Genomic DNA, 72089 nt, shown 5'->3' on the forward strand with positions numbered 1-72089 from the left:
CTATCTATTATCAATTATTTTACTCATCTTAAAATTCTATGAAATGAGATAGATAATTTTAGATCTATGCCACAATGTGTTTGTTTAAATCCTTGCAATTGCAGTGCTCTTAAGATTGTGAAAAAACATAAATAGAATGACTATGTCCTTCGCTTTTTGAAAGGTCTCAATGATTTCTTTAGTCATGTTAGATCTCAGATTACAATGATGGATCCCTTACCATCCATCAATAAGGCTTTCTCTCTTGTGGTCCAGCAAGAAAGACAGTTGAATCTAAGGCTAATTACTGAACCTAGAGCCTTGCTATTAAATCTTCTCAAAATCTATCACAGAAATCTTCTTATAGGCAAGGCATGGTTGTTCCTTCTCAAGATCTGTCACAGAAATCCTCTTATGGGCGAGGCATGGTTATTTCTCCTCCTTTTAATCGTGATCATAAAAAACCTGCTTCTCAGTCCAAAATTAAGGTTTGCACCTTTTATAGTAGAATGAGACATACTGAGAAAACTTCTTATTGTAAATATAATTTTTCCCCTAGTTTTAAGGCCAGGAATATTTCCCTTGCTAGTATTACTAACATTTGTGCAGAGAATGCTCGCCCGCTTGATCATATTTAGCATTCGGTACCAATTTTCACACCTGATCAATATCAACAAACACTCTCCTGTTTTGTTCCACGTCATACTAAGCATTCGGTATCGATCTTCACACCTGATCAATAACAATGATTGATCGCCCTAATTCAACTTGAGAATGTTCAATAGGAGATACATAGTGCAAATCAAGTTAGGACATTTGTCCTAGCAGATTCAGATGCTTTGCATTTTACAACTTCTTATTCTAACTTAGTAGGTAATTCATCCTTAAATTTTTTCTTGTGCATTGCAAACTAAATTCTAGATCTTGGATACTGGAGCAACTGTTCATGTATGTTTTTCTCTTACTCACTTTATGACATATAAGAAAATTAAGCTTGTTCATATTAAGCTATCAAATGGTAATACTGTTTCTGCTAATTTTTCAGGGACTCTTTATTTTTCAGAATTGTTCATTTTATCTAAAGTTTTATACATACCTAAATTTACTTTCAATCTTATTTCTGTGGCTAAACTGACTTTTTATCTTTCATGTATTCTTATTTTCATTACAATAAATGTGTTATACAAGAGTAGAATATATTGAAGAAGATTGGTTTAGCTAAGGTTAAGAATGGCATCGTGATGGAACCTATTTTATCCTCTACTAATAGTACTTTGTTATCTGTAAATGCTTGTGACATAGATTCTGCTGAAAAATATTCTAATATAACTTTTAATATATGACATTTTAGATTAGGACATCTTTCCGTAAATGTTATGTATTTTATTTGGAATACACACTCTTATATGACTTCTTTAAATAATGAGGTTTGTGATATTTATCATTTTGCTAAACAGAAAAGATTGCCTGTTCCCATAAGTACATCTAAGTCCTATACCTTGTTTGATTTGATTCACACTGATATTTAGGGATTTTAAAGTTCCTTCTATTCATGGACACATATATTTTTTAACCATTGTAAATGACTTTTCTATACATGGATTTTCTTAATGAAGCATAAATCTGAAACTTCTTTTCTAATCCAATATTTTGTTAATTTCATAGAGACACAGTTTAAAACAAAACTTAAAATTCTCAAAAGTGATAATGGTCATAAATTTTCCATGACTAATTTTTTGCTTCAAAAAGTATTATTCATCAAACTAGTGTGGAAACTCTACAACAAAATTCCATAGTTGAAAGAAAGCATCAACATATCTTGAATATGGCTAGAGCTTTACTTTTCCAAGCTCAATTACCAAAGATGTGTTGGTCTTATGCTGTTGCACTTTTTTTTTTTCTCAGTAATAGATTGCCTACACCTTTGTTTGCAAATAAGTCTCCTTATGACTTACTTCATGGTTCTGTTCCTGATTTGTCTTCTCTAAAAGTTTTTTACTCTTTTTGTTTTGCTGCTACTCTTATTGCAACTAGAATAAAATTTGATCCTAAAGCAAGAAAGTGTATTTTTTGGGATATAAAGCTGGTGTTAAAAGTTTTGTGTTGTTTGATTTGTCCACTAGAGAAATTTTTTTCTCCAAAAATATGGTATTTTATGAATATGTTTTTCCTTATAACAAACACAGTTATAGTCCTTCCTCTCGGACTGATCTTATTTTACCTCAAGATTGTGCTATTCCTGATTCTGATTATTTCCCTTCTCACTCTCCTCCTTTTTCTAAGCATACTTCTGTTCCTTACCAGTCAATTTCTATTATTCCTAGAAAGTCCACTCAAAATAAAATTGCTCCTACCTACTTGAAGGATTTTACTTAAATCTAGCTCTCCTGTCCTTCTAATGTTTTTTACCCTCTTTTTCAAGTTTTTTCCTATGATCATCTTTCCTCCTCCTGTAAAAATTTTATTTTATCTGCTTCTATTATTACTGAGCCAAGAACTTATCATCAAGTAGTTCAATTTGCTTGCTGGAGATAAGCTATGCAAGCTGAATTCTTGCTCTTGAGTAAAATAAAACTTGGATTCTCACTGATTTATCACCAGGTAAAGAACCCATTGGTTATAGATGAGTTTACAAAATCAAACTCAAGGCTGATGGAACTATTGAAAGATACAAGGGTCGACTTGTAGCCAAAGGTTATACCCAGACAAAAGGTATTGATTTATTGGACACTTGTTCACCTCTGGTTAAAATGACTACTATTAGACTTTTACTTGCTTTAGCTGTTGTACATATTTGGTATTTTCAACAATTGGATATTAATAATGCTTTCCTCTATGGAGATCTTAATAAGGAACTTTATATGATTTTTCCTTTTGGTTTTCATACCACTACACCTAATAAAGTCTGCAAGCTTCTCAAGTCTTTGTATGGCCTTAAGCAAGCTAGCAGACAATGATTCTCCAAACTTTCTACTGGTTTACTTAATTTTAGTTACATTCAGAGTAAATCTGATTATTTTCTCTTTATTAAACATAATTTTTCTTCTTTTACTGCTCTATTAGTCTATGTAGATGACATTATCCTTGCTGGCAATGATACGAAAGAAATACAGCTTGTTAAAAATTTTCTTGACACCTCCTTCAAAATCAAAGATTTGGGAAACCTTAAATTTTTTTTGGGATTAGAGATTGCCGATCTTCCAAGAGTATTATGCTTAATCAAAGAAAATATGCTTTAGATATTCTTTCTGATATAGGTTACCTTGCCTCCAAACCTATTCAGACACCGATAAGCAATATCCTTAAACTTCAAAAGGATAAAGGCACTATCTTGCCTATTCCTTCTATATATAGAAGACTTATTGGCAGATTATTATATCTTACTACTATAAGACCTGATCTGACTTATTTTGTTCAACAGTTAATTCAGTACCTATCACAACCTATTGATTTTCATTTACAGGTAGCACATAATGTTGTAAGATATATTAAGAGTTGTCCCGGTTCTGGTATTTTCTTTTCTGCAACATTTGATCTTCAGTTAAAAGGTTTTAGTGATTCTGATTGGGTTAGATGAGTTGACACTCGAAGATCTGTCACTGACTTTTGTGTCTTTTTTTTATTCTTCCTTGATATCATGAAAGTCTAAAAAATAACACACAATTTCTCATTCATCCTCTAAGGCTGAGTATAGAGCCCTTACTGCTCTCACTTGTGAATTACAATGGTTAATTTATTTGCTTCATGTTTTACATGTCACTTATCAATCCCCTGCGATGGTTTTTTATGATAATCAAAGTGCTCTCAATCAATCAGAGTTGTCCCAGTTCTGGTATTTTCTTTTCTACAACATTTGATCTTCAGTTAAAAGGTTTTAGTTATTCTGATTGGGCCAGATGTGTTGACACTCGAAGATCTGTCACTGACTTGTGTGTCTTTTTTTATTCTTCCTTGATATCATGAAAGTCTAAGAAATAATACACAATTTCTCATTCATCCTCTAAGGCTGAGTATAGAGCCATTGCTGCTCTCACTTGTGAATTACAATGGTTAATTTATTTGCTTCATGTTTTACATGTCACTTATCAATCCCCTACGATGGTTTTTTGTGATAATCAAAGTGCTCTCTATATTGCTGCTAATTCTATTTTTCATGAGCGTACAAAACACATTGAATTAAATTGTCATCTTTGTAACGAACCGGAAACTGGACCGCTACCGGCGCTAGGATCCATATCGACTTAAGGTCGTCGGGACCCGTAGCAAGCCTACTATACATCCTGTACATCTGATAAAATCCTATACATGATCATACATTTGCATAAAAACTTTAAACTTTCACATATATCAAGCTTGACCTGGGCATGCACTAAACTGTATACATAAAACCCCTTACTGGAGCCCTCATCAAATGCTCCAGTTGGGTCAACATCTCATATGTCAAGCCTGGTTCAACATATAACATCATTAAAACATTTTCATAAGGATCATGTACAACAAGGATTAACCATAAATATTAGGGCCAAGCACAATACTAATCCTCATTACATTACTTTACATTACATCATTTTACATTTCATTACATTATATGTCCACTAAAACTCTATTATATAACATAGACATAACTCTACTGGCTTTCCCATAGCTACCTGTACTCCTGCAAACCTGAGGGTTAGGAGAGAGGGGTGAGCTACAATAGCCCAGAGAGCAGAACTATAAAAATATTTAAATAAACATATGCCATCAAGAAATGCGTCACATCATAAGTAAATCACATCACGGATGGACTGGCCCAAAAATCCCTCTACTCTGTGCCCGGCCCTCGGTGGAGCTCCTCAGGACTTCTGTTACATACATAAGCTCTGTGCTCAACCCTCGGTGGGGCTCCTCAGGACTTCTGTTACATACATAAGCTCTATGCCTGGCCCTCGGTGGGGCTCCTCAGGACTACTGTTACATAGCATAAAATCTAGAGGGCTAATGGGTCGTCCTGTTGTCCATCCACACCCACAATGAATAATGCAATGCGGCATATTCGTGGATTCTAATGCAAACAACCTATTACATATCATGATGCATGAACATGCTTAAAATATTTGCTTTCTTAAAATAAAGCATTAGTTTAGTTCCACTCACCTCTAGCTGACTCTGGACTAACTCTGAAGCATCTGTCTCACTGTTGATCACCTCGGTTCCTCAAGTTCGATCCTACATAGGTGGACTCAAATGAGGGACCAACCATACTCTAACATGACTCTAAAAATCTTTCCAAAAACCCCCTAAAACATCATAAAACATGCCTTGAAAACATGCAAAGGAAGGCTGGACAGGGCACTTTCAGCGGCAGGTTCGGTGGCCGAAAGTCCCTCCAGAGCCGAAAGTCAGGCATTTTCAGGGGCAGGGTTCGGCGGCCGAAAGTCCTTCCAGATCCGAAAGTCACTAACCTTCGGCGGCAGGTTCGGCGGCCGAAACTCACCTCCAGAGCCGAAAGTCGAAACTTTTGGGGGCGAGTTTAGGTGGCCTAAAGCTGCCTCTAGGCAGGTTCGGTGGCCGAACATGGTTTCGGCGGCCGAACTTGGGCTCTCCCAAAGGGCAGAACCCGATTCTGCCTTGCATTTCCAGCCATCCACAACACCCCAACATGCATCCAACTATACTAAAACATGCATATACATATTTTCAAGCATTTAGGGGTTTAAAACTAGCCTAAACCCCAACAAACATCATCATTAAGCATGCATTTATCATTTAACTAATATAAACCCTAACATTTAACATTTACTCTAAACATGCATCAAGCACCCTTAAAACCCCTTAAAACTTACTTACAACATCAGAAAAGGCGTGGACCTACACTTACCTCTTGAAGATCGAGAGGAGATGTGATTCAAGCTCGGAGATATGGAGGAACGAGCTCCGGGGGTCTCCAAGCTTCAAAACTTTGATCTTTAGCTCAAAATCTTCAAAAACCAAGTAAAAACTCATTAAAACTTGAAAGATTTGAAGGAAAACACAAAAGCGACCAAAGGAAGGTGAAATCTCACCTATGCCCAAAAATAGAGAGAGAAAACTCGCCCGTTTTTGGACAAGGGGCCCTTTATAGGTGGCTGGCCAGACCACCTTCGGGGGCCAAAGGTACCTCCGCAAGAGGCCAATGTTCGGCGGCCGAACCTGGCATTTTCCCCCATGGTCTTTTCTTTCAAAACTCAATTTCTTTCTTATTAAAACCATAAAACATGTAAAAACATTTTAGAAAACCTTTATTTTACCCTTCTAGAAGGCTCCGACATCCGAGAAATCCCGGATTCCAACGGAGATTCCGCTGGAAAGTAGGGATTCCAATGCCGGGGTCTAGCCGGGTATTACATTCTTCCCCCCTTAAGAACATTCGTCCCCGAATGTTCAACAAACATGCATAGCAACAAGGAAGCACACAAACCAAAACACTAACCTTAAAAGAGATAGGGGTATTGCTGGAGCATAGACTCCCGTGTCTCCCAGGTACATTCTTCTACATTATTGTGATTCCAAAGGACTTTCACCATCGGGATTTTCTTGTTCCTCAGCTTTCTGATCTGCGTGTCTAGGATCCGCACTGGCTGCTCTACATAGGTGAGATCTCCTAGGATCTCTACATCATGCTCATTAAGAACCTTGCCCGGATCTGACACGAACTTTCGTAACATGGAAACATGGAAAACCGGATGGATTCTCTCCATTGACGCAGGTAGGTCTAGCTTGTACGATACATTCCCAATCTTCTGCAAGATTTTAAAGGGTTCGATGTACCGTGGAGCTAGCTTACCTTTCTTCCCAAAACGAATCACCCCTTTCATAGGAGACACCTTGAGCAACACCATATCTCCCTCTTGGAACTCTATATGCTTCCTGCGGACATCTGCATAGCTTTTCTGCCGGCTTACAGCAGTTCTGATCCTTTCTCTGATAATGGGCACTACTATGATGGTGATCTCTACTAGCTTAGGCCCTGCTAAGGCCCTTTCTCCCACTTCTTCCCAGCAAACAGGTGACCTGCACTTCCTCCCATAAAGAGCTTCATAAGGAGCCATCCCGATGCTAGCATGATAGCTGTTATTGTAGGCAAACTCCATCAAAGGTAGATGTTGCCTCCAAGAACCGCCAAAATCAAGCCCACACATTCTGAGCATATCTTCAATTGTCTGGATAGTCCTCTCTGACTGTCCGTCCGTCTGTGGATGAAAGGCAGTGCTAAAGTCCAGCCTGGTACCTATAGCACTCTGCAGACTCCGCCAAAACCTGGAGGTGAACTGGGGTCCCCTATCTGACACTATTGAAACGGGAGCCCCATATAACCTCACAACCCCTTCCACATACACCTGTGCCAATTTGTCCACAGAATAACCACTCTTGACAGGGATGAAGTGAGCAGATTTGGTCAGTCTGTCCACAATCACCCATATGGAGTCCAATCTGTTGGACGTTGCCGGTAACCCCACCATAAAATCCATAGCTATATTCTCCCATTTCCACTCTGAAATCGGTAGTGGGTTAAGCATTCTAGCCGGCTTCTGATGTTCTAGCTTAACCCTCTGACATACTTCGCAGGCGGACACGAACTGTGCCACTTCTCTCTTCATAGCTGGCCACCAATAAACTTTCTTTAGATCTTGATACATCTTGGTGGCTCCAGGGTGAACACTGTATCTAGCATTATGAGCTTCCCTCATAATGTCTCCCTTCAGACTTACATCATCTGGTACACATAACCTATTCCCGTAATGGAGGATCCCTTTGTTGTCAAATCTGAACTCATCATTCTTGCCTGACTGAACAGTCTTGGCAATTTTCACCAACTCTGGGTCCTCATGCTGTTTTTGTGCCACCTGCTCCAGAAACATGGGTGCTACTCTCATCTGAGCTATCAAAGCACATGTACCAGACAACTCTAACTGCAGCCCTTCATCAATGAGCTTATATAATTCCCTCACCACCGGTCTTCTCTCTGTTGTAATATGGGATAGACTGCCAAGTGATTTCCGGATTAAGGCATCTGCCACAACATTTGCCTTACCTGGATGGTACTGAATTTTACAATCATAGTCACTAAGCAGTTCTACCCATCTTCTCTGCCTTAAGTTCAACTCTCTCTGACTCAAGATGTACTGCAAGCTTTTATGATCTGTGAAGATCTCACATTTTAACCCATATAGGTAATGCCTCCATATCTTGAGTGCATAAATCACAGCTGCCATCTCTAGATCATGTGTAGGATAATTCAACTCATGCTTCTTCAGCTGCCTTGAAGCATAAGCAATTACCCTCTCATTCTGCATCAACACACAACCTAGTCCCACACGGGACGCATCACAAAACACTGTGAAGTCTTCACTACTGGTAGGCAGAGCTAACACCGGTGCTGACGTTAACCTTTTCTTCAGCTCTTCAAAGCTTTCCTCGCACTGATCAGACCACACAAACCTCTGATTCTTCTTGGTCAATCTGGTCATAAAAGTGGCAATTTTAGAGAAGTCCTGAATGAACCTCCTGTAGTAACCTGCCAAACCCAGAAAGCTTTTGATCTCTGTAACTGTAGTGGGTATGGGCCAGTTAGCTACAGCTTCTACCTTCTTGGAGTCCACTTCAATTCCTTTCTCTGACACAACATGCCCCAAGAATGAGATGCTCCTCAACCAGAATTCACACTTGGAGAACTTGGCATACAAGCCATGCTCCCTCAAGGTCTGCAGAACTATCCTCAGATGATGGGCATGCTCCTCTGCGTTTCTGGAATACACTAAGATATCATCAATGAAGACAATAACAAAGTGATCCAGATACTGGCTAAAAACTCTGTTCATGAGGTCCATGAATGCTGCAGGGGCATTGGTTAGCCCGAACGGCATTACTAGGAACTCATAATGCCCATATCTGGTCCTGAACGCCGTCTTCAGCACATCTTCTTCTCTTATTCTCAACTGGTGATACCCGGATCTTAGATCTATCTTGGAGAAACAACCTGCTCCTGCTAGCTGGTCAAATAGATCGTCGATCCTAGGTAACGGATACTTATTCTTGATAGTGACTTTGTTCAACTGCATGTAGTCGATACAAAGTCTTAGGGATCCATCCTTCTTCTTTAAAAACTGCACTGGAGCACCCCAAGGTGAGGTACTCGGTCGGATGAAACCCTTGTCTACCAACTCTTGCAACTGTTCCTGTAGCTCTTTCAACTCTGCTGGTGCCATCCTGTAGGGAGGGATAGAGATTGGTCTGGTTCCAGGCATCACTTCTATTTCGAACTCTATCTCCCTAGCAGGTGGTAGTCCTGGAAGCTCGTCTGGGAAGACATCTTGAAACTCTCTGACCACGGGCACTGAGGCGGGCTCCCTAACCTGACTATCAAGCTCTCTCACATTAGCTAGAAACCTCTGACAACCTCTCCTGAGCAACCTACGAGCCTGTAGGGCTGATATCAGACCTCTAGGTGTACCCCTCCTATCTCCTCTGAAGACAACCTCTGACCCATCCTGATCTCTAAACCTGACTACCTTGTCTCTGCAGTCCAAGGTAGCACCATGAATAGATAGCCAATCCATCCCTAGAATGACATCAAAATCCGTCAAGTCTAGAACCACAAGGTCAGCTGGAAGGCATTTACCCTCAACAAACACTGGACTATACCGGCAGACTGACTCTGCCACTGATGGATCACACTTGGGTCCACTGACCCAAAGGGGACACTCTAACCTAGAGACTATCAAACCCAACCTCTCTACGGCTCTCGGAGCAATAAAAGAATGAGATGCACCAGGGTCCATTAAAACATACACATCTAAACAACCAATGATGAGATTACCTGATACCACGGTTTTTGACGTGTTTGCCTCCTGCTGTGTCATAGTAAAGATCCGAGCTGGAGTTGATGGACCTTCACCCCAGAAACCTGCTGAAGAAGAGGCTGCCCCTCTCTCTCTGCCTCTGCCACTGCCCTGTGTCATGGCTGGAGCTATTGGCTGAACCACACTACCAGAAGCTGTCTGCTAGGACGGTGCCATAAAAGCTGCTCTAGGACACTCCCGTGCTATGTGTCCCTTTTACCCACATCTGTAACATGCTGATGTCCCAAACCGACATACTCCCTTGTGTGGCTTACCACACCTCAAACATTCTGAACCATCTGAACCTGAGCTCGAGCCACCACCTAAACCCAGACCGGACTTCAACCGGTTCCAGAACTTATTCTTCTTCGGCTTTTTAGAGCCTCTGACCCACTTTTTGCTACCCGAAGCTGCTGCACTCAAAGAAGAGAGGTCAAACTTCTCTGAACCTGGGGTCTTGGAACCCGAGGGCTGTGCCACTTGCTGTTTCACTGTCCCCTGTATAATGGCACTAGCCTCCATCTTCCGTGCTGCATCCACTATGGTGTGGAAGTCCTCTCTCTCTGCTGCCAGAATTAAGGAGGAATACCTAGGGTGAAGCCTCATGGTATACCTCCTAGCTTTCTTTTGATCTGTGTCATATGCCTGGCCCACATATTGCAGCAACTCCAGAAACCTGTCAGTGTACTCATCGACACTCATCTCCTCTGTTTGCCTTAGCTGTTCAAACTCCACAACTTTTAGCTCTCTGGAACTATCAGGAAAAGCCCATCCTGCAAACTCATTTGCAAACTGCTCCCAAGATAAGCTCTCCAACCTCGGGTCCATATAGTTCTTAAACCATTCTCGTGCTTTCTTGCACTTCAAAGTGAACCCCGCCATCTGAATGGTTCTACTATCATTAGCTCCTAACTCATCTGTAATCATCTTTACCGTTTTGAGATACTCAAACGGATCATCACTTGTCTTGAACTTGGGAGCATCTAGCTTCAAGTAATCTATCATCTTTACCTTGCTCCCCACAGATGAGCTAAGTCTAGGTGTTTGGATATCAGGGACTATAGGTTCTGCTGGTGGAGGAGGAGGTGCAGCATTCCCTGGGTTAGGGTTTGCTGGACTTGGATAGAAGGGTGAGGTGGATACATGGGGTACTATGGATAGGGTGGGTAAAAAGGAGGATAGGGCATAAAGGTAGGATATGGATTATAACCGGAGTAATCCAATGTACCCCCCATCGGGTACCTTGGGCCCTATGGAAAGGGTTGATATTGGAGTGGATAACCAAACCCCGAGGCCTGAGCGCCTCCTTGAGACTCTTCCATACCCTCATCAGACATACTCATGCCCAAACTGCCATATCTTGTCTGTTCATCCTCCTCTACCTCCCTCACATCAGCCGACATTCTACCCGGATCTGTCCTCCTCCTGTTCACATCAAAAGACCTTCTAGGGCCTCTTGATGTCCCTTCCCTGCTAGATCTACTAGACATTGCCCTTGGCAAAGCAGGGGGACGGGCATCCATGCCCTCATTCTCTGGTGGGACTCCAGTTAATCGTGCAGATCGATGAGTGCCTCGCATTCTGTTCTCTAAAACAACATATACACATAACATTAACATCATATGGTTCATGTGGAACACATGAACCCGCATCACATACATCACATATCATCAATGCACATGTATATAATCATGGCATTTCACATCATTATCAAGACATGACTCTACATCCTATCCTAATGGACATAATTTTTCCTATTGTGCTTGCCCTTCTATGACATCTATAAGCCTGTCACTCTCTAGGTCCGACCATATGAACCTAGGGCTCTGATACCACTCTGTAACGACCCAGAAACCGGACCGCTACCGGCGATAGGATCCAGATCGACTTAAGGTCGCCGGGACCCATAGCAAGCCTACTATACATCCTGTATATATGATAAAATCCCATACATGATCATACATTTGCATAAAAACTTTAAACTTTCACATATACAAAGCTTGACCTCTGCATGCACTAAACTGTATACATAAAACCCCTTACTAGAGCCCTCATCAAATGCTCCAGTTGGGTCAACATCTCATATGTCAAGCCTGGTTCAACATATAACATCATTAAAACATTTTCATAAGGATCATGTACAACAGGGATTAACCATAAACATTAGGGCCAAGCACAATACTAATCCTCATTACATTACTTTACATTACATCATTTTACATTTCATTACATTACATGTCCACTAAAACTCTATTACATAACACAGCCATAACTCTGCTGGCTTTCCCATAGCTACCTGTACTCCTGCAAACCTAGGGGTTAGGGGAGAGGGGTGAGCTACAACAGCCCAGTGAGCAGAACTATAAAAATATTTAAATAAACATATGCCATCATGAAATGCGTCACATTACAAGTAAATCATATCACGGATGGACTGACCCAAAAATCCCTCTACTCTGTGCCTGGCCTTCGGTGGAGCTCCTCAGAACTTCTGTTACATACATAAGCTCTGTGCCCGGCCCTCGATGGGGCTCCTCAAGACTTCTGTTACATACATAAGCTCTGTGCCTGGCCCTCGGTGGGGCTCCTCAAGACTTCTGTTACATAGCATAAAATCTAGAAGGCTAATGGGTCGTCCTGTTGTCCATCCACACCCACAATGAATAATGCAATGTGGCATATTCGTAGATTCTAATGCAAACAACCTATTACATATCATGATGCATGAACATGCTTAAAACATTTGCTTTCTTGAAATAAAGGATTAGTTTAGTTCTACTCACCTCTAGCTGACTCTAGACTAACTCTGAAGCAGCTGTCTCACTGCTGATCACCTCGGTTCCTCAGGTCCGATCCTACACAGGTGGACTCAAATGAGAGACCAAACATACTCTAACATGACTCTAAAAATCTCCCCAAAAATCCCGTAAAACATCATAAAACATGCCTTGAAAACATGCAAAGGAAGGCTGGACAGGGCACTTTCGGCGGCAGGTTCGGCGGCCAAAAGTCCCTCCAGAGCCGAAAGTCAGGCACTTTCAAGGGCAGGGTTCGGCGGCCGAAAGTCCTTCCAGAGCCGAAAGTCACTAACCTTCGGCGGCAGATTCGGCGGCCGAAACTCACCTCCAGAGCCGAAAGTCCAAACTTTCGGGGGCGAGTTTAGGCGGCCTAAAGCTGCCTCTAGGCAGGTTCGGCGGCCTAAAGCTGCCTCTAGGCAGGTTCGGAGGCCGAACCTGGGCTCTCCCAAAGGGCAGAACCCGATTCTGCCTTGCATTCCAGCCATCCACAATACCCCAACATGCATCCAACTATACTAAAACATGCATATACACATTTTCAACTATTTAGGGGCTTAAAACTAGCATAAACCCCAAGAAACATCATCATTAAGCATGTATTTATCATTTAACTAACATAAACCCTAACATTTAACATTTACTCTAAACATGCATCAAGCACCCTTAAAACCCCTTAAAACTTACTTAAAACATCATAAAAGGCATGGATCTATACTTACCTCTTGAAGATCGAGAGGAGATGTGATCCAAGTTCGGAGATATGGAGGAACGAGCTCCGGGGGTCTCCAAGCTTCAAAACTTTGATCTTTAGCTCAAAATCTTCAAAAACCAAGTAAAAACTCATTAAAACTTGAAAGATTTGAAGAAAAACACAAAAGCGACCAAAGGAAGGCGAAATCTCACCTATGCCCGAAAATAGAGAGAGAAAACTCACCCGTTTTCGGATAAGGGGCCCTTTATAGATGGCTGGCCAGACCACCTTCGGGGGCCAAAGGTGCCTCCGCAAGAGGCCAATGTTCGGCGGCCGAACCTGGCATTTTCCCCCTTGGTCTTTTCTTTCAAAACTCAATTTCTTTCTTATTAAAACCATAAAACATGTAAAAACATTTTAGAAAACCTTTATTTTACCCTTCTAGAAGGCTCTGACATCCGAGAAATTCCGGATTCCAACGGAGATTCCGATGGAAAGTAGGGATTCCGATGCTGGGGTCTAGCCGGGTATTACAATCTTATTTGAAAAAATGTTGCAGACTGATGTTTTAAATTATTTCTTATCTCCACAACTGCTTAACTTATTGACATTTTCACTAAACCACTGGCTCTACCTATGTTCTCCAATTTAAAGGTCAAGCTAGGAATGCTTGATATTCATCTCCAGCTTGCGGGGGTATTAAGGGATTCAGTTATTCAAGAAAACAAGGAAAAACAATTGTTCTAAATTATTCTAAAGTAGTATAGTTAGTTCTTATATAATAGTATAGTTAGTTCTTTTCCTTCCTTAGATTGTATATAAATATGAGACTTTTCAAAATATCTATAATAAAGTAAACATTATTTTTCCCTTTGATAATATTGACACATGGAAAGAATAACTTGAGCAAGGTGAAATTTTACTTCTATGGGAAGTGGGCAACTTTGCTTCTAATGCATTGCACCAAGTTGAAGAAGGTATAATCCTATATATTCTAGTTCACATAATATCTATGTATACATGTCTATATGCGTTTGTTGCTCATACTCTAATGAGTTAAAACTCAATCATCAAACGAATGTCACTACTACATGATAGGGTTTAAACAATGGTATCTTTATAGCGGTTATGGAATTATTATCTTAATACTATTAAGTCAACAGTTTGGCAATTAATGGTATTTTGTGTTGCCTTATACTTAGCAGCGGAGGCATATGTAGTAGTTTTCAAACTGTTGTTATTGACCTATAGTCGCCGTCTTAAATTTATTTTTATCATAGTATATGTACATGCAAGCTATATATATATATATATAATAGAGGCAGCACAAATGATGGTAATGATGGTTTTCCAAACTACTTTCCTTCCACTGTGGCTTGATTCGCTTTTGAAGACATGCTTGTTTATATGCATTGACATTCTTGCAAGGTCGAACTTTATTGCCTGCAAATTTTGATGTCCAAATCCAACTACTCATAAAATAGCAAGAAAATAATTTAATCACCAACTCAATGTATATGCCTAGCTGCATCATTAGTATATATATGTATATATATAATAAAAAGTCTACTCCACAGCTCAGAAAGCTTAAGATATATAAAATGCATGGTCGGAAAGTTGCTAACTCCGTTCATGGATTCAAGACAAATATGTTGTCGTGATGGAGAAAGTCTAGGCAATGAAAATCCAATTAACTCTGCTTTGAAAATTTCAAAATATCACTTTCACAGCCAAGGTATGGAAATGGGAACTTCTGTTGACTTGAACAGCCCACATGATCAACAACGAGAGATGAAGGATTGCCTCTGCTTTGGGAGTGCTGATCGAGGCTTTGATGAGAAGCAAGAAGCTTATCCAGAAATGACCAATCACTATTGAACCTCTCCCCCGGTTGCACAATTCCGCAACCACTTGATGTTAGCTTCAACAAGTTCTGGGAGCACTCAATATCCATGGAGTTCATAGGAAAAGGTGAAACAAAGGATGGGGCAACAGCTGATTCTGGGCTAAACAACTGCGGCAGATGCATGGAACCATCGAAGCTATAGTCATATGGTGCTTGCATGTGATTCTGTTTTTGCTCCATTGATGCAGAAGAAGAGCTAGCATTCATGTGAGACCAGTGTTCTTGAACAGCTTCTGGGAAGAAACCTCTACTTTGATTCTTCTTCTTGAAAACCCTACAGACGACCCACCCATCTTCCTGCTAATCAATAGTTCAAAATCCTTAGTAGCCTTTCCTCGCCATGACCAAAACGCGGTAGTATATATATGTAAATATATATACATACATATATATATATATATATATATATATATATATATATATATATGACCAAGTTTTATTATTTTACCTGAACCTCGGAGTTGTCATCATCCAGGCGATATTCATGCATGATCCAATCAGTCTTTTGGCCATGAGGAGCACGTCCTGTGTAGAAGACTAGGGTTTTCCTCATGCCAATCCTCTGAGAGTTGCTGAGATGGATGGCTTTGTCTCTCCCTGTTGCTTTCCAAAAACCAGCAGTGGTTGCTCGATTTGTTCTAGTTCCTGTTGGGTATTTCTTGTCTTTGTGGCTAAAGAAATACCATTCATTTTGAGGACTAGAACCAATCCTACATTTATCTGGAATTCAACATAAAGAAAGATCATATCGAGCTTTGATTTTAATGGGTTTCATCAAGGAAGGGAATTGGTCAAGAGTAAATTGTAGAGAGAATAAAGAAATCATATAGATCGAACCTTTGAGGTCCCAAGGCTCAAGTTTGTTGAGGTCCACCTCCCTTATAACATCAAGGTCAACAGCTTCATAGGAGACCTTCTTCTTCAGATAATAGTACAAAAGCTCTTCATCGGTTGGATGGAATCTGAAACCTGGAGGAACTGAAAGTTGTCCATTTCCACCCATCATTCTCTGTTGCCCTGAAATTTCAAAAGCATGATCCATGAAAATTTTTCAAAGATCTTATTAGTAGTAAGTCTACACTAAATATAAGGCTTAGGCTAAATCAAATGCTGATCATGTAAGAATTACATCTATCGATCTACCATTTAGAGAAGGGATTACAAGAAAATAACAGATCTATATATATACAGAAAAGAACTGGCTTCAAGTTTCCACCATCTCAGTCATCGGGGAACACCGTATCTGTACAAGTAAAACCTGATCGAAGAAAGAAATGATAAAAGGAGAAGGAGAAGGAAGAAAGAAAGGATGCGTTCAAGCTGCGAAGAGACACAAAACTCCATGATCGAGTCCTTTTAAGCTAGATCTTCAGTACAAGTTAGCACAGTCGATTCGAGGTCTGTCGTTTATTATACTTATTAACAACTAGGAAGATAATAATAAGTGAGTTTGCCATGGTTGTGCATGCTTTATTATCTTTCAGGAATCAAACGGATATCTTGTTCTCAAGTATCTGATAGATTATATAGATAAGCTATAACGTCTACCGAACATGAGACTTAGATTCCACAAATATAACAAAGAAAAAATAATAAGCATCTGGTGCAAATCCTACATGCATCTCATGTACGTTTAAGGATAAGGAACAGAGTTGTTCCTTTTGAATCTTTCTCTGTCTTTTTTTGATATGCTTAGGGTTACAGAATATAAGCAAGCAAAGAACTTCCATCTTCAACACGACTACCATAAAGCTAAGTAGAAAACTGATTATAAGAACATGAAAGCTTTCCAGAAAAGAAAGTAAAAGGTTGAGAAAATGAAAGATAGAGAAGACCTTTGCTGTTGAAAAGAATTCTGTCTGGGGCAAACAAAAGAAGGCAACCCAATACAGGAAAAGCAAGAAGCGGAGCGGCCAAATTCCTGAACTTGCTTAAAGGGCACGGTCGATGTGCCTTTCAAGGGACTTTTAAGACAGAAGAGTTGGGGAGAGAGAGAGAGAGAGATGTTGATCAGCACAAAGTTTAAAAAGGGGGACAACCGAGGATAGGAACAGAAATAAAGAAAAAATAATTAAGAACGGAGAAAAAACAAAAGAAAATTGTAAAAGCATATATCAAATTTAAAATTGACAAATTATTTAAAATAATAGTATATCTTATCTTAAACATAGAAGAGGTTATTCTAATTTTAATTTAATTTGGCATATAAATTAATTTAGGTATACGTAAATTTTTCAACAAATTATAACAGTTATATATTTTATATGAAACAATTATATAAAATGACATTACAAGCACTCGCAAACTTAAATGCATCCGAATAAATTTAAAAAATTTTAAATTTTATTATCATAATCTCAAATTTTTATTTAAAAAAAATAATAAATACGTATAATTAAATTTTGTTATTTATTTATCTTTCTTATTACTTTATTAATTAATATATTTTGGACTTAAATATATATATCCATATGAAAAAGCTTATAGGTAAATGTCGGTTGAATGGGAAACCTTATTCCTCAATATTTGGCTCATAAAAAGAAGAAAATCTGCTTAAAAGTGTAAAAATTACAAATTAAAAAATGTTTTTACGTTTGTCATTTTGTATTCCTATAAATCTATTTGTCAACAATAATGCACACAGACGGTCAAGTCTCACAATGGAACAAAGGAATTTTCCTTTATTCTTTTTCTTCTATAAAACCCATTTTGTTTTCTTGTAAGAAAATTTTAGCTATTTGCTTCATTCTAAATTTAATTATACACATCAAGACATGTTTAGTGCTAACTACAATTCCTATACTCCTTTATTTTATATTGGCATAGAGATCCTTCTCTTAAAAAAAGCCTAAAAGCCTTAAAAAAAGAGACATTTGTGCTGTTTAATATTTTATTTAAAAATTAAAAAGATAAATTAACACTCTCCTGTCTCACTTAATTATTTTTATTTGTATGAGAGTTAAGCATTTTGATAATTTTGCTTAACTAGATAGAGTCTAATAGTCATTAGACTCACTATGACACAATTAAATTCAAATCTCTCTATTTTTATATAAAAAAAATATATAATTTTTAAATTTATTAAAATATCACTCTATTTCTTTTTTCTATAAATACGTGACTATCCCTCTTTCTATGTCTTTTTTCGATAAGCAAGCAAATTTATTAAAAGCCATAAAAAATTTGACTTTAGGGAGATAAATAAATAGAGTATCCCTAAAAATTAAACTATTTAAATCTGATTTATTTTAATAATATTCAAACTCATTTCAAATCCAATTAAAAATTAATCTAAATTATTTCAACTCATTTCAAACTCGATTTTATTATCCGAATAAAATCCAAACCCATTTAATCTCATATATTTTAATTAATAATTCATATAACAAATATTTTTCATTAATAATTTTTATTTAAAAAATTTAATATTTTAAAAAAAAAATTAAATTTTAATTTTTAATGAAAATATCTAAAATAATTTATAAATATTATCGTAAAATATATAATTTTATATTAAATTAATTATTTATATAAATGTATTCAAGTTGTAGATGCCTATATATAAAATTTAAACTCGATTTGAATTTCTACAAATATTATTTTTTAAATATAAATTTGTCTCAAATCTAATTATAGTTATCCAAATTCATCCGATCAAACCATATACCCAAAATATCCAAATAGTTGTCATCCCTGATCTAGCTAAATCCGATCATTTTACTCCAGATATACCTCTCCTTAGTTCTCACTTTAGGAGCACAATAAATTTACTCTTACACTCAACGATGTAAGATATAAAAATATAGTTATTATAATAAAAACTAATCAGATTTGTTGAGATACTATCATTTGTATCCCATCATTTATATTCCATTAAAAATTGCTAAACTCATGAGTTGCAAAACTCACAATTTTTTTCCTCATTTAATTCCTTGATTTTACTGTAATTTTTATGTGAATATTTAATTTTAATTTTAATTTAATTTTGTACAGATTTGTGAGTAGAAGTTGATAAAAGGAGAAAAAATACTGAATTAAAGGATTTTTTATACTGGGAGGCGATGGGGTGATAAAGATAGATTTTGCCACCTAAACAAGGATAATATCAGCTTCAAATGGAGTCAAATTGAATCAAACTCAATCGAATGAGGATAAAGATCATATTATGATAGAGATAAGATGAAGATAGAGATAAGATAGGGATAATAGTTTTTATTTTAAATTTTACCTTTTTGTGCCTATATAAAGGCTCATAGCATTTAACTTGGAGAATTATATTCTACCTCTCACTCTCATTTCCTCTCTTACTGCCCCACCTTCTTCTCCATCTTCTTTTCTTCTTCTTTTGCTTAATTTTTATAATTTTATGGCCATGAGTGGCTAAACAATCTATTTTCAGTTGAAGGTGAATTTAAATTGAGGTTTGCTTAAGTTGTGAGGTTATGCACTTAATTCTCTTCATCTTATTTCTATTTTTTGTCAATTTCTAATTTCGAGGAACACCACCTCCATTGTTGTTTTCTTGAGAATTCAAGAGGCCTATTGAATCTCTTGAGAAAATAACTTATCGCTAATTAATCTGATTAAATCCATAATTGTTTAATTGGGTTAATAACAAGTAGTAATTAACATATTAGTTTATGTTAAGAAATTGACAAATTTGATTTAAATAAAATGCGTGTTTTCATTAATCAAGTTTGGATTCTTCTCTCTTAAAGCAGTCGACTAATTAAATCTACACGTTTGTTGGGGTTGTTAGTTGACTAGGAATTAATTTAAGCGCGAAGCAGATTAATTTATTCATAAGGAAGAATTGGTGGAATTCACGTGTTTGACCACTATAACCAAACAATAGATAATAAAATGATTTTTTTTTTATCAATGATCAACTGCAAAATACCTCAATTTGATTACCTTCAGCTAAAAGTTTTAATTAATTAGTTGTTTCTAAATTTTCAATTACATTATTTATTTATTTATTTTCTCTTAAGTTTATTTTTATTGGTTTGCCCAAGGCACAACCATTTTCATAAAAAAGAAAAATCTTCTTCTCACTTTTTCATTAAACTATTTCTCTATTTCAATTTGGTCATTTAAATTAAGCAGATTGGAGGTCTCTGTGGGATCGATACTCACTCACCCTATTTTCAAGTTCTTAACAATCAAGAGAAGGGAAGTAAATTTAAATTGACGAATTCGACACCCGTCAAATTTTGGCGTCGTTGCCGGGGACCTCTAACAATTTATTTTTGTTTTTATGACCAAATCTGAGAATAGCAGGATTCAGTTTGATCCAGAAATTAAGAAGACTACAAAAAGGTTGAGAAAAGCAACCAAGTTGCAAAAACAGGCCAATTCGGGAGCCTCTCAACCATCTACCCGATCCCCTCTGAGCACCGAAGAGACCTCATCTTCAACACCAACTGAGCCTTCAATTGACACAAACCAAAGTGACAATATGGCCGCAGCTACTGCCGCTGAAGAGCAACCCCTTTGCATCACATACCCAATACTGAATGCACCCTTGGAATTACGAACAGGTATGATTCATATGTTACCAAAATTCCAAGGCTTGGAGAATGAAGACCCTCATCTTCATCTAAAGGAATTTTATGTGGTCTGTTCAAGTATGAGACCACAAGGTATAACTGATGAACAAATAAGGTTGGTAGCTTTCCCTTCCACTTTAATTGAATCTGCTAAAGATTGGCTCTACTATTTGCCCCCAAGTTCAATCACCACTTGGGTGCAATTTAGAGACTTATTCTTAGAAAGATTTTTCCTAGCGACTAAAGCATCATCAGTAAGAAAGGAAGTAAGTGGAATTAAACAAAGAAAAAATGAAATTTTACATGAATATTGGAAACGATATAAGAAATTAATTGCAAGTTGTCTAAATCATGGAATTACTCCAAAAGAGCTTAATCTTCACTTTTACGAAAGACTTTTGCCATTAGAACGAAGAATAATAGATGCTCCTAGTGGAGGAGCCATTGTAGAAATAGAACCTGAAGAAGGTAAAACTTTAATCTCCAAATTAGCGGCCAACTCTAGACAGTATGGCCAAGAAGAGGACATTTTAAGAAATGCCAATGAAGTAAGTATTGCATCTTTAGATTCTAAAATTTCACAACTAACAACTGCAATTCAACAATTGGCTACAGGGAATAATGCACGAACTTATGGCATTTGCAAACAAGCAGATCATCCCAAAGATATGTGTCCTATCCTTCAAGAAGGAGAGCAACAGGTAAACGCCATTGGAGGGTTCAATGGACAACAATTCAATGGACAACAAAGGAAGTATGACCCATTTTCAAGCACTTACAATCCAGGGTGGAGAGATCTTCCAAACCTTAGCTATGGGAATAGACAGCAGAACTACCAACCAAGAACCAACTATCAAGCTGTAAAATCAGGTATGTCTCTAGAAGACATTGTTCAATTCCTTGCTAATAGCACTCTTACTTTTCAACAAGAAACAAAGTCAAGCATCCAGAATTTGGAGAATCAAATGAGCCAACTTGCTACATTAGTAAGCAAGCTAGAATCACAAGGGAAACTGCCCTCCCAAACCATATCAAATCCAAAATAGAACGTAAGTGCAATTACGTTGTGAAGTAGGAAGGAGTTAGACTCTGCCAGCCCGAAGAAGCTTGCCCAAGGCAGTAAGGCAGACCAGAAGACAGAAGCATAAATAGAGATTCTAGAAGAGAAACAACCCCAAAAATCTAAGGAAGAACAATCCCCAATGCAAGTAATACGTCCACCTTTTCCCGAAAGATTTGCTCAATCAAAAAGAGAAAATGAAGAGAGGGAGATCTTGGAGATTTTTCGCAAATTCCAGGTAAACGTACCCCTTCTTGAAACCATAAAGCAAATACCCAGGTACGCGAAATTTTTAAAAGACCTTTGCACTAATAAAAGAAAATTGTATGGGTACGAAAATATTAGAGTAGGGGAGAATGTATCAGTTGTACTCCAAAGAAAAATTGCACAAAAATATAAAGACAAAGGCATGTTTGCGATATCATGTAAAGTTGGAAACCTTGAAATCAAGAAGGCAATGTGTGATTTAGAGCTTCCATAAATGTTATGCCTCTATCAGTTTATTTGTCTTTGGATGCAGGTCCTTTGAAACAAACAAGAGTTATACTCCAACTCGCCGATAGATCAATAGTTTATCCTAAGGGCGTGTTGGAAGATATTTTGGTCCAAGTGGGAAGATTAATTTTTCCAGCTGACTTTTTTGTCTTGGATATGGAAGATAACAATTCATCCAACTCTACAGATTTATTGCTAGGAAGACCATTCCTCAGCACAGCTAGATCGAAGATCAACATGCACGAAGGCACACTTTCAATGGAGTTTGATGGAGAAGAGGTAAAGTTTAATGTTTATGATGCAATGAAGCATTCTGATGATAATTTTTCTCTTTGCAGCTGTAATACCCGGCTAGACTCCGGTATCGGAATCCCTACCGTCCGGTGGGATCTCGGATGTCGGAGACCTCTAGAAGGGTAAAATCATGTTTTTGTAAAATGTTTTCATGTTTTTAATAGTTTTAAGTATGAAATTAAATGAGTTTTTGCATGAAAAGTCCTTGGAGGAAAACCCAGGTTCGGCCGCCGAAAGTCAAGTTCGGCCGCCGAACATGCATGCGTTTTGGAGGCACGTTAGGCCCCCGAAAGCATGAGTTGGGGAAGTCCAGTTTCGGCCGCCGAAAGTCAAGTTCGGCCACCGAACATTGCATGGATGCGGAAGCGCATTCGGCCCCCGAACGTGGCCTGGCCAGCCACCTATAAAAGGGGCACTTAGCCGAAATGGGCGAGTTTCTCCCATTTTCGGCCACAGCAAGCTTCCGACCTTCCCTTTGCAACTCTTGTGTTCTTCCTCCAAATCTCTTCCATTTTTCTTGAGTTTTAAACTCACATTTACAAGTTTGCGCTTTTAAACCAAGTTTTGGAGCTTTGGGAACTCAGGAGCTCATTTTCGTGGATCTCCAAGTTTAGGTCGTCTCCCTCTCGATCTTCAAGAGGTAAGGGCCGATCTTAAGCTCCTTATGTGTTTTAAATAAGTTTTATGCAAGATCTATGGGTAGAAAGGCATGTTAGGTTATATGTTGAGTTATGGGTTCATTTTGATGTTTTGAACAATGTGTGTTGATTGTGTGTGTTTGAAGTGTTGTAGTTGGGGTATTTGACTGTTTGAGACCCCTAGGAACTTGTATGCATGTTTTGGTTGAGATTTATACTTGATTTGAAGTTTTGGGAGGCAAGGGGTTCATGTTAACCAAGTTTCTGCCCTTCTGGCAGAAACCAGGTTCGGCCGCCGAAGGGAGTTTCGGCCGCCGAACCCCCTTGTGGAGGCAGCATTCGGCTGCCGAAGCTTGCCCCCGAAAGAAGACTTTCGTCTCTGTCTGGGAGCTTCGGCCGTCGAAGGTGCCGCCGAACCTGCCTGACTTTCGGCTCTGGAGGGACTTTCGGCCGCCGAACCTGCCGCCGAAAGTGCCCTGTTCAGCCATTTCTTGCATGTTGTTATATGATGTTTTAGGGGGTTTTTGGGGAGTATATTAGAGTTGTATTTACGTATGTTTGGTCCCTCATTTGAGTCCACCTGTGTAGGTTCGGACCCGAGGAACCGAGGACCCCAGCAGTGAGTTCAGCTGCTTCGGTGTTGTCAGAGTCAGCCAGAGGTGAGTGGAACTAAACTTAATCTTTTAAATTAAATGTTTTATCATGTATCATGCATCATGATTATGCAATAGGATGATTGCATTAGTTTTCACGAATATGCCGCATTGCATCGATTGTTGTTGATGTGGGTGAATGTCGAATGACCCAATTAGTCCATGACAGGAAGACCAGGCCCCATGCTACAGGCCTGGCACAGAGTAAGAAAGACCAGGCCCCATTCTACAGGCCTGGCACAGAGTAAGGAAAGACCAGGATCCCATCCTATGGTCTAGCACGGTTACGGGACTCGAAGATCAGGAGCTCAGAGGAGGCCCTGAGGAAATGGTAAGTAAAGTATGTTCTGACAGGAAAGACCAGGACCCCATTCTACAGGCCTGGCACAGAGTTAACTTGGACTAATTGGTGACAAGTTCACCCAACCCTTATGTGAATTGTCTGTGTTATGATGCATTTCATTAAAGCATAGTGTTAATATGTTTTATAGTTCAGCTCACTGGGCTTTTAGCTCACCCCTCTCCCTTTACCCCCAGGCTTGCAGGTGCAGTATAGTGCAGAAGTCCGGATAGAGTAAAGAAGTCATGTTTATGTAATAGCTAGCAATGAACATGATCAAATTGTAATGTAAAAGTACAGTATAGTTATGTAATGAGGTTCATGGATGTTAGTGGTGTGCTTGACCATAGATTGTTGTATCCCTTTTAATACATGATCTTAGAGATTTTTACGATGCTTATGTAACCAACTCAGCATATGTTATGTCACCCCCTTGGGGGCATTGTTGAGATTCCACAGAGGGATCAATATTATGTTTACGTTATGCACAGGTTGAGTTTGGTTGATGTTCAATGGAAAGAAAAGTTTTAATTTTTATGCATGTTGTTGATCATGTATAGGATTATACAGGTTTACAGGTTTTATGTCAGGCTTGCTACGGGTCCCGGCGGCCTTATGTCGACCCGGATCCTAGCGCCGGTAGCGGTCCGATTTTCGGGTTGTTACAGCAGCATAGATATAGTTGATCCTCTCACTCAAGAAGCATTTAAATTAAGTAAGGAAGACAAGTTGGAGGTAGTTCCAATTGAAAACTTGATATTGGACTGCCTTGACAATAGTACATCTAAACTTAATGAAGAAATTGAAAAAATATTCTGGTCATTGGGCGCTTCAAGCCATAAGGCACCAGAACTTAAGTTAAAAATACTTTCAGCTCATTTCAAATATGCATTTTTGGGAAGTAATAACACACTTCCAATCATAATCTCCTTCAAGTTGAATACCTTAAAAGTAATGAAGTTAATTTGGGTGTTGAATGAATACGAAGATGGAAGTGGATGAAGCTTAACATACCACTGTCCAGCCTAGGACAATAAACAAGGGCGCTACTTGGGAGGCAACCCAAGATTATAGGCTTGCCCAAGCCTGTAGAGTCACAAGTAAGTTTTCATTTAGTTTTTAGCTTTAAATTAATTTATTTGTTATTTTTGGAGCAGATTGGATTTTCTAGGCAATTCAAGACTTTAGGGAACCTTTTTGGAGATGGCCAGCGCCGCCTCCACCGCCATCCACTTCCTCGCCAGATGCAACCACACGCCAGCGTTTGCAGATGTGATGAGTTATGATGATGAGGAGATGAAACATGAGATTCTGAAGCAACTCCAAGACCAAAAAATGCAACCCAATCACTAGCAACTTGAGTTCTATGGACTTACTCCTCAGGCAAGTTTTTTTTAACTTACTTTTATTTTATTTTGTGGACTTCCCCGTTTGATTGAATTTTTTCCACATTGAGGACAATGTAAGGAGTAAGTGTGGGGGAGATGTGGTATGGAAATTGAAGTTTTTTTTTTTTTTTTTTTTTGTGATTGTGATTGATGAACATTCTGAAATTTTTAGAAATTTTTGGAAATTTTTATTCTTTTTCTGCCATTTTTCTTTGAGTTTTTGGTGTTTGAGGTAGAGGCTTACCCAAGCCTATAAACACTTTTGTTATTTTGATTCTCAGCACTTGCACTTTAAATTGTTTCTTATATTTAATTTTTACAATTTCCAATATTAAGCATCATTTTATTCAAAAAAATAAAAAAATAAAAAATATTTTTTATACAGCTCCTTACTTACCATAAGAAATTGATATGTCCTTTATCGTAGAATACAAGTTATTATGCCATTTGTATGCTAGTTTAAATAGAATAAATTTATCATTGTTCATTTTATTAGTTTTATTTTCAAGACTTATTTTGAAAGCTCATGAAGTATGGTCCTTATTTAAATAGTTGGGTAAAAAATGCATGTTCTTTTAAATGAATTGCTTCCCTTTTATTGAGAATGAATTAAAGGATATTTTCTAGACTATATATTTATGTGGAAATTAAGGGGTGTCATAAAAAAAATAAAATAAAATAAAAGAAAAAAGAAAAAAAATCAGAAATAAATGCACTCCTATGACCTATTCCTCTAGTTGCTTGATCAATTGGTTACCAACCCGATGGCCCAAGTAGTGCGGTACTTGGTGACCCCTTAAGGTAATTCTGTATGGAGAAATCAGTGTTTGGGAGAGTATCACCCCTTTTGGACCGTTTAAAAAACTTGCCCATACATTTTTATTGGGTAATTATGAGTGGAGCTAGTAGCCACCTGAGCTGAATAACCTGGGGCAAGTGGCTCAGTAACCATTTGTTTCACGTTCACTTTATCGGTTTCAGGCAAGATATAGTAGGAAGTATAAAGAATAAATAATAAACCCCCAAATCTTTAAATTTTATTGGTCTAGTCAAGAGTTCTAAGATTCTATTCTTTCAAAAGTGCAGTTTAATATTATATGGCATTCTAATATTTTATGTGCTTGAAATTGAATTGAGGACCAACTTTATGAGTTGAGAAACATATTTTAAATATGAAACTTGTTGAAGTGAACTTTGGTGAGTTAAGCTATTTCTGCTATCATCCTATTGCATGACAATTTGGTTCTTTGTTTTGGACAAATTAAATTTCAGATTGGTTGAGGACAGGGCTGTATTTCATTGTTTCATTTCAATTTTTGTGCTTGAGGACAAGCAAAAGTGCAAGTGTGGGGGAATCTGATGAGTTGCAAAACTCACAATTTTTTTCCTCATTTAATTCCTTGATTTTACTATAATTTTTATGTGAATATTTAATTTTAATTTGAATTTAATTTTGTATAGGTTTGTGAGCAGAAGTTGATAAAAGGAAGAAAAAATGCTGAATTAAAGGATCTTTTATACTCAGAGGCGATAGGGAGATAAGATAGATTTTGCCACCTAAGCAGGGATAATATCACCTTCAAGTGGAGTCAAATTGAATCAAACTCAATCGGATGAGAATAAATATCATATTAGGATAGAGATAAGATGAAGATAGAGATAAGATAGGAATAATAGTTTTTATTTTAAATTTTATCTTTTTGTGCCTATATAAAGGCTCCTAGCATTTAACTTGAAGAATCATATTCTACCTCTCACTCTCATTTCCTCTCTTACTGCCCCACCTTCTTCTCCATCTTCTTTTCTTCTTCTTCTTTTGCTTAATTTTTATAATTTTATGGCCATGAGTGGCTAAACAATCTATTTTCAGTTGAAGGTGAATTTAAATTGAGGTTTGTTTAAGTTGTGAGGTTATGCACTTAATTCTTTTCATCTTATTTATATTTTTTATCAATTTCTGATTTCGAGGAATACCACCTCCATTGTTGTTTTCTTGAGAATTCAAGAGGCCTATTGAATCTCTTGGGAAAATAACTTATCGCTAATTAATCTGATTAAATCCGTAATTGTTTAATTGGGTTAATAACAAGTAGTAATTAACATATTAGTTTATGTTAAGAAATTGACATATTTGATTTAAATAAAACGCGTGTTTTCATTAATCAAGTTTGGGTTCTTCTCTCTTAAAGCAGTCGACTAATTAAATCTACACGCTTGTTGGGGTTGTTAGTTGACTGGAATTAATTTAAGCGCGAAGCATATTAATTTATTTATAAGGAAGAATTGGTGGAATTCGCGTGTTTGACCACTATAACCAAATAATAGATAATAAAATGAATTTTTTTTTTTTATCAATGATCAACTGCAAAATACCTCAATTTGATTACTTTCAACGGAAAGTTTTAATTAATTAGTTTTTTCTAAATTTTCAATTACATTATTTATTTATTTATTTTCTCTTAAGTTTATTTTTATTGGCTTGCCCAAGGCACAACCATTTTCATAAAAAAGAAAAATCTCTTCTTCTCACTTTTTCATTAAACTATTTCTCTATTTCAATTTGGTCATTTAAATTAAGCAGATTTGAGGTCTTTGTGGGATCGATACTCACTCACCCTATTGTCAAGTTCTTAACAATCAAGAGAAGGGAAGTAAATTTAAATTAACGAATTCGACACCCGCCATAAACTATTTTTAGAATCAATGAATTTTTTTAAGTCCTTTTTTAACCAACAAACTATATAGTAATAAATTAATAAACAAATTATCTTTTAGAAAAAAGAGTTTATATAATAGGGAGTGATAAATAATTTCACGAATACCCATATTTAACCCTTTTATTAAAAATCAATCATATATAATCTGTTAATTCATTATTATATCATTAAATACTTTATTATAAATGACTATAAAGAGCAATTAGCTAGGGAATGTTAAGATAAGTACTATAGTTTTTTTTTTTTAAAAGTGAAATAGAATGTTTGATTCTATAAATAGAATAAATATTTGTTGGACTCCCTTTATCTCTTAATAAACCAATATGGAAATAAAATTTAATTTTAATATAGTGGATTGATGATATGGATATTTTATAAAAGAAAGTTAAAAAAAAAAAAAAAAAACTCAAGGGCAGTTCTAATAAGTGAGTTCACATTGTGTTAAATATAGCTTACGGATATGTAATTAAGGTTTTCGAGCTCTTATTCATGTGGATCATTTTTAAACATTTTGAATTAAATTAAATTAAATTAAATTATTGTATCATATTAAATTAAGACTTTATTAAATCAATAGTATATTTTGCAGTTTAGAAATTAATATTTTACACTCACAGATTTAATTTGGTGTTATATGTATCTGAATAAATCTGAGAAATTTCAAGTTTTATTATCCAAATTCTCAATTTTCGATTAAAAAAAAACTTTTAATAGTTTACCGTGAAATTGTTATCTTAATAATAATTTAAAAATTATTATAAAAAAATTTTAATTTTTTATTATTTATAATAATATATTTTATATTTAATAATAATATTATTTCAGCTATATTTTTCAACAGTTATAAAAAATAATTATATTATTGTTCTATATTATAATAAATTATATGAATATAGTTTAAATATATAAAGTAATAGTGGTTGCGGTTTTAAATTATTTTTATAGTGATGAACTAAATTTATTTTATGACTTTTGTTGTAGTTTTAATTTTTCACTGAAAATCATAACAAATTAAAATTGAATTAAAATTTTATGATAATTATATATGCTTAAAATTTTAAGTTATTATGTATTTTTTAATATAATTATATATATCATTAAAATTATAATTTTTATACATTTCAAATATTTTTTTTTCTTTTTCTTTTTAATAATTTAAATTACAAATAAATAGTCGATATTATGGTCTTTAATTGTTGTTTATTATTAAAATAAGAGTTAATTGTGAAATGCAATTAGATTCTATATTTTTTTATCAATTAAATTTTAATTTTTTAATTTTTTAAAAATGTATTCAACTATTATTTATATTATTAAAAATTAATAAAATTATTACGTTATTCACTACGAAAATATCATGTAAATAATAAAATTTAAAATTAATCAGTAAAAAAATTTATATTTTATATTTATTACAATTCTACCATATATATTTTAATTTTTTATTAATTAAACTTTATTTTTTAATGTTAACTAAATACACTTTATTGTTACCCATCATTATCTAAACTTATAAAATTATTAAATTATAATTTTTTACTATCAAATATATTTAAAAATTATTATTTATATTATTTTTTTCATTTGTATCAATAATTTCATAATAACAATTTATCGTAATTTTATTTTGTGACTTTTCTTGACGATGTCCAATATACTTATTATTTACATTACTTATAAAGCTATGGTTAGAAAAATAATCTTACTAAATATTAAAAAATAATTTAAAATAATATTTAAAAATATGAAAAATAATAAAGTAATATTTTAAAATATATTTTTTTAAATCATTCTTTTAACTATCAAATATAATACTAATTAGTAATTTTTTTTAAATTATACTAATATTTAGAATGGATTTTAAAAAAATTAATAACATATATATGGATTAAGTTAAGATTTGATTGCATAATTTAAATTCAAGTAGCTAAAAAATATGTAATTTTATCTGAACTCATAAATTCAAACTCTGCTATAGTGCTAATCAACCACTTTTTCTAAATATATTAATATTTAGAGTGATTTTTAAAAAAATTAATAATAAATGAATTAAGTTAGGATTTGATTTTCTAACTTGACTTATTAAATAGTTAAAAAATATATAATTTATCTGAAATAATAGATTTAAATCTCTATTTTTCATCTCTTAAAAAAAGATTTTATTAATAAAATAAATAATTATAAAAAATATTCTATAATTTTAATTTTGTTGTAATTTTATTTAAAATTTTAAATTATTATCAATTATATTTTAAAATTTAATGACATGGCATCTTTTAGTTTTTAATATCAGAAAAAGTAATTTTAAAAATTAAATTTAATTGATAAAAAATAAAATATAATAAAAAAATACAGTTGTTTTTGGGATTAACTCTTAAAATAAATATGTTTGTTACTGATTAATTATTTATAAGGTAAAAATTATATAATTAAAGTAGCTTGCATATTTATATAATAAATTGTGTATTAATAATTAAATCTACAGTTTCTATTAAAAAAAATTTAAAGCTAAAATGTAACAAGTTTGGGTTTGCTTCGGGATGATGCTAGTGTGTATATATATATACGAAAACTTTGAAAGGACAACCAAAAAAGTTAAATAGAAAGGTATACACACTATATAAAAAAAAAAAAAAAAAAACTAATTTTTAATCAGTGGAAAAGTTATTTCTGATGAATAAGAAAAAAAAAAACTTACCAATTAAAGTTTGATTCTGTTGAAAAGTAATAAATAATTATATATGTTTAAAAACAATTATGAACATATTAATATATATATATTAAAAAAGGTTATTGACTGTAAATATGAAAAAAAAATTACTATGAAAGATCACCATAAGCATTTTGAAGGAAGAAGCAAAGAGATTCAAGATATTGTTGAAGGAAGAAGCAACTAGTACTAAAGGCGATTATTCGCTAGCTTAGCTTGCATAGATCATTTTAGAGTAGTGGAGAAGTTTTGTATTAATTTTTCTTAAAATGTATTAATTTTCTTTTGATTATGATATTAATTTTATAACCAGTTTTCACAAGTGTTTACACACTAGGAAATATGAATTTTTTCTTGAAAAAGAAATCGTGAAAAAGCCAAACTATGAAACTTTCATAACGAGATGAATATACGTTACGCATTGGAGAAGCCAAAAATTACAGAATTATCCATTTAGACAAATTTTGTACATTTTACTTTTTAAAGTAATTTTGCATATTTATTTCCTTTATTTTTATACCACAACATATAAGTTAAATGAATATAATCTCAAGTACTTGCTACTATAAATTTATTTTTTATATACATCTATTACTTTAAATAATCCAAACATTTTTATCGATTTATATTTATATAATAAACTTTTAATTTTGAAGGATTAAATTAAAATTTATCACAATTTTAACTATGATTTAAGATTAAATTTGATCAAAATCTAAAATTGTTATTTATTATTTCATGTTCTTTGTTTTTTTTTTTTGAAATGAGAATTGAGGGAGTAAAACATAAAATTTCTCAGATTTACTCAAATGCACTTACCATTAAGCCTGTGAGTGTCTCATATTCCTTATTTTATTATTTTTAATAAACTATATTTTTTATCATTTGAATAATATAGTCCAAACCTTTTTATAAGGTCACATTTATATTAACTTTTTTAATTTATTAGATAAAATAATTTAAACGTTTTTTTACATATTCATATTTATATCTCAATTTTTTAAAATTAAATATATATTTATTAAAATATCTCAAAAGATCAACAATCACATTCTTAGCCGAGAGACCGACCATAACTTTTTTATAATTGTAGCAGAAAGAAGATGATATAATCTAAATAAACAGATAGACAACCTTACTCATTATTTATATTTTTATTATAATTCGTTTAGATTTTATTTTTTCAAATTCAATCAGAATTATGAAATAAACTATAAAATAATTTGTCTTTTTTTCTCCACTATTATTTTCTTGCGAAAAATACCAATGTTGATCTTCAATATATCCTAATAATTATATTCCTCATTATCTAATATTAAAAAATTAGGATATAAATATTAATTTTTAAAAATATTTTAATTATTTTATATAATAAAGTAAAAAAGTTAAAATATAAATGTGAATCTAACAAAAAATTTAAATTATTTTATCTAATAAATAAAAAATATAAATTAAAAATAATAAAAATACTAAGTAGCTAGAATGACATGTGGCAATATGAAATTTTAATCAAAATTAATTAAAATTATAATAAATGTTAAAGATTTATTTAATTATCAAAATTAAAAATTTAAGTTGTAAATGAATGCAATCATTTGACCGAATATTAGCCTTGTATTTATTTATTGAGTGGATTTTAAGTTTGGAATCAATTGTGACGCAAGATATTTTAGTCTTTCGCTGAAATTAATTCATGATAGGCACTTAATTACAATAAAAAATAATTATATTTAATTCTTAACATTATTTAAAAAATGACTCAACATACGCAATTAAAAGCAAACTTAGTATGGATATGAGGTTTAGGTCCTGTTCCACAATAATTAATGTCTAAAATTGCATTTAGGGTTTTGATTTATCTCATAATTACTTTTTTTTAACGTAATTATTGAACAAGTGATAGACGTATGGAGCTAGGGCAACAACGGACGTAGAGCGTTAGATTTAACTAGTTTTATTTTTAACTATATTATTTTATGCAATACTTTATTGTAATACCTTGATATTAACTAATTTTTATTTTTTTTAAATGATAAATTTATAAATATTAAATAATAATTATGTGATACTTATTATATTACAAATTTTTTAATAATCTTTAACTGATAAAAAAATATATACTTTGATTAATAAAAAATATAAATAAAAATAAATTAATAAATTTATGAGTTTAATAGTAATTTTCTTAAAATAAAAAAGAGTAAAAAGAAAGTAAAGAGATAGGGCAGAATAAAGAGACGGGTAAAGAAAAAAGAGAGTCAAGTCCTGAAAAACAGTGGCATTAACACGTGGAGATGAGCACACAATCCTAGGTGTGGATATGGTTGTTAAAAAAAGAGATTTAATAAAAATAAAAGAAAGAAAGGGTTAGGATTAGGGTTTGCATTATGAAAATGGATTCTTACGCAATCTATAAAATTGGTGGTCAAACACGGTGAACAGCAAACGCCCGCATATATTAATCCCATAATTATAACTCTATTTACATAACATAATCCTAATTTATTTATTATAACAACTGGTGCAGTGTGCCGTTGCCTTTACGATCACTTCTTCTTTAACGTGCATGGGATTTTCATAGATCCATTATAAAGGGAATCTTACGGATTCCCATTGCTGGCCATTATGACCTAATTTTATTTTTAATTGCCATTCATGATGCGTATTTATTGTTATCAAATTTATTATTTTTAGACAGTAAAACGCTAAAGACAAAATGAATTTATGAAATAATAATAATATATACTAATGGTTTACCCTCTAATTACAAATGTGAGATTCAAATTTTGAATTTTTTTTACAAAATAGTTCATATTAAATGGAAAGTTGATGTTTCAATTCTAATTCATTTTTGTGCTCCAGTTTCAATTCTTTCTTCTTCTTTTTTTATTGATATTTATAGTTTTTATTTAATTATTTCTATAAAAAATTACAATTGAATTAAATATTAAACTTTAAAATTGGTTGTTACTGTACAATAAACCATATTATCTGCATTTTAGTTATTCTTGAGGATACTCAGCATAAAAAATTTAGACCTTTGGGAATTTTTGCAATTTAATTCAATCTTCAAATTTTAATATTATAGACTAAATTCTCAAACGTTTTGGTTAGTTTATCTAATTTCAAAATCAAAATTGGAAAAAATTGCGTCCACACTAATATGTTATAAGCCTGTGTTATTTTTAATTATTCTTTTGAGGGATCTATATGCTATATGGGATAATATCTTTTTAAAGAATTTTTCAATTGATATAAAAATCTAAATATTTTGATCTTTTACAAATTAATTCAAAACTTTAATTTTTGATCTGATAGGATAAATTATCAAGTTTTGGCAATTTTATTTTAATTTAAATAGTATTGTTATAAGTTTTCAGATCAGTAATTTCTAAATTAAAAGAAATTTGATTCTCAAATTACAATTTTTTTAAAGAAAGCTAGACCTGAGTTTTTATTTATCCTTCCACATGATCAGCTAAGCATGAAAGACTGGCTATCTACTCAAGAATTAAGACTTTAATATGTCTCTTATAGAATAGGGGCTCATAGTAATCTTTTTAAGTTTTCTGTCTCACAGAGTGAAATGTATATGATTTTTGAATCCTCTTATAAATAAATATTTAATGATTTCCGGCAAAAAATTAATAATTACAGGCAAAAAAAAAAAAATCTGACTTGCATTTTTTTTTACTTGTTTGAGTTTTTTTGAGAAAATTTGGGAATGAAAAGTATTTAAATTTTTTTTTGAGATTGTATATTTTTAATTTGAGAAATTACAATAATAATCTTTGTATTAAAAATAAAATTATTAAAACATTTGAAAATTTGACTTGTCGTACTAAAAATTAAAATTTTGTATTAAATGACGAAGTAATATCAACGTTTAGATTTTTCATGTCAATAGGTCAATTTTTCAAAAATCGTTTATTGTATATCGCATGCAGGCTCCATAAGAAAATAACAAAAAAATATATGTCATGCCATAATTGATCTAAACAATAAAAATTAAATTATTTAACTACAAAAAAGATTTATAAAAAAATTAAAAATTTAATTATTTAAAATTATGAGAGTGAATGCATACATTTTTTTTTTGAATTAAGCATGAGATTGTATGAATATTGAATAATAAAAGATAAACAATGTTTGATCAAGTCTCCCAATCCATAAAACAACTAAAGCATCACCTAATTTTCAACTAGAATAAAAGATTTCAGCCTCTCATGGCTGAAACAAAAACAAAAAATAAAAGAAAAGAAGAAAGGTAGAAGAAGAGATGTGAATTCCGTAGGTGCCTCCCAAGGGGAGTGTAAAAGTTGTGTGGAGACTCCTTATGTATCTTTTTATAGTTGAAAGTGCTGCCTTAGGTCATACTTGCTGTCCAAGTAGTTGAGAGGCTGCCCAAGGTGCTGAAAAGGAAAGAATCGCGTTCCAAAATTATTCAGAAGGAAAGAGGCGTGTGCTTGCAATTCAAAGGGAAAGTGGCGCGCGGTCATTGAATGCAGAAGGGAAAGTGAATCTGTCCAGTCTTTTCCTTTTTAGGTGGATCCTTCGTTTGAATTTTGAATGCTGAATGTAGAAGAGGCAAGTGTGTCTTCATGAGATCTTGCTGCCTAAATAGGAAGATATGACTGCTGCAGTGTGTGCATATCTTTGAACAAGGAAAGAAAGATCTGCGATTTAAATTTCAAATAATCTTCTGACTGAGCTTTCCTTATTTGCTTTTTGCTTCTGCACTTTCCTTATTTGAAAACTTTCTTTTTCTGAAAACTTTCCTTATTTGAAAACTTTCCTTTTTTGGCACTTTCCATATTTGGCACTTTTTGGCAGTTTTAAGAGCATTTTCTCCAGATTGTCTCTTTACACCTAATATCTACAAAACATGATTAAAACCACAAAATTAAGCAGAAAAGATGTAAATAAACATCAAGAATATAATGATAAAATGGACTAAAATATGCTCTATCAAATACCCCCACACCTAACCTTTTGCTTGTCCTCAAGCAAATAAACATTGTCAAACAATCTCTCTTTGCTCTAGATCCTTTATGTCCACTTAAGCTCTTACTCTAGACCCCTATTTTGAATTATTGCAGTGAAGAATATATGCATCAAGGTTACTCACCTTCTTTCCTTGTTTCCCTTTACTTACCATGGCTAGGATTTGTTTTACTCAAGAGAGAGATCATACATGCACATATTATTTGTTCAGATAAGACTCTTTTTAGCTTTCGGATTGACTTGCCCTTACCTTGAAGTACTTTATTCAGTCTTTTGCACTTAGATCTTGCTTGAAAAAGTCACCAACCTTTTGACGTGAAGGTACATATTGGTGATACCCACCCCCAGTTACTCAGTTGGTCACCTGTCCAAGTGGCTACTAGCTCTGTTCATAGTCTTTCAACCATTGGAACAGTTTTAAATTTGTGCTCATGAGGTCTTTGCCTTTGCTGAATTTTCTTTCTCTCAATGATTTGGACAAATCAACACCAATTGCTAAATCAAGTCAAGTTAAGTTCATTCACACAATTTTCAATTTATTCTCTCTAATGAGTGTCATCAATATATTTTTCACCATGGAAAACCAAAATATTCAATTCAAAAGGCAATTCTCAAACATGAATATAACTCACTGCAATTGATTCAACATAAGTTTAAAGAATCATCACATCAATGGGGTCATGGAAAGAAAAGCTCATCAACATAGTCTATCAGTTTGAGTGAAGCAAATCAGAATACAAAAAGGAAGAAGACTATGGTTATGTGTGTTATTGAAAGCAAAACGAAAAATTGAAAAAAAATCACACTGAAAATGAAAATAAAAATTCAAACTGAAAATCAAAGCAAAAATTAAAAATTCAGAAATATGCACCCCCACACCTAAATCATGCATTGTCCTCAATGTATAGGAAATATTAAAATGCAAAAGAAACTGAGTACTCCCCTGGGTGTGGTGTGCATGGTGCGATCCACTTGATCAAGGCTCAAGTAATTGGAGAAGGGAAAAGGGTCCCAACTGCATTGAGTAAAAAGTGTAGCACTCCTTTTGATTTTATCATAGCCCATCCTATTTTCGCCATGTACTCATGAAGTAACATGATTAGCTTCTCTTCTTTCAGATGAGGTGTGTCTCTAGCCCTTATGTTTGCATTTTTTAGCACTTCCAACTTCAATTGATATTTCTCCATAGGTGGCTGCAATTTGGCATTAAGTTCAGGCAAAATAAATTCTACCTTATTCGGAGGTTTGGAAAGGCATTGATATGCATGGTCCTTTGGTTTAGGTGCTTGGAATACCATTTGTTCCTTGTGAGCATGTACTGTTTGCGTTGGAAGGCTGAAAGGAGTTTCAGGCGATGGAAGCTGTGGTGAGAGGTTCGGCGGTCGACAGGTGGTGGTTTCAGTCTGCTCAAGGCTGATCTGAAGAGGTGCGATTGGCTCTAGGCAGGTTCGGCGGCCGAACATGGTTTCAGCAGCCGAACCTGGGTTCTCCAGAATGGTAGAACCCGATTCGCCTCTCTCATCTAGCCTTCCAAAACCCTCCAAACTCATACTCAACACTCTAAAGTATGCATAAACACATCATCAAGCATATAGGGGCATAAAACTAGCCTATACCCCAACAAACATCACATTTAACATACATTTATCATTAAACTAACATAAACCCTAATATTTTACAATTAGCCTAAACATGCATCAAATCCCCTTAACCCCTTTTTAAAACTTACTTAAAACATAAAAGAAGAGGAGGATCTACACTTACCTCTTGAAGATTGAGAGGAGATGCAATTGTTGTTTTGTTGTTTTGATCAATATGGCCAATTGATTCTTGATTGCAAGGTAATAATATATTAGTTTGGGTGATTTAAGTCCGTAATTGCTTGAATTATTCAAACATAAGAACACTTGGTGTAAAAACCAAGGAAATTGTATGATCTAGCAACATCTCATGCGTTTGAGTAGTTAGGATTGGATCTCTCTCTTTCTTCATGCAATTAATAATTGTTTGATGGCTAAGGCCCAAGAACGTTCCTTGGCAATTTGTTAATTAGTAATTAATTAGAGGACGTTCCCTAATTGGTTTAATCATAAGGAGAAACATGGTGGTGAGAAGCGTCTTCCATCTCCATAACTAATCTATTGAATCAATCAAAAGAAACTAAGTGTCAATGATCAATCCCAACAACTGAAGTGGATCCAATTCCTCAACTAGAGCTTTCTTATTATTTATTTCTCTTTTATTTTATTATTCGCTTATTTTAATTGCTTTCAGTATTTTATTAATCAAATCAATCTCAAACCCCCCATTTTACTTTTACTGCAATTTATTTTTATTCTGCTTTCAGTTTATCTCGTTTTCAGTTTTATCTCGTTTCAGTTTATTTTGCTTTCCGTTTATTTCTCTTTCAGTTTTATCTCGTTTTAGTTTATCTCATTTTCAGTTTTCTTCTTTTTCAGTTTATTTTTGTTTTAGTTTATTTTATTGGTCTTGATAAGGAAAATAGGTAAGTTCTCAATTCCCTGTGGATTTTATCCTTTCACCACTATCTGCAGTTATAAATTGTTGATAACCAGAAATGTTATTTTTGATCGGCTTCGACAACCGTGAGTCAATAGATCCAATAGGATAGTTTGTAATGACTCAGAAACCGGACTGCTACCGGCGCTAGAATTCAAATCGACTTAAGGTCGCCGGAACCCGTAGCAAGCCTAACATACATCCTATATATCTGATAAAATCCCAAACATGATCATACATTCATAAAAACTTTAAACTTTTCATATACCAAGCTTGACCTGTGCATGCACTAAAATTGTATACATAAAACCTCTTACTAGAGCCCTCATCAAATGCTCCATTTAGGTCAACATTTCATATGTCAAGCCTGGTTCAACACATAACATCATTAAAACATTTCATAAAGATCATGTACCAAAAGGGATTAACCATACATTAGGGCCAAGTACAATACTAATCCTCATTACATTACTGAACAATACCTTATATTTACATTATATGTCCACTACTAATCTATTACATAGGCTATACCATAACCTTGTTGACTTTCCCATAGCTACCTGTGCTTCTGCAAATCTGGGGGATAGGGGAAGGGTGAGCTACAAAAGCCCAGTGAGTAGAACGGTAAAAACAATTTAATAAACATATGCTTTCATGGAATGCATCACAACACAAACAATTCACATCACGGATGGACTGACCCAAAAATCCCTCTACTCTGTGCCCGGCCCTCGATGGAGCTCCTTAGGACTTCTATTACATAACATTAGCTCTATGCCAGGGGCGTAGTGCAGGCCACACTTGGTCTTTCCTGTACTCTATGCCCGACCCTCGGTGGTGCTCCTCAGGACTTCTATTACATAACATAATATCTAGAGGGCTAATGGGTCGTCCTGTTGTCCATCCACACCCACAATAATTAATGCAATGTATCATATTCGTGAGGTCTAGTGCAACCAACCTATTACATATACATGATGCATGAACATGCTTAAAACATTTGATTTCTTGAAATAAAAGATTAGTTTAGTTCTACTCACCTCTGGCTGACTCTGAACTAACTCTGAAGCAGCTATCTCACTGCTGGTCACCCGGGTTCCTCAGGTCCGATCCTACACAGGTGGACTCAAATGAGGGACCAAACATACTCTGACATGACTCTAAACATCTCCCCAAAAATCCCCTAAAACATCATAAACATGCATGGAAAAACAGGCAAAGGAAGGCTGGATAGGGGACTTTCGGCGGCCGAAAGTCCCCACAGAGCCGAAAGTCAAGCACTTTCGGGGGCAGGGTTCGGCAGCCAAAGGTCCTTCTAGAGCCGAAAGTCACCCACTTAGCAATAAACCGAAAATAAGGGAGTAATACTTAAAAGATAACCACTTGAACAATTAAACTAATAATCAATTTACACTAGTCTTTTTGGAAACCTATAAAAAAAATAAACATATTAAAATTAAATTTCAAAATATAACTACAAAACTTAAGGGATTACTTACATTAGCATTTTCATTTTTCTTATGTCCATCCTTTTGAGTATTTGAAGATGGAAGTGTTGCCTATTAAAATTGACGTACTTTCAAATTAACATGTTAATTACATGAAATTCATAACATATTATAGAGAGTGAAAAATACTCTGACATTATAATATCTTATAGAGGACAATTCTTTTTGGAAACATAATTGTATCTCGGCCTGAAGTTCAAGACAAATTTTTTCACAAAGTTCAACCTATTTTTCAGCAAGTCTTCTCTCTACTTCAACTTGAATGTGAGCATTGATATTATCATTGAAACCTTACGACAAGGTAATTAAAAAAATAATTGTAACAGTATGCTAATATTTAAGTTTGCTGTCAAAATTACTAAAGAAAATGCTATAAATATATTGTCATACCAGCTGGATAATTTTTTTCATTATTGACTCCATTGAATGGTGCAGGACCTTCTCTCGTTCCCCTTTTATAACTCATGTCCAAGAACAATTGTGAATGCCTCTTCTGTTGTGAGATTATTAACTCCATGCTTTTCAATTTATTTACAATGTAAATCCAAAAATTTTGATATGTCTTTTCAGATTTTATACCAACCCATTTGCCATTCTTTGCCCCTTTTTTTTTTGTTTCTCAAACAACCTTAAATATTCAGTTTGTTTAGCTGCATCTTGTGGAGGTGGAACACTTCTCTATCAATAAAAATATATACACAAAGAGCAACATGTAGTTGTTTATTAGATAGTTGTTATTATCAAATATACAATAAATTTTGAATTTACCATTTCATGTAAGATTTTTGAAATTGATTTTGTGTCAACAGCAACTAACATTTTTCGCATATTCCTGTTTACTGAATTACTCTCACTTTTCCTCTAAAATTAAAAAGAAAAAAGCAATAGTTAATTATTCATAAAAAATAGTATAGTATGTCCTGCAGTTGTGTGTTACACATTTGCATAACTAGAATTTGTAGGTGTGTAACAAAACTAGTAGCTGCTCACACACATGCAAAATCTGCAGGTGTGTATTGCAGCTGCTCTGCTAGTTGTGGAACACACCTGCAGATGTGTTTATATTACATACCTATAGAATTCTGCACGTGTGTTTGTGTAACATAACCAACATATTCTGCTAGTTGTTTTACAAACCTACAGAATTCTGCAAGTGTGTTATGTAACACAACCACCAAATTCTAAAATAGCACCTTTTTATAGTTTAATTAACTAATTAATACTATTATGTAAGATTTAGAAGTATCTAAGCATACATCTAAAATTAAAAATAAAGAGATAATGAACCAAAGGACCAAATAAAAAAAAACACACTGCAGAAGCTGCACACGTGTGAGCAAATTCTATAGAACACACCTTCAAGTTCTACAGAACACACCTGCAAAATCTATAGGTGTGTCCTGCATAGCACCACCCTCAGCTGCTCACATGCATGTAGAACCTGCAAGTATGTGTCCTGCAGCTATAGATTTGTGTTAACACACCCAATAGAAACTTTACCCTCCTTCTATAAACCATCCAACAAAAACTAACATATTTTCTCGATCCTATTTAAAATTATATATATATTTTTAAAATACTCTCTAAGGTTGATAACACAAACTTACAACTCAGTTGTTAATAGATCTGCACAGTGCATAACACACCTGCAATGCAACTATAAGTGTGTGAACACACACAGGATGCAAGTGTTGCATACTTGCATATGCATATTCTACAAGAGAAGAAGATGTGCCTAAGACAGCTTTCAGGACCAGATATAGGCATTATGAATTCCTAGTGATGCCGTTCGTGTAATACCCGGCTAAACTCCGGTATCGAAATTCCTACCGTCCGGTGGAATCTCGAATGTCGAAAACCTCTAGAAGGGTAAAATCATGTTTTTATAAAATGTTTTAATGTATTTTATGGTTTTAAGCAAGAAAGAAATTAAGTTTTGAATGAAAATAGCCTTGAGAGGAAGACTCAGGTTCGGCCGCTGAACCTCAAGTTTGGCTGCCGAACATGCTTGCGCTTCGGGAGTGCTTTAGGCCCCCGAAGGCATAAGTGAGGGAAGTCCAGGTTCGGCCGCCGAACCTTAAGTTCGGCCGCTGAACATGGCATGCATGCGGAGGCACGTTAGGCCCCCGAAAGTGGCCTAGCCAGCCACCTATAAAGGGGTCCCTTGTCCGAAACGGGCGAGCTTTTCTCCCCATTTTCAGCCAAGGTGAGCTCTTCGCCGTCCCTTGTTGATTTTGAGCTTTTTCCTTCGAGTTTTCATGATTTCTTATGGATTTTTACTTGGTTTTTGAAGATTTCGAGCTTAGGTCGAAGTTGTGAAGCTTGGAGACCTCAGGAACCCATTTTCCCCAAATCTCCAAGTTAGGTCACACTCTCTCTCGATCTTCAAGATGTAAGAGTCGATCTTGAGCTTATTCTATGTTTTAAACAAGTTTTAAGAGGATTCATGGGGTAGAAATGCATGTTTAGGTTAGTTGACCATTGTTAGGTTTTAATGTGTGTTTATGAGCAATGTATGTTGGATATGCATGTTTGATGTGTTGTAGTTGGGGTTTAGGATAGTTTGAAGCCCCTAGGAGCTTATATGCTTGAGTTTGCATGTTGTAGAATAGGTAAATGCATGTTGAATGAGTTGGGAGGTATATGTGCATGAGTTGAGGGTGAGTTCTGCCTTTGGAAGAACTCAGGTTCGGCAGCCGAAGGGACTTTCGGCCGCCGAACCTGCCTGTGGAGGCTAGCCTTTGGCTGTCGAACCCTGCCCCCGAAAGTGGACTTTTGGCTCTAGAGGGAAGTTTCGGCCACCGAAGGTGCCGCCGAACATGCATGAGTTTCGTCTCTGGAGGGAACCTTCGGCCGCGAAAAGTGCCGCCGAAGGTGCATGACTTTCTGCTCTGGAGGGCCTTTCGGCTGCCGAACCTGTCGTCGAAAGTGCCCTGTGCAGCCCTCCTTTGCATGTTTTCTATGATTGTTTTGAGGTGTTTTATGCGGATTTTGGGGAGTATTTTAGAGTCATGTTCTTGTATGTTTGGTCCCTCATTTGAGTCCACCTGTGTAGGTTCGGACCCGAGGAACCGAGGACCCCAGCAGTGAGTCAGGTGCTCCAGTGTCTGGTCTGAGCTAGCCAGAGGTGAGTGGAATAACTCTTTATATTTTAAAGTAAATAATGAATATTTCAGCATGATTCACGCATCATGGATACCATGTGATATGTTAGGGTGTTTGCATTAGTATTCACGAATATGTTGCATTGCATATTATGTTGTGGATGTGGATGAATGTTGAATGATCCATTAGCCCTCGTATGTTATGTCATGATATGATGATGATACGGTATGGAAGTCCAGGAAGACCCATTCTACGTCCTTGGTACTATGTAAGAGAAAGTCCAGGAAGACCCATTCTACATCCCTGGCATCTTGGAATGTTATGATATGTTATGTAAGAGAAAGACCAGGACCCATTCTACGTTCTGGCACTATTGGAAATGTAGAGGGCTATTGGTGACAAGTTCATCCTTAATGTGATTTGTTGTGATGTGATGCATTTCATGGAAGCATGAACTTTTAATATAATGTTTTATTATTCTGCTCACTGGGCTCTAGTAGCTCACTCCACTCCCTTAATTCCCCAGGTTTGCAGGTACGGGATAGACCAGGAGGTCAGCTAGAGTAATGACATGGTCATGTAATAGTTAGTAGTGGACATGATAAATATTGAAATGTAATGTTTAGTACAGTAATGTAATGAATAGTATTAATCAGTTATGTAATGTAATGGTATTATTGAGGATAGAATTGTGCTTGACCCTAGTATGTTGTTAATCCCTTTGAGTACATGATTTTAATGATGCTTATGTAAACCAAACTTAATACATGTTATGTCACCCCATTGGAGCATTGATGAGGACTCCAAGGAGGGGTTAATGTTTATGATTATGTTTATGAATAGTGCATGCACAGGTTGAGTTTGGTGATTGAATGAGAAAAGTTTAAAATTTTTATGTATGTGTTGATCATGTATGGGATTAAACAGGTGTACAGGTTGTGTGTTAGACTTGCTACGAGTCCCGGCGGCCTTAAGCCGATCTGGATCCTAGCGCCGGTAGCGGTCCGGTTTCCGAATCGTTACAGATTGGTATCAAAGCCCTAGGTTCATATGATCGGACCTATAGAGAATGTCGGGCTCATAGATGTTCTAGAAGGTCAAGCACAATAGGAAAATCATGTCCACTAGGATAGGATGTAGAGTCCTGTCTTGAATGATGATGTGAAATGCCATGATTATATGCATGTGCATTAATGATATGCTATGTATGTGATGTATGTGATGTATGTGATGCGGGTTCATGTGTTTGCACATGAACCATTTGATGCTAATGTTTATGTGATGGGTGTTGTTTTCAGTAAGCAAGATGAGAGGAACTCGTCGATCTACACGATTGACTGGAGTGCCACCTCAAGACTAGGGCATGGATGCCCGTCCTCCTGCATTGCCTAGGGCAATGTCAAGTAGGTCCAGCAGAGAAAGAGCAGTAAGAGACCCTAGAAGGTCTTTGGATCTGGGTAGAAGCAGATCAGTGAGGGGAACAGTTCAGGGAGGAATGTCAGAGGATGTGGGGGATGATATGGATATAGATCAGAGGAGGGATGGCAGTCTTGGAGTGAGTATGTCGGAAGAGGGCATGGGAGAGTCCCAAGGAGGCACTCAGGCCTCGGGATTTATTCAGCCACCCCAGTACCCACCCTTTTCTCAAAATCCCGGGTATTCGATGGGAGGTACATCGGATTACCCCAGCTTTAACCCTTATCACTCTCACATGCCATACCCACCTTTCTACCCACCATACTCCCAGTACCCTATGTATCCACCCCCATCATTCTATCCCGGTTCAGCAAACCCTACCCCGGGGGATGTTGCACCTTCTCCACCACCAGCAGAACCTACTGTCCCAGTAACCCAAATGCCTAAGCCTAGCTCATCTGGAGGGAGCAAGGTCAAGATGACCGATTACATGAAGCTGAGTGCTCCCGAGTATGAAATCGGTGATGACCCATTTGTGTATCTTAAGAGGGTCAGAACGATTACAGATGAGATAGGAGCTGATGACAGTAGAGCCGTTCAGATGGCTGGATTCATACTGAAGTGCAAGAAGGCCCGTGAGTGGTTTAAAAACTATGTGAACCCGAGGTTGGACAGCCTATCATGGGAGGAGTTTGTAAATGAGTTTGCAGGATGGGCTTTCCCTGACAGTTTAAGGGAGTTGAAGATGATTGAATTTGAGCAGTTGAGGCAGACAGATGAAATGAGTGTGGATGAGTATATAGACAGATTCTTGGAGCTGTTGCTGTTTGCGGGGCAGAATCTGGACACAGATCAGAAGAAGTCAAGGAGGTATATCATGAGGCTCCATTCCAGGTATTCCTCCTTGATCCAGTCAGTAGAGAGGGAGAGTTTCCATGCCATAGTGGATATGGCCCGGAGAATGGAGGCTAATGCAATAATCGAAGGGAAAGTCAAGCAGTCAGTGGCACAGCCTTCTGGTTTCAAGACCCCAGGTGGGGGAAGATTAGACCCTTCTTCTCTGAGTTCAGCTAGTAAGAGGTGGAGCAATACCACCAAGAAGTCAAAGAAGAACAAGTTCTAGAACAAGATTAAGTCCGGTCTGGGATTAGGAAGTGGCTTGAGCTCAGGTGCAGATAATGCAGTATGTATGAAGTGTGGGAAGCCGCACAAAGGAGTATGTCGGTTTAGGACGACAGCCTGCTACAGATGTGGGCAGGAGGGGCACATGTCACGGGAGTGTCCTAGAGCAGCTTTTGTGGCACCGTCTCAGCAGACAGCTTCGGGTAGTGTGGCTCAGCCAGCAGCTCCAGCCGCGACTCAGGCTAGTGGCAGAGGCCGAGGGAGAGGGGTAGCCTCTTCTTTAGTGGGTTTTAGGGGTGAAGGTCCATCAGCTCCAGCATGGATCTTCACCATGACACAGCAGGAGGCAAATGCATCAAACACAGTGGTGTCAGGTAATCTCATCATTGGTTGTTCTAATGTTTATGCCTTAATGGACCCTGGTGCATCGCATTCTTTCATTGCTCCGAGAGCCGTCGAGAGGTTGGAGTTGATGGTCTCTGGGTTAGAGTGTCCCCTATGGGTCAGTGGACCCAAGTGTGACCCGTCAGTGGCAGAGTCAGTCTGCCAGTATAGTCCAGTTTTTGTTGAGGGAAGGTGCCTTTCTGCCGACCTTGTGGTTCTAGATTTGACAGATTTTGACGTCATTCTAGGGATGGATTGGCTATCTACCCATGGTGCTACCTTGGACTGCAGAGACAAGGTAGTCAAGTTCAGATGTCAGGATGGGTCAGAGGTTGTCTTCAGAGGAGACAAGAGGAGTACACCTAGAGGTTTGATATCAGCCCTTCAGGCTCGTAGGTTGCTCAGGAGGGGTTGTCAGGGTTTCCTAGCTCATGTGAGAGAGCTGGGTAGTCATGTCAGAGAGCCCGCCTCAGTGCCTGTGGTTAGTGAGTTTTTAGATTTGTTCCCAGATGAGCTACCAGGTTTACCACCTGCTAGGGAGATAGAGTTTGAAATTGAACTGATGCTTGGAACCAGACCGATCTCTATCCCTCCCTACAGGATGACACCAGCTGAATTGAAAGAGCTTAAGGAGCAGTTGCAAGAGTTGGTAGATAAGGGCTTCATCCGACCGAGTACCTCACCTTGGGGTGCTCCAGTGCTATTTGTGAAAAAGAAAGATGGATCCCTTAGACTTTGTATCGACTACAGGCAGTTGAACAAGGTCACTACCAAGAATAAGTACCCGTTGCCGAGGATCGACGATCTATTCGACCAGCTAGCAGGAGTAGGTTGTTTCTCCAAAATAGATCTGAGATCTGGGTACCATCAGCTGAGGATAAGAGAAGAGGACGTGCCGAAGACGGCGTTCAGAACCAGATATGGGCACTATGAGTTCCTTGTAATGCCGTTCGGGTTGACCAATGCCCCTGCAGCATTCATGGATCTCATGAACAGAGTTTTTAGTCAATACCTGAATCACTTCGTTATTGTCTTCATAGATGATATCTTAGTGTATTCCAGGAATGCAGAGGAGCATGCCCATCATCTGAGGTTAGTTCTGCAGACCTTGAGGGAACACGGCTTGTATGCCAAGTTCTCCAAGTGTGAGTTCTGGTTGAGGAGCATTTCATTCTTGGGGCACGTTGTGTTAGAAAATGGAATCGAGGTAGACCCCAAGAAAGTGGAAACTGTAGGTAACTGGCCTAGACCCACTACAGTGACGGAGATCAAGAGCTTCTTGGGTTTAGCAGGTTACTACAGGAGGTTCGTTCAGGACTTCTCTAAGATTGCAGCTCCCATGACCAGGTTGACTAAGAAGAATTAGAGGTTTGTGTGGACCGACCAGTGTGAAGAGAGCTTCGAAGAGTTAAAGAAGAGGTTGACTTCAGCACCTGTGTTAGCTCTGCCATCTAGTAATGAGGACTTCACAGTCTTTTGCGATGCGTCCCGTGTGGGACTGGGTTGTGTGCTAATGCAGAATGAAAGGGTGATTGCTTATGCTTCTAGGCAGCTGAAGAAGCACGAGTTGAATTACCCTACACATGACCTAGAGATGGCAGCTGTAATCTTTGCACTCAAGATGTGGAGGCACTACCTTTATAGGGTAAAATGTGAGATCTTCACAGATCATAAGAGCCTGCAGTACATCCTGAGTCAGAGAGAGCTGAATTTGAGGTAGAGAAGATAGGTAGAACTGCTCAGTGACTATGATTGCAAGATTCAGTATCATCCGGGTAAGGCAAATGTTGTGGCAGGCGCCTTAAGCCGGAAATCACTTGGCAGTTTGTCCCATATTTCGGCAGAGAGAAGACCAGTGGTGAGGCAGTTCTTCGAGCTCATTAATGAGGGTCTACAATTGGAGTTGTCTGGTACAGGCGTTTTGATTGCCCAGATGAGAGTGGCACCCGTGTTTCTGGAGCAGGTGGCTCAGAAACAGCATGAGGACCCAGAGTTAGTGAAGATTGCCAGGACTATTCAGTCAGGCAAGAACGAAGAGTTCAGATTTGATAGCAAGGGGATCCTCCGCTATGGGAATAGATTATGTGTACCAGATGACGTAGGTCTGAAGGGAGACATTATGAGGGAGGCTCATAATGCCAGATACAGTGTTCACCCTGGAGCCACCAAGATGTATCAAGATTTGAAGAAAGTTTATTGGTGGCCAGCTATGAAGAGAGAAGTGGCACAGTTCGTGTTAACCTGCGAAGTATGTCAGAGGATGAAGCTGGAACATCAGAAGCCGGCTGGAATGCTTAACCCACTACCTATTCTAGAGTGGAAATGGGAGAATATAGCTATGGACTTCATGATGGGGTTACCGGCAACGTCCAACAGATTAGACTCCATATGGGTGATTGTGGACAGACTGACCAAATCTGCTCACTTCATTCCTGTTAGGAGTAACTACTCTGTGGACAAGTTGGCGCAGGTGTATGTTGATGAGGTGGTCAGGTTGCATGGGGTTCCTGTTTCAATAGTGTCTGATAGAGGACCCCAGTTCACCTCCAGGTTTTGGCGGAGTCTACAGAATGCTATGGGTACCAGGTTGAATTTTAGCACTGCTTTCCATCCACAGACGGACGGACAGTCAGAGAGGACCATCCAGACAATAGAAGATATGCTCAGAATGTGTGTGCTAGATTTTGGCGGTTCTTGGAGGCAGCATCTACCTTTGGTGGAGTTTGCTTACAATAACAGTCATCATGCTAGCATAGGGATGGCTCCATATGCAGCTTTGTATGGAAGGAAGTGCAGATCACCTGTTTGCTGGGAGGAAGTTGGAGAGAGGGCCTTGGCAGGGCCTGAGCTAGTAGAGATCACCAGCAGAGTGGTACCCATAATCAGAGAAAGGATCAAGACTGCTGCAAGCAGGCAAAAGAGTTATGCAGATGTCCGTAGAAGGCTAGTAGAGTTTCAGGAGGGGGATTTGGTATTGCTCAAGGTGTCTCCAATGAAAGGGGTGATTCGGTTTGGGAAGAAAGGTAAGCTAGCTCCACGGTACATTGGACCCTTTGAGATCTTGCAAAAGATCGGGAATGTATCGTATAAGTTGGACTTACCTGCTTCAATGGAGAGAATCCATCCGGTTTTCCATGTTTTCATGTTAAGGAAATTCGTGTCAGATTCGGGCAAGGTTCTCAGTGAGCCTGATGTGGAGATCTAAGAAGATTTCACCTATGTTGAGCAGCCAGTACGGATCCTAGACACCCAGATCAGGAAGCTAAGGAATAAGGAAATCCCGATGGTGAAGGTCCTTTGGAATCACCACAACATCGAAGAGTGTACCTGGGAGACACGGGAGTCCATGCTCCAGCAATATCCTCATCTCTTCTAAGGTGAGTGTTATGTGTTTTGTTATATGTTCATGTTTTATGCTATGCCATGTTTGTTTGGTGAACATTCAGGGACGAATGTTCTTAAGGGGGGAAGAATGTAATACCCGGCTAGACTTCGGTATCGGAATTCCTACCGTCCGGTGGAATCTCGGATGTCAGAAACCTCTAGAAGGGTAAAATCATGTTTTTATAAAATGTTTTAATGTATTTTATGGTTTTAAGCAAGAAAGAAATTAAGTTTTGAATGAAAATAGCCTTGAGAGGAAGACTCAAGTTCGGCTGCCGAACCTCAAGTTCGGCTGCCGAACATGCATGCGCTTCGGGAGCGCTTTAGGCCCCCGAAGGCATAAGTGAGGGAAGTCCAAGTTCGGCTGCCGAACATGGCATGCATGCGGAGGCACGTTAGGCCCCCGAAAGTGGCCTGGCCAGCCACCTATAAAGAGGTCCCTTGTCCGAAACGGGCGAGCTTTTCTCCCCATTTTCGGCCAAGGTGAGCTCTTTGCCATCCCTTGTTGATTTTGAACTTCTTCCTTTGAGTTTTCATGATTTCTTATGGATTTTTACTTGGTTTTTGAAGATTTCGAGCTTAGGTCGAAGTTGTGAAGCTTGGAGACCTCAGGAACCCATTTTCCCCAAATCTCCAAGTTAGGTCACACTCTCTCTCGATCTTCAAGAGGTAAGAGTCGATCTTGAGCTCATTCTATGTTTTAAACAAGTTTTAAGAGGATTCATGGGGTAGAAATGCATGTTTAGGTTAGTTGACCATCGTTAGGTTTTAATGTGTGTTTATGAGCAATGTATGTTGGATATGCATGTTTGATGTGTTGTAGTTGGGGTTTAGGATAGTTTGAAGCCCCTAGGAGCTTATATGCTTGAGTTTGCATGTTGTAGAATAGGTAAATGCATGTTGAATGAGTTGGGAGGCATATGTGCATGAGTTGAGGGTGAGTTCTGCCTTTGGAAGAACTCAGGTTCGGCAGCCGAAGGGACTTTCGGCTGTCGAACCTACCTGTGGTGGCCAGCCTTTGGCTGCCGAACCCTGCCCCCGAAAGTGGACTTTCGGCTCTGGAGGGAAGTTTCGGCCGCCGAAGGTGCCGCCGAACATGCATGAGTTTCGTCTCTAGAGGGAACCTTCGGCCGCCGAAAGTGCCGCCGAAGGTGCATGACTTTGGGCTCTGGAGGGCCTTTCGGCCTCCGAACCTGCCACCGAAAGTGCCCTGTGCAGCCCTCCTTTGCACGTTTTCTATGATTGTTTTGAGGTGTTTTAGGGGGATTTTGGGGAGTATTTTATAGTCATGTTCTTGTCTGTTTGGTCCCTCATTTGAGTCCACCTGTGTAGGTTCGGACCCGAGGAACCGAGGACCCCAGCAGTGAGTCAGCTGCTCTAGTGTCTGGTCTGAGCTAGCCAGAGGTGAGTGGAATAACTCTTTATGTTTTAAAGTAAATAATGAATATTTCAGCATGATTCACGCATCATGGATACCATGTGATATGTTAGGGTGTTTGCATTAGTATTCACGAATATGTTGCATTGCATATTATGTTGTGGATGTGGATGAATGTTGAGTGATCCATTAGCTCTCGTATGTTATGTCATGATATGATGATGATACGGTATGGAAGTCCAGGAAGACCCATTCTATGTCCCTGGCACTATGTAAGAGAAAGTCCAGGAAGACCCATTCTACATCCCTGGCATCTTGGAATATTATGATATGTTGTGTAAGAGAAAGACCAGGACCCATTCTACGTTCTGGCACTATTGGAAATGTAGAGGGCTATTGGTGACAAGTTCATCCTTAATGTGATTTGTTGTGATGTGATGCATTTCATGAAAGCATGAACTTTTAATATAATGTTTTATTATTTTGCTCACCAGGCTCTAGTAGCTCACCCCACTCCCTTAATTCCCCAGGTTTGCAGGTACGGGATAGACCAGGAGGTCAGCTAGAGTAATGACATGGTCATGTAATAGCTAGTAGTGGACATGATAAATATTAAAATGTAATGTTTAGTACAGTAATGTAATGAATAGTATTAATCAGTTATTTAATATAATGGTGTTATTGAGGATAGAATTGTGCTTGACCCTAGTATGTTGTTAATCCCTTTGAGTACATGATTTTAATGATGCTTATGTAAACCAAACTTAATAGATGTTATGTCACCCCATTGGAGCATTGATGAGGACTCCTAGGAGGGGTTAATGTTTATGATTATGTTTATGAATAGTGCATGCACAGGTTGAGTTTGGTGATTGAATGAGAAAATTTCAAAATTTTTATGTATGTGTTGATCATGTATGGGATTAAACAGGTGTACAGGTTGTGTGTTAGGCTTGCTACGGGTCCCGGCGGCCTTAAGCCGATCTGGATCCTAGCGCCGGTAGAGGTCCGATTTCCGAGTCGTTACAGTTCGAGCTTACCAATGCCCCTGCAGCATTCATGGATCTCATGAATAGAGTTTTCAGTCAGTTTTTGGATCACTTTATTATTGTTTTCATTGACGATATCTTGGTGTATTCCAGAAACGCAGAGAAGCATGTCCATCATCTGAGAATTGTGTTGCAGTCCTTGAGAGAACACGACTTGTATGCCAAGTTCTCTAAATGTGAGTTCTGGTTGAGGAGTATCCCTTTCTTGGGGCATGTAGTATCAGAAAAAGGAATCGAGGTAGACCCTAAGAGAGTAGAAGTTGTAGCTAACTGGTCCAGACCCACTACAGTGACAGAAATCAAAAGCTTTTTGGGTTTGGCAGGTTACTACCGGAGATTCGTTCAGGATTTCTCTAAAATAGCTGCTCCTATAACCAGGTTGACCAAGAAGAATCAAAAATTTTTCTGGTCGGATCAATGTGAGAAAAGTTTCGAAGAGCTAAAGAGAAGACTGACGTCAGCACCAGTGTTGGCTCTGCCTACAAGTAATGAGGATTTCACAGTGTTTTGTGATGCATCCCGAGTGGGACTAGGTTGTGTGTTGATGCAGAATGAGAGGGTAATTGCTTATGCTTCTAGACAGTTGAAGAAGCACGAGTTAAATTATCCTACACACGATCTAGAGATGGTAGCTCTGATCTTTGCACTCAAGATGTGGAGGCATTACATGTATGGGTTAAAATGTGAGATCTTTATAGATCATAAGATTTTGCAATACATCTTAAGTCAGAAAAAGTTAAACTTGAGGCAGAGGAGATGGGTAGAACTGCTTAGTGATTATGATTGCAAAATCCAGTATCATCCGGGTAAAGCAAATATGGTGGCAGATGCTTTTAGCCGGAAATCACTTGGCAGTCTATCCCCCATCGCAGTGGAAAGAAGACCAGTGGTGAAATAATTTTACAAGCTTGTCAGCGAAGGCTTGCGATTGGAGTTATCTGGTACAGGTGCATTAGTAGCACAGATGAAGGTGACACCCGTGTTTCTGGAGCAAATGGCCCAGAAACAATATGAGGACCTCGAGTTGGTGAAAATAGCAAGAGCTGTTCAAAAGGGCAAGAATGGTGATTTTAGATTCGACAACAAAGGGATCCTCCGTTACGGAAATAGATTGTGTGTACCAGATGACGTAAGCTTGAAAGGAGACATTATGAGAGAGGTTCATAATGCCAGATACAATGTTCACCCTGGGGTCACCAAAATGTATCAGGATCTGAAGAGAGTTTATTAGTGGCCAGCTATGAAGAGGGAAGTGGCTCAGTTTGTATCTGCTTGTTAGATATGTCAGAGGATGAAGTTAGAACATCAGAAGCCAACTGGGATGCTCAACCCACTACCGATTCCAAAGTGGAAATGAAAACACGTGGCGAAGGATTTCGTGTTGGGATTACCAGCAACGTCCAACAGACTAGACTCTATATGGGTAATAGTGGACAGATTGGCCAAATCTGCTCACTTTATTCCTGTCAGAAGTGGCTATTTTGTGGACAAGTTGGCGCAGGTATATGTGAAAGAGATTGTCAGGCTGCATGGGGCTCCAATTTCGATAGTGTCAGATAGGGGACCCTAGTTTACCTCCAAGTTTTGGCGGAGTCTGAAAAATACTATGGGTACGAGGCTAGACTTTAGCACTGCCTTCCATCCACAGACTGATGGACAGTCGGAGAGGACCATCCAAACTATAGAAGACATGCTAAGGATGTGTGTGCTAGACTTTGGTGGTTCTTGGAGGCAACATCTACCATTGGTGGAGTTTGCCTACAATAACAGTTACCATGCTAGCATTGGGATGGCTCCTTATGAAGCTCTATATGGGAGGAAGTGCAAGTCACCTGTCTGTTGAGAAGAAGTAGGAGAAAGGGCTTTAGTAGGGCCAGAATTAGTAGAGATCACTAGCAGGGTACTGCCTATCATTAGAGAGAGGATCAGAACAGCGGTGAGTAGACAAAAGAGCTATGCAGACATCCGCAGAAAGCATGTTGTTTTCTAGGAGGGAGATATGGTGTTGCTTAAGGTGTCTCCTATGAAGGGAGTGATTTGTTTTGGGAAGAAAAGTAAACTAGCTCCAAGATACATCGAGCCCTTCGAAATCTTGCAAAAGATTAGGAATGTATCTTACAAGTTAGATCTACCTGCTTCTATAGAAAGGATCCATCCAGTTTTCTATGTTTCCATATTACGAAAATTCATGTCAGATCCGGGTAAAGTTCTTAATGAACCTGATGTAGAGATCCTAGGAGATCTCACCTATGTTGAGCAGCCAGTGTGGATCATAGACACGCAAATCAAAAAGTTGAGGAACAAGGAAATCGCGATGGTGAAAGTTCTTTGGAATCACCACAATATGGAAGAGTGCACCTGGGAGACCCGGGAGTCGATGCTTAAGTAATACCCCTATCTCTTTTAAAATAAGTGTTACATGTTTTCATGTGTTTTCTTGATTTTATGTTTGCTTTGTTGAACATTCGGGAATGAATGTTCTTAAGGGGGGGAGAATGTAATACCCGGCTAAACTCTGGCATCGAAATTCCAATTTTCCGACGGAATCCCCGTTGGAATCTGGAATCTCGAAGTTGGAATCTCTTAGAAGGGTAAAATTAAGGTTTTCATAAAATGAATTTGAATTCTGAATTTTAATCTTGAGAAAAGAAAAAAAGAGAAAATTTTTTTAATCAAACCTAGGTTCGGCGGCCGAACCTTCAGGTTTGGCGGTCGAACCTTCAAGTTCGGCCGCCGAAGGTGGTTCCTCCATGCCGCCGCTGGACCTTCTTGTTCGGCCACCGAAGGTGGTTTCTCCAGCCATCTATAAGAGGCCTTCAGCCCGAAAATGAGAGAGCTTTCTCTCCATTTTCGGGCAGAGGTAGGTCCATGCCCTCCCTTTGATGTTCTTGCTATTTTTCCTTCAATCTCCTCAGAAAATTCATGAGTTTTCTTTTATTTTTGAAGATTTGAGTTTAAATCTAAGTTTTAAACCTTGGAGACCTCCGGAGATCGATTTTCGCTCATCTCTAAGTTTGGGTTGCTGCTACCTTTAAATCTCCAAAAGGTAAGTTTAGATCTTTGATTTCCTATGTTTTAAATAAGTTTTAAAAGGGGTTAAGGGTTATTAATGCATGAAATAGTTAAATCTAAAGTTTTAGGGTTTGGGTTAGGTTGATGGTGAATGTTTTCTCTTGTGTTGTTTTTGTTGTTGCTTGATGGGGATTAGGCTAGTTTTTATGTCCCTTATTCATGTTGAGTGAGTATGGATGTTTAAGAGTTGTTGGGTGTGAGGATCGGAGTGTTTGGTGGCTGTGTGCATAGGGCAGAATCGGGTTCTGCCTTGCTGGAGAACCCAGGTTCGGCAGCCGAAGCAAGGTTCGGCCGCCGAACTTGCTTGTGGAGGCAGCCTTTTGGCCTCCTAACCGGCCTTCGAAGGTTCCAACCTTCGGATCTGTGTGGAGTTTAGGCCGCCGAACCTACCTCTGAAAGTCGCTGACTTTCGGATCTGTGAGGGACCTTCGGCCGCCGAACCTGCCGTTGAAAATCCCCTGCCCTAGCTTTTTCTTGCTTGTTTTACATACATGTTTTGGTATGTTTTAGGGGGTTATTGGAGAGTTGTTTAGAGTCTTGTAATAGTTATGTTTGGTCCCTCATTTGAGTCCATCTGTGTAGGATCGAACCTAGGAGACCGTAGAGGCCTGCAGTGAGATAACTGCGTCAGTTTTAGGTGAGCATCAACCAAAGGTAAGTAGAACTGAACTGAACTATCTTTTCAAAATAATCAAACTTTTTAAGCATGCTCATGCGTCACGAATGCCATGTTTATATATTAGGTTGTTTACATTAGAATTCACGAATATGATGCATTGCATAATTTACTGTTATTGTGGATGGATGTTGGATGACCCACTAGCCCTCTAGTATGATATGTTATGACGGATACGGAAAGACTAGGGCTTGCCCATTCTACGCCCCTTGCACTATGTAAGGGAAAGACCAGGGCGTGCCCATTCTACGCCCCTGGCACTATGGATATGATATGTTATGTTTAAGAGGAAGTCCTAAAGAGCTCCCGTTGAGGGCCGGGCACTATTGGAATATGTAGAGGGTTACTGGTGACAAGTCCATCTTGATGTGAATTGTTTGTGTTGTGACGCATTTCATACGTTCATATGTTTATTAAACTGTCTTTTTGTTCTGCTCACTAGGCTTTTATTGCTTATCCCTTTCCCCTAACCCAAGGTTTGTAGGATCAGAATTAGATCGAGGAAGTCGGCTGAGTTGCTGGTATAACTTTTGTAATAGCATAGATGTGGACATGAATTAATGGTTATAGTTTTAGAATTGTGCTTTGCCCAAGTGGTTGTTTTGTAATCCCTGTTTTCATGATCTTTATGTAAAAGTTTTAATTATGAGTTATGTATGAATTAAGATTGAGGCATGTGATGTTTACCATACTGCAGCATTTGATGAGGGCTCTAGTATGGGTATATGTTTTCAATTTTGATGCATGCACAGGTCGGGTCCTAGTTCATGGAAAGTTTATGTTTTTGTTATATCGTATGATTATGTATAGGATTTTATTCGGAATACAAGATGTATAATAGGCTTGTTACGGGCTCCGGTGACCTTAAGTCGATCTGAACCTTAGCGCCGGTAGCGGTCCGGTTCCCGAGTCGTTACAATATTAAGGTTTGATAAGTATGTCAAACAAATAAAGCCTTTTTCCACATGCAATTGCCTTCATTATTTAAGTGATTAATAAAGATGAGACAATTATAAACTCAATATTATCAAAAGTGATAATGCATAGTTCTCAAATTTTATAACATTAGTATCATATTCAAAAATGAATATTTTATCGTATGAGATTAAATTAAATAAGATATCTTAACACTAAATGTGAGTTTTTTTTACGTATGACTTAGAGTAGATATGTAAATCTAAAGTTAGATATTTAATGTCTGAATTATTATCTACACAGTATTGAATCATATGTCGACATATGTTCCTCGAGAAGAGGAGTTAATATTGTGGTACATGATTCATACCACGTATGTGATAAGCGTTCTATGAGAGTAATATAAGTTTAATCTCTACTTGATTTTATATGAAACCCTAAAGGTTATAAGTAATCTTCATCCTATACCTTCATCACTCCTATCAATTGCTTAAAACTTAATTTAATTTTTATTTTCTTAGACGATTACCAAATGATTATGAATGATTTGATTTGAAGGGATATTTTTAAAAAATAAATTAAATTAAGTGTAAGAGAATCATGAGATAAGGATGGTTACATTTGTTTTTGTTCATTGGCCGGCCAATTATATTTATCATTGAGATAGAGACATAATTATGAACATAAAAATATTGAAAAGAGATTGTTAAAAATATAAATATCATAAATGATCTAGGTACTACATACTATATCTACTTTACATTCTATTAGTCGAGATGCTATATCATCCTAATAGATATATAGCAACTAAGCTCTCGAAGTATGCACTAGTCACACAGTCTACTTCTGAAATATGAAATTTGCAGAATTTAAAATGAGAGTTGATCTATGATGTGTGAGTGGGATATGTATATTATCATAAAAGATATATAGCAACTGAGCTCTCAAAGTATGCATTCGTTGCATAGTCTACTTTTGAAGTATGAAATTTGCAGAATCTGAAATGAAAGTTGATCCATCATGTGTGAATGGAAGATGTTAAAAATTAAAATGGATCACCCATGTGGATTAACTTAATTTCATCAAAAGATATATCTTTATGAAGGAACATGACTTTACAAAAAGACATGTTCTTATGAAGGATATGTCTTTAAGTCAAATATAGAGGGTCACATGCTTTTTATATAATATTTAAACTCTATATATATGTTCTAAAGTTAAGACTCATATGAATGCAAAAAATACTTAAGATGGTGTACAATGAAAGTGAGGAAGGATTTTAGTATTTAGTCTATAGAAACTCTTGTCGATCAACTATATAGAGTATTTTGGTTCGCAAATAAGGTATACGTTTAGATTATGAAATTCTTATATAGTTCATATTAAATGCATATAATTATATTAAAAACTAGTGATATAAATAATAATTTTAGGGTGTTATGCTTGAAAGGGATTACAATCCTTGCATTCAAATATAATTTATTGATTTTCTTCATTTAATGAACTTGAATATGCATTATAGTTTTTGTCAAAAAGTTCATATCATTTACCTTTTATTTTATAATAGTAAAAAATAATAACTTCCATTAAAGTTTTTATACAAAAAAAAAATAGTTTAATTTAGAAAAATTTATTACTTAGTCCCTATGGTATGGAGAAACTCATTAATTGGTCCCTTAGTTTTGAAAAATACATAAAAACATCCCTAAAGTTTTAAAATGTCTGCTAATTAATCTTTCTTTTAGTTTTAATCGTTAAGTGTTGAAAAAAAAAGTTTAAAATGCCTCTGATATGGAGGGACTAATTAGTAAATTTTTAAAAATTTAAAGGACCAACTAATAAATTTTTTAAAATCATAGGGAATAAATAGTAAAGTACTTGATGTAAAATTTAATGGAAGAATTAATTAGTAGATTTTTTAAAATGTCACGAACGTTTGAATATATTTTTTAAAATCGAGGGATTAATTAGTAAATTTCTTTATATCATAGGAACTAAGTAGTAGTTTTTTATTTAATTTGGATCAAATTAACTACTGGTTAATAATAATTTTAAAGTGTGAAAAATCATTTTAAATCTCTCTTTAACTTTTTAGGGAGAGAATTTCTATTTAATTCTCCCATCTAGGCTTAAGTTTTTGTAGTCAAATTTATCTCTATTTAATTTTTCTTAATCTCTAGGTAGGAGAAAACTTTTACTTTTGATTCTTTTGTGCTCACACCTGGTAAATATCTCTCTCAATTTCAAAAAGAGTGAATAGTGTGTTTTAGGTATTTTCATAAAATATCTTAGTTCTTTGTTTATAATAACTTAGTTTCAGAGGTTTTTATTTGTTTATTTAATTGTTTGCAGTTATTTGATGATGGTTTCTTAGCTACGGGACCTATTACACAGAGTATGAAAAAGATAAATCCAGTATTGATACTAAAAGTTAATATATTGACCTTTCGGGGTGAGCATTCGGTCGGTTCGGTTTAAAATCGAACCGAATTGAATAAATCGAAAACTGAAATTTAAGTATTTTTAAAAATCAAACTGATTTTGGTCAGAAATTAAATCGAACAGAACCTGTCTGATTCAGTTCGATTCGATTTAATTTGATCGGTTTCGATTTTTAATAATTTTTTTATTTTTTACTCTTTATTTTTAATATTTTAAAATTTAATTGGAATATTTTAACTTTAATATGATATAATCTCTCTGTATTATTAAAAATAATATATTATTATCTCTAATCAGTTTGGTTTGATTTTTTTATTTTTTTTTAATCAAAATTGAACCGAATTAAAATCACTGAAATTTTTAAAATTAAAAACTGAACCGAACCGAAATAAATAAAAAATCAAATTAAAATTTCAAATTAATTCAGTTCAATCGGTTTTTTCGATTTGAATCGAATACTGCTGACCCTGTTGGTCCTTAAACAACTAATTGAGGCCGAAATTGCTATAGCTCAACCCTCCTAATGTTTGTAACCATTGTGGTTTGCGAGTGGCTCTTTCCTTCTGAAGTGAGTTTGGTTTGCCAATATGTACTTGCTTAGGTTACGAGTAGTCTTCTTTTGGAATTCTTTGGTGGAACTAAGATGCTAGGTATTAGTGGTAATACTAAAGTCTGCTAGTGATGTAATTGCACTTTAGACTTTTATATAATGAATATTTATTGCCGATAAAAGTAAGTGAGAAAATTAAAAATATATGAGAAAAATGATATTTGCATTTTAATCTAAATTATTCTCTTGTTCAATTCAAATAATATATAAGTTTTTCACATGGGATTAAATTACTCAAATAGATTTGCTAATTAAAAATTGATTATTGAATTAAATCTATTATAGAATAGTTAATAGCACGAAAAAGAATTGTAATATAAATTTAACTCTATATGAATCACTATGATTTAGCTTTCAAATTATTATTGCAACTTATACTTCATATAGGAAGGTGGTATTTGAGTTTTCAAGAAACATATAAATTCAGGCATGACTTAAGCTTGTGCTATCATAAGTATATGTCTCAATTTTTAGAAATTCACATTTTATTATAGAAATTTTTATGATGTTTTTTTTTTTGAAATAGAAATTGAGAATTGGTAGAGTAGAAGTTAAGACTTTTCAGATTTATTAAGATGCAGTTCTCATATTTTTATGAAATAATGTGATAAATATGAGCTTAAATGAAGGAGCTCTTTAATTACAAATAAAGGTTTAACAATAATGTGATAAATATGAGCTTACTGGAAGTGTGTTTGTAGGAATTTGAATGGTTTTACATCATTTGAATTGATTATTAACTATAAAAATAAACTCGTGTAGATCAATTACCAGGCAATATTAATAATGTAACCTGTAACGACTCGAAAATCGGACCGCTACCGGCGCTAGGATCCAGATCGGCTTAAGGCCGCCGGGACCCGTAGCAAGCCTGACATGAAACCTGTAAACCTGTTTAATCCCATATATGATCAACAATCATGCATAAAAATTTAAAACTTTTCTTTCATACATTCCATCATACACCAAACTCAACCTGTGCATACACTGAACATAGCCATAATCATAAACTTGACCCCTCTGTGGGATCTCATCAATGCCCCCAATGGGTGGCATAACAAGTGTTGAGTTGGCTAAACATAGTCATCAATAAGCATTAAGATCATGTATCAAAAGGGGATTACAATATACTATGGTCAAGCACACTTCTAACCTTAATATCGTTACATTACATATCTATACATCATTATACAATCTGTCATGTCCACACTCTAACTATTACATACATAAGACTTCATTACTCTTCTTGACTTCTCTGTCTAACCCGTACCTGCAAACCTGGGGAATTTGGGAGAGGGGTGAGCTACTAGAGCCCAGTGAGCAGAATCATAAAGCATTTAAAACACATGCTATCATGGAATGTATCACATCACAACTAATCATATCAAGGATGAACTTGTCACCATTTAGCCCTCTACATATTCCAATCATGCCAGGGGCGTAGTGCAGGCCACACCTGGTCTTTCTCTTATACATAACATAACATACATAATCCATGGTGCCGGGGGCGTAGTGCAGGCCACGTCCGGTCTTTCTCTTACATAGTGCCAGGGGCGTAGTGCAGGCCACACCTGGACTTCCATACCATATCATCATGTCATAACATATGAGGGCCAATGGATCATTCAACATTCATCCACATCAACAACATATTATGCAATGCAACATATTCGTGATTTCTAATGCAAACAACCTAAAATATCACATGGCATCCGTGATGCATGAACATGCTCAAAACTTATTTATTTACTTAAGAGCATAAGAGTTATTCCACTCACCTCTGGTTAGCTCTGACACTGACTGAAGCAACTGACTCACTGCTGGGGTCCTCGGTTCCTCGGGTCCGAACCTACACAGGTGGACTCAAATGAGGGACCAAACAACTAGAACATAACTCTAAAAACATCCCCCAAAAACCCCTAAAACATCATAAAACAACCATAGAAGAACATGCAAAGGAGGCCTGGACAGGGCACTTTTGGCGGCCGAAAGTCCCTCCAGAGCCGAAAGTCAGGCAGGTTCGGCGGCACCTTCGATGGCCGAAACTCCCAGACAGAGACGAAACTCATGCATGTTCGGCGGCACTTTCGGCGGCCGAAACTGCCAGACAGAGACGAAAGTCTCCTTTCGGGGGTAGGCTTCGGCACCCGAAAGGCTTGCCTCCCCAGCCATGTTCGGCGGCCGAAAGTCCTTCGGCTGCTGAACCTGGTTTCTGCCAAAGGGCAGAAACTTGGCTCCTTTTGCACATTTCGCCTCCAAACCTTCCAAACATGCATCAAACCTATTCTACAACACACAAACACAAGCATACATGTTCCTAGGGGCCACAAATCAACATAAACCCCATCTACAACACATCAAGCACCCACATTGTTCATGAGCATACATTTATACCCATAAACATAACTATAACCTAAACATGCATTCTACCCCCATAGATCTATTTAAAATTTACTTAAAACATACAATGAGCTTAAGATCGGCTCTTACCTCTTGAAGATCGAGAGAGAGACGACCTAAAACTCGGAGGTGGGAGAGATTGGGTTCTTGAACCTCCAAGCTCCAAAACTTTGTTCAAAAGCTCAAATCTTCAAAACAAAGTTAAAACAAATGAAAAAATTGAAAGATCTAGAGGAAAAACATCAAAGATCGGTGAGGGACGGCGGAGAGCTCACCTTGGCCGAAAATGGGGAAAAAGCTCGCCCGTTTTCGGCTAAGGGACCCTTTTATAGTGGCTGTCCAAGCCAGGTTTGGGGGCCAAATGTGCCTCCGCATGCATGCCATGTTCGGCGGCCGAACTTGAGGTTCGGCGACCGAACCTGGGCTCCCCTCACTTATGCCTTCGGGGGCCTAAGGCTCATCCGAAATGCATGCATGTTCGGCGGCCGAACTTTGAGTTTCGGCGGCCGAACCTGAGCTTTCCTCCAAGGTTGTTTTTATTCAAAAACTCATATCCTCTTTACTTAAAATCATCAAAAACATTAAAACATTTCATGAAAACATGGTTTTACCCTTCTAGAGGTCTCCGACATCCGAGATTTCACCGGACGGTAGGAATTCCGATACCGGAGTCTAGCCGGGTATTACATAACCGGAATGTGCATCGTTACATATGGGAATTATAATCCTATTTAGATATAAATTTCTTAATTTGGGTGAGAGAATTGTTTTTTTAATAAGTCGAGAACTATACAGAATAGATCTTTTATTTATATATTATTATTAATTAAATGAGATTTCTAATTATATTAGAATTAAAGGGTTTAACACTATAAAATAGAAGTGTAATTGATAAAATTTTTGGTTTTGCCATTGTAAAGAGTAACATTTATCTATTATAAAAAAATGATCCTTACCCATTATAGAAACGACTTTTTTCCATCATATTATAGAAACGACTTTTTTCTATTATAGTATAGTACAGTTCTATAAAAAGAGAAAGAAATATTTCAATCTAAAATGGAAAAAGAATTTATCTAAGTAGTTGATAACACTCTTTATAAATTATAATATAGTTATAATAAATATATTAAGTCATTCCGATGAGAATATATTTACTAGTTCACAGTAAATTTATTGAATATAATTGGATTAATAAATAGATAAATTGAGTTTATATTTAATTATTTTATTATGGAAAGTAAAAAATGAATACTCATAAAAATAATTCTATATTAAAAAGGTGAATTATGTTAAAATTTGGATTTTAATTTTGTTATTTGTGATGGATTGTTATGCAGTAAATAATAGCAAGGTAGTTGTTGAGAATGCAGTGAAAATAGTGATAGTAGACTTATTTTGTAGGCTTTTTATATAAGACCCTTTATTACCTTTTTTTTTCTTTACAAATTATTATTATTTTTACTATAATTATTTATTTGGAAGAGAAATAAAAATAGAAAGTTAGGTGAATCTGGAAATGTTACACTTTATAATAGAAGTCAAAAAGACTTAACTATAACTATGATTACCAAAAATAATTAGTCTAACATTATATAAGATAGAAAAATCTAAAAAAAAAAAAGTTAACTTGTAGAAGACGATATGAAGATAATTAATATTATATATAATAATTAGCTTACCATTATTTATAATGATTGTATAATATTGTCTATTAGAATTATATTAAAATTAAGGGTATTAACTAAAAAAAAACTTTATGCATTGAAATAATTGAATTTTATAATTTTATGAAAATATTAATTTATCATATCAAACTATTAACTTAATGAGACAAAAATTTCGAAGATTTTTTAAAAAATTTAAAGAAAAACTTATTTTAAATACAATTAAAATTCAAGTTTGAATTTTTTTATATTTTCTTTTAATTTATAGAAAATATGGCATGGTTTTGCTCTTCAGTGATTACAATGGGAGGTCACACCTTGGTAAGTACTCCTTGTTTTATAGTAACCAATTTTACCAGGTTTTACAGAGGGAATATAAAAAATTAAGGATAAAAAAAAATCAATATTATTATTATCTATAATAATTAGCCAATAATTATAGCGAAAGAAAAATTCAAAAAATGACATAGAAGACAAAGAAGGAAACTCCTTAAATCTTTTCCTTAACATAGCTTTATTTGTTGAAATTTTATTAATTTAACAATGAAATTTTGTTAGGTATAAATAATTTTTTTCTTTTTCAAATATTTTATTTTCAAAATAAAATATTTATATTACTCAAATAAATTATACATTTATCAGAATGTTTTAAAACTAAATCTAAAATAGTTATTTATCTATTATTTATATTTTATTTTAATTATTATAATATATATAATTTTAAATGAGGGCAAATTTTTGAAAGGGTGTAAATTATCCTTAAGTTTTAAAAATTATTTATTAAATTATAATATATAGCATAAAAAAAATTATATATATATAGTTTTATTATAGAGGTCAGGGTTTCTGCAACCTTAACCTGGGATCCCCAGAGTTAAGTCAGAGTGAGGAGGGAGAAAAGAAGAGTGCCGTCAACACGGGGTTATATGAGTAACATATATAAAATATAAAATAAAACTTATTATATTTAAAACTCTAAGAACTAATACAGAATTTCTGAAATGAAGAGAGAAAATTTACAAAGGGATAGAGAGAGAGGAGAGAATGAGTTGTGTTTTACAAGTGTGTGTCTTCACAAGGGGAGAGACTCCCTTTTATAGAGAAAACAAAAAATAAAAGGATTAGAATGGATTTTACAGAAAAACCTAAAACAAAAAATATAAATTTAATAAAAGTACATTCCATTAGGACAATGGAAATAAATTCAATAATAAAATAAAAAACAGAGGATTTAAAAGATTAAAACTGAATTCAATAATAAAATCAACAAACACATGGATCGAACACACAATTGATTCAGAGTTTTTAAATTTAAAAGATTAAAACTGGTACGTGACGTTGTAACCCAAGTTTCTTCTATGGCACAACAATTTGCCGGATTGAAGAGGTCTGGTTTTCCAGTCTATATATCAGGAAGTATATTTTTACTATAAAATGATTTAAAACATGTAAACAATTTTCTTATGTGGAAGATCAGCTTAAGTCGCAACAACAGAGCATACTTATGGTGTTTTAGTTTTATTATAGAGGTCAGGGTTCCTGCAACCTTAACCTGGGATCCCTAGAGTTAAGTCAGAGTGAGCAGGGAGAAGAGAAGAGTGCCGTCAACACGGGCTTATATGAGTAACAAATATAAAATATAAAATAAAACTTACTATATTTAAAACTCTAAGAACTAATACAGAATTTCTGGAATGAAGAGAGAGAATTTACAAAGGGATAGAGAGAGAGGAGAGAATGAGTTGTGTTTTACAAGTGTGTGCCTTCACAAGGGAAGAGTCTTCCTTTTATAGAGAAATCCTTAGCTTTTACTGTAGAGTCACAAGAGCTTTACTGTTGCTTCACGCGGCTTTTACTGTTCATAAATAGTAATCTGTCTGCTTCTTTTAACTGTGGATGAATAGTCTGTCTGCCACTGCTGCTCCTTTTTACTGTGGATGAATAGTTTGTCTGCCACGTCTTTTACTATTTTTGTCTTTTACTCTGATTCTGATGATGAGGTGTCTTTCTTTTTCTTGCCTTTCTTCAATTTACCTTTCTTTTCCTTTTTTACTTTTGCCTTCTGTTTTTCTCTTCTTTTGCCTGTTTTACTTTTAATTTTTACTGGGGAAAGAACTCCATAACAGTCGTCTTCATTACTATCACAGTATGAAGATGTCTGGTTCTTACTGGAGGATGATGTCTGGGATGACGCTGTCGACTCCGATTCAGAACTGGACTGCTTTTTAATTTTTCTCCTGGACTGCCTGACGCGGAACCCTATGGCACAAGCCTCAAACCCACACGCACAAGTAGATATGGAATCCAAAGATTTGATAAACCCACCTCCTATGGCACCCCACATTTAGAGAAGCTGAAACACCAATGATCGAAGGATTTAGATGAGAATCTGACAAAAGCCACAACGAATAGTTGATAAGTAAGCCAAGATTCCTGGTGCAATTGATGAAAGCAAATCCTCACTCTCACTCAAAGCAATACGCGCCAAAGGCATGAAAATAATTCTGAAATTTTGATTAAAAAGCTGCCTCTTACAATTATTTCTTATCCTTATATAGTAAGGAGAAAAACAAATAAAACCCTAAGACACTCTTCTTGGACTTGACTTAAACACATAAAGTCCAAGCCCAATCACACACTAAAATAACACATAAGTATTAAAACATAAGCCCAAAACATGGCCCAACACTCTAAAACTTAAAAGATAAAATATGGCCAGAATATAAGCCCAAACAAAGCTAAAATAAAACAAGTGTTAAATAATAAAAATATAGCAAGCCCATCATAACAAAGCTGAATCTTCACAAAAGTCTTACTTGATCTTCACTTTAGGCTTCCCTTTGTGTAGTTTTAGCCCATAGGTTTGATTAGGCTCCCTAAGCCTATGATTGCAAGTGTTGCACCAAATCTGTCCCATATGAGTTGAAGCACGCCCCAAATATATATGGATCATATGAATATGATTTGGAACTTTAGCCTCTTCTTTCTCCTTTTCTTTCTCCACCTTCCCTCCTTGAACTAGTCTTAATTCTTTTCCAGCCTCTTTACCCTCAAACTCACTCTTTTCTCCCATCTTTTTCGCAGAATTCAAGCTCTCACTCCCCTTTGTGGCCAAGGCCAAAACCTCCCTCTCCCTCTCCAGTATCTTTATTTGATCAACATATACCTTTTGAGGTGATAAAGGAGCGAGTATAACCTTCTGTTCTTCATGAGTGAAGGAGTACTTGTTATTGAACCCATCATGTTGCACCTTTCTATCATATTGTCACGGCCTACCCAACAACATATGACTTGCCTGCATAGGTACCACATCACATAAGATCTCATCCTTGTACCTACCAATAGAAAATGGTATAAGCACTTGGTGTGTAACCCTAACCTCACCACAATCATTCAACCATTGCAATCTGTATGGCTTAGGGTGTTTAATAGAAGCCAAACCCAATTTCTCCACCATATACACACTAGCCACATTTGTGCAACTACCCCATCAATAATGAGAGTACACACTTTTCCATTAACCAAACACCTAGTGTGAAATATGTTTTCCCGTTGTTCTAGGCTTTCTTCCTTAACCTGGATATTCAAAGCACGCCTAGCAACAAGCATCTCACCATGTTCAGCAAGCAACACATTATCAACAAACACATCTGAATCATCACAGTCATTATGAGCATCAATCAATTTAGTCATATTAGCATATATCTCATCATCACTATGATCAGAATCAGACACTACACCCCCATCAGCAGTTGCTATCATAACTCTTTTATTAGGACATTGAGATGCAATATGTCCTTTTCCCAAACATTTAAAATATTTTATCTCTCTATTAGGGTTAGAAGGGTTAGAAGTACCTGACTGTTCCTTGTTATTCCCTTGAGAAGGTCCTTTGTTAGTGGGGACCGAATCTTTGCCCCCTTGGATTGGGCTTTTGTAATCTTTCTTTTCTCCACTTCTATAGCCTGGAAATCCACCACCACTATTTGAGGACATGTATGTGAGTTTAAACAATCAATAATTAACTTGCACATAGTGGCAATAGGGTCGAACCACAGGGAATTGACACCAAAGATTTTCCTAATAATGACTAAGGCAAATAAATGACAAATAAATAAAAGAGGGGGGTTTTGTTTTGATGAATTAAATCTAGAAAGCAAAAGAAATCAATAATTTAAATAAATAGGAATATCAATGGGAAAGAGATTCTAGTTGAAATATGAGTTTAATTCAGCTTGTTCAGAATTGATCATTGACTATTTAAGACTCTTATTTTATTTCAATAAATTAGTTTTGGTTGTGGAAGACGCTTCTCACGACCAAATTCCTCCTTAGTTCTAGTTCGATTAGGAAACGTTCGCCAATCAAATACTAATCAACAAGTTGTCAAGGAATGTCCTTGGGGCATTTAGCATCGAACAACTGTTGACTGCATTAAGACTTAGAGAAACCCAATTCTATCCTTGCCAACCGCGTGGTCAAGTCTAGATTATGCAACTGATTATATTTGTGTTCAAATAATATAAGCAATTACGGACTTAAATCATTCAAACAATTTATTACTCAAGCAATTTAAAAGCAATGGGCCCTTATTGATTCTAAAAGCAAAGTAACAATTATAGAAAAGATCTAGTTGCATAAATATTGAAAGCAAATAAGAGTTTAACAATGGAGTTTTAAATCTCCCAATTCATCACAAATCTGAATTTCCTCAAATTCAACTAGAAAAGGAAGAATTTAGCCACTCATGGTGGACAAGAATACACAAAAGAAAGAAGAAAGGAAGAGAAGAAGGGACTGCTGCAGGCTTCCTGCTGAATTCTGCAGATTTTCGAAGGTGGAAGAAGATGCTTTGCTGGTTTGGAGGCTGCCTTCTTATAGTTGGAGAGTCCAAGTTCAATTAGGGTTTGGAATCCCTATTTTGACTTGGTCTTTGTGGTCTTTAATTCCTCTTTTGTCTTTGAATTTTGTTGTAGATGGAATTCTCTTGGTAGAAGGACATCCTCGTGACTTTTGGAATTGAGCTGGTGGTGTTTGAGATTGATTTGGACTTCTTTTCTTTTTAAATATGATTTTTTTCCTTTTTCCCGCTCTGCTGTCGATTTCTGCTGTCAATGTGATTGGGGTGGGTGATTTGGGCAAATCACTTGCCCCAATCATTTTCTGTGAGTCAGTCCAGTTTTTAGCTTTCTGTCTCTGCGAGTGATTTGGCCAGTCTGTGCGAGTGATTTGGCCAAATCACTTTGACCCCATCACTTTTCCAGCCTTTTCTACACTTTTTCTCCAATTTTCCAATTTCTTCCTTTTCTGTAAAAACAAGATAAAAACCATAAATTAAGCTAAAAAAGTGTAAATAAGCAATAATAAAGATAATAAAAATGTGGCTAATTTATGTTTGATCAAATACCCCCACACCTAGCTTTTTGCTTGTCCTCAAGCAACAAACAACTTAGTTAATCAAGCCCCTTTTTCTTCAGAGCCTAAGTACCACTTAATCAGCCCCCCTTAGACTCCCAAATTGAAGTATCACAGTATAGAGTACATGCACTAAGGTTGTTCTCCCTTTTCCTTGTTTCCTTTTACCTACCATGGCCAAGAGAAAGGTTTTTGATTCAATCATGCTTATTCTCTTTGTATAAGCTCAATGCAACCTCTAAGAGTGACTTGCCCTTCTTTGAGCATTTTATTTTATTTTATTCAGCAACACTTTTTTATTCTTGCCTGAAAAAGTCACTAACCTTTTTACGCGAAGGTGCATATTGGTGATACCCACCCCCGGTTACTTAGTCACTTGTTCAAGTGGCTACTAGTTCTGTTCATAGCTTATTTGACCATTAGAAAAAATTTATGATTTGTGCTTTGTGCTGATTTTTCTTTTTCTTTTCTTTTCATAATGGTTTTGGGCAAATCAGCTCATAGGGGGTTACACTAACTTTTTATTTGCATGCATTTATATTTTTATTTCCTTGACCACAGCAAATTTAAGGATTCAATTCAAGAAAAGAATTTTCCAAAGTGAAGGTAGCTGACTCGCGGTTGTCGAAGCCGGTAAAAAATAACCTCTACGGTTATCAATAATCTTACAACTGTAGATAGTGGTAAAGGATCGAATCCACAGAGAATTGAGTACCTGTCTATTTTTCCCAAACAAGATCAAGAGGATTAACTGAAAGCACAGTTAAAAGCAAGTAAAGCAAAAGTAAAGTGCAATAAAGTAAAAAGGGGGGTTTGGAGATTGATTTGTCTAACAACTATTGAAAGTAATTAAAACAACAAGTAATTTAAAATAAAAGAGGAAATTAATATGAAAAAGGTCTAGTTGAAGATATGCATCCACTTTGGTTGTTTGAGTTGATCATTGAAACTTAGGTTTTCTTGATTCATTCAATAGATTAGTTATGGAGGTGGAAGACGCTTCTCACCACCATGTCCCTCCTTATGATTAAATCAATTAGGGAACGTCCTCTAATCAATTACTAATTAACAAATTGCCAAGGAACGTCCTTGGGCCTTAGGCATCAAAACAATTGTCAATTGCATAAAGAATGAGAGAGATCCAACCCTAGCTACTCAAACGCATAAGATGTTGCTAGATCATGCAATTCCTTAGTTTTTACACCAAGTGTTCTTAGGTCAGAATATTTTCAGCAATTATGGACTAACAAATATCCCAACTAACAATCAATTAACTTTGCAATCAAGAATCAAGTAGCCAATTTGATCAAAATAACAAAGCAATCTTAGAATTATGCATACAATTGCATGAATATTGAACTAATCAAAAGCAAACACTTTATGTTTAGATCTCACAACCTTTTAAACAACCTTAGTTTCAACCAATCCTCAACTAAAATTAGGGTTTCAGCCACTCATGGCTGAACCAAAACAGAAAAATAGAAGAGAAGAACAAAGGGCGAAGAACCGGCGGCCTAAGGTGGGTGTGGTGTGGCTCCCGAACTTTGGTGGAGTTGAATGGAAGAAAATCTGCCTCTTCATGTCTTCTTGAAGCCTTTAAATAGGTCTTGGGAGACTGTCTAGGGTTTCTTGGATATCCATGCATCTTTTGGAGGCTGCCCAAAGTGCCCTTGTGTCTTCTATGTGCATATGTGGAGTTGCAAGCCCTTTTTGGTCTTTTAATTATTGTCCAAGTGTGTCCAAGAAGCCTTCTTCACATTATTCATGCACTAAAGAGGAAGGTGGAGCCTTGATTTGAATTTTGAATGTGCATGGCATAAAGTGAAAAATATGTGATCTTCAAGATTTGGCTTATTGAACAAGGAGGAGGCTGTTCGGGGGCACTTTCGGCCGCCTAAGGTTAGTTTCGGAGGTTGTACTTTCGGATCTGGACGAAAGGTTCGGCGGCCGAAGGTGCTTCCGAAGGTGGAGGAGTTTCAGATCTGGAGGGGACTTTCGGCTTCCGAAAGTGCTTCCGAAAGTGGGTGACTTTCGGCTTCCGAAGGTGCTTCCGAAGGTGGTGGAGTTTCGGCTTCCGAAAGTGGCTTTTCTGTTTTTAGCACTTTTTGGCATTTTTAAGAGCATTTTCTCCGGATTGTTTCTTTACACCTAATACCTGTAAAACATGATTAAAACCACAAAATTAGGTAGAATAGGATCAAATAAACATCAATAAGATCATGATAATATGGACTAAAATATGCTCTATTAAATACCCCCACACTTAGCCTTTTGCTTGTCCTCAAGCAAATAAACATAGTTAAACAAGTTTTCTTTGCTCTAGATCGTTATTTTCACTTAAGCTCTTACTCAAGACACCTATTTTGAATCATTGCAGTGAAGAATATATGCATGAAGATTACTCACCTTCTTTCCTTGTTTCCCTTTGCTTACCATGGCTAGGATTTGTTTTTCTCAAGAGAGACCATACATGCACATTTTTGTTAAGAGTTTTTCTAGCTTTTGGATTGACTTGCCCTTACCTTGAAGTACTTTATTCAGGCTTTTGCACTTAGATTTTCCTTGAAAAAGTCACCAACCTTTTAACGTGAAGGTACATATTTGTGATACCCACCCCCAGTTACTCAGTTGGTCACCTTTTCAAGTGGCTACTAGCTTTGTTCTTAGTCTTTTGACCATTGGAACAGTTTTTGATTTTGTGCTTTTGAGGTCTTTGCCTTTGCTGAATTTTCTTTCTCTCAATGATTTGGGAAAATCAACACCAATTGCTAAATCAAGTCACATTAAGTTCATTCACACAACTTTCAATTTATTCTCATCAATTGAGGGTCATCAATATATTTTTTGCCATGGCAAACTCAAAGATTCAATTCAAAAGGCAATTCTCAAACATGAATACAACTCACTGCAATTGATTCAACATAAGTTTAAAGAGTCATCACAT

The 72089-nt window shown here is 36.3% G+C and overlaps 2 protein-coding genes across 5 annotated transcripts; one reads left to right on the forward strand and one right to left on the reverse strand.

Annotated features, from left to right (window-relative positions):
- Positions 1-14811: 14811 nt before the first annotated feature.
- Positions 14812-17219, reverse strand: LOC110604159 (protein SOMBRERO). 4 transcript variants are annotated; one of them, XM_021742277.2, is made up of 4 exons: positions 17070-17219; positions 16072-16251; positions 15683-15954; positions 14812-15534 (listed from the first exon to the last, which is right to left on the reverse strand). In XM_021742277.2, exons 2-4 carry the CDS (start codon positions 16238-16240, stop codon positions 15019-15021), a joined length of 957 nt encoding a protein of 318 aa, XP_021597969.1. In that variant the 5' UTR covers positions 16241-16251; positions 17070-17219; the 3' UTR covers positions 14812-15018. The 4 variants fall into 4 exon arrangements, with proteins under 4 accessions (XP_021597969.1, XP_021597970.1, XP_021597967.1 ...); XM_021742278.2 differs by lacking the exon at positions 17070-17219 and adding an exon at positions 16851-17062; XM_021742275.2 differs by lacking the exon at positions 17070-17219 and having other exon boundaries at positions 16072-16843.
- A 3272-nt stretch (positions 17220-20491) lies between these two features.
- On the forward strand, positions 20492-25549 carry LOC122722077. Its single transcript, XM_043951730.1, has 4 exons — positions 20492-21049; positions 21110-21653; positions 22364-22617; positions 25421-25549. The coding sequence occupies exons 1-4, from the start codon at positions 20492-20494 to the stop codon at positions 25547-25549; spliced, it is 1485 nt and encodes a 494-aa protein (XP_043807665.1).
- The last annotated feature ends 46540 nt before the right edge of the window (positions 25550-72089 follow it).

This window comes from Manihot esculenta, chromosome 16, assembly GCF_001659605.2.
Source record: "Manihot esculenta cultivar AM560-2 chromosome 16, M.esculenta_v8, whole genome shotgun sequence".
In the NCBI taxonomy this organism is placed as follows: domain Eukaryota; kingdom Viridiplantae; phylum Streptophyta; class Magnoliopsida; order Malpighiales; family Euphorbiaceae; genus Manihot; species Manihot esculenta.

Bases quoted from the DNA above. Each gene is read 5' to 3' on its own strand.
- LOC122722077 (XM_043951730.1), top strand. From the start codon at position 20,492: ATGACCAAATCTGAGAATAGCAGGATTCAGTTTGATCCAGAAATTAAG. The intron at 21,654-22,363 runs GTATGTCTCTAG...CTTTGGATGCAG, and splicing joins CTATCAAGCTGTAAAATCAG to GTCCTTTGAAACAAACAAGA. The intron at 22,618-25,420 runs GTAAAGTTTAAT...TTTTTGGAGCAG, and splicing joins TGGAGTTTGATGGAGAAGAG to ATTGGATTTTCTAGGCAATT.
- LOC110604159 (XM_021742275.2), bottom strand. From the start codon at position 16,276: ATGGATCATGCTTTTGAAATTTCAGGGCAACAGAGAATGATGGGTGGA. The intron at 15,955-16,071 runs GTTCGATCTATA...GTTGAATTCCAG, and splicing joins TGAGCCTTGGGACCTCAAAG to ATAAATGTAGGATTGGTTCT. The intron at 15,535-15,682 runs GTAAAATAATAA...ACTATTGATTAG, and splicing joins ATGACAACTCCGAGGTTCAG to CAGGAAGATGGGTGGGTCGT.